Here is a 72089-nt window from a genome sequence, read left to right on the forward strand (position 1 = left end):
TCACGGATCTGTTGTAGCTTTGTTGGAGTTGCAGGGAGATGTTGTGTGACGTGGTGGACATATATCTCTGAAAGTTGACTGCTGCTAGGGGTAGGCTGGGGGCTGACTCTTGAGAGAGCGTCGGCTATTGGTACATCAGGACCTTTTACGTAGTTGACCGTAACGTCGTATTTCAGGGCTCTCATCAAGAACCTCTGTAATCTAGGTGGGCAACTGGACAGTCGCTTCTTGAAAATCGCCTCAAGAGGTTTATGGTCAGTGTTTACTGTACAGTGCTTCCCAAAAATGTAGCAGTTAAATCTCTCTAGGCCCCATACTACACCAAGTGTTTCTCTCTCAATGTTGCTGTAGTTTTTTTCTGTGTCTGTAAGTGCTTTGGAGGCATAGCATACAGGTTGCCCCTGCTGCAAAAGGACGGCGCCTACTCCTTTCTGGGAAGCGTCAGTTTGAATGACAGACTCGATGTTTGGGTCAAAGTATCTGAGGACTCCCATTGATGTGATTTCCTGTTTGACTTGGTTGAATGAGTCGTCGTGTTCAGGTCCCCATACATATGCGGTGTCCTTCTTGGTAAGTTCTCGCAGTGGTGCTGTGAGGCTAGCCAATCGCCCTGAGTATCTTGTAAGGTAGTTTACGAGGCCTAAGAAGCTTTGGAGGTCTTTGCGGTTCTCAGGTGGGGTCATCTTCTGGATTGCAGATATCTTACTGTCATCTGGTTTGATTCCATCCTGGGTCCATTTGTGGCCGAAAAAGCTGACTTCCTGACATTTGAGCTGTACTTTGTCTTTGTTGAATTTGATTCCCCTTTCCCTGGATCTGATCATGAGGTTTACCATGTTCGCATCGTGCTCTTCCTCTGTAGCTCCGTATATGAATGTATCGTCTGCAATGCCGGTGACTCCTTTCAGGCCCTCCAGTGCTGAATCTAAGTGTTTCTGGAACACATCTTGTGATACAATAAGGCCAAAGGGGAGCCGGGTGAAACGGTATCTCCCGAACGGGGTGTTGAAAGTAGTCAGGTAGGAGCTGGCTTCGTCTAATGGTACATGCCAGTAGCCCTTTTTGGCATCAACAACACTAAAGAATTTGGCACCACTAAGCTGTGTGACTACCTCATCAATTGTTTTGGTGTAGTAGTGTTCGCGTTTTATTGCCTTATTTAGGTCACGTGGATCGAGGCAGACTCTGATTTTGGTGACTTCTCCTTTGCCGTTGGTTGTTTCAGAGAGGACGATGCTATTAACCCAGTCTGTGGGTTCGCTTACGGGTATGAGCACTCCAAGTTCTACCATGGTGTTGATTTCCTTTCTAAACATGTCTCGAAGGTGTACTGGTATGGTACGTGGTGCGTGGATGACAGGTTCAGCATTGGAGTCTAGGGTGATGTGATAAGGTTTCATATTGAAGGTTCCCAGGCCTTCAAAGCAGTCTCCGAAGTTGTTGAAGAAGGTTATCCTGTCCAGTGGGGGGTATGTTTCAGTGTCTAGACGGCTAGGGTATCTGCTGGTCCTTTGGTGCGGTTTGCATGGTCTGTGTTCTTTAAGGCGGGTCTCTTTGTCTTCTTTGGAGGTTTCTAGGCTGCAATTAAATTTTACCAGCTCAAGTTCCTCGCAGGTTTTACAGCCAAGCATTGTAGGTCCTGGTACGTCAGTAACATTGAAAACGACTTCTTTAATGCTGCCATTTTGATGGACGTATAGTGGACAGGTTCCAAGGGTCTTGATGGCGTGGCCTCCATACGCAGTAATCCTGTGGTGTGTTGGGCCAAGGGGTATCTGCTGGGAACTGCGGTTGAGTCTGTCATAGTCGTCTTTGGAGATGACATTAACTTCTGCACCAGTGTCGACCTTGCAGATAATAGGTATCAGGTGTGTATCATGGGGGTCTACCGTGACTTGTATTTCAGTCATGACTTTGGTGCGTTGTTTTTCTTTTTGTTCAATGCTTGCGATCATTGAGGTACTGGGGCTGTCTCGGGCTTCTAGTGTTCCCAGGAAGACTTTGTCGTAGCTTGTGCATTCACTTGTTACACCATCAGGTTGTTCTTTTTGTAGGGTCATCACATCTGACCTTGTTTTAGACTTGCAAACTTTGCTAAAATGACCGCGTTTGTTGCAGTTGAAGCATTCTACTCCAGTGGCTGGGCACTGCTGGTCTTTGGTGTGTGGTGTGTCTCCACATCTGTAGCACTGTCTAAGGTTGTTGTCACGTCGTCTGTTTCCTCTACCACTGGTGTACCTTTGGTGGGGCTGGTTTCTGGGCTTGTTTCCTCTGCTGATTGCATTGACTTCCCCTTCTTCTTGCTTTGGGTTTGTAGTGTCACTCATTGCTTTTAATTGCATCTGGGTAGCCTCATCAGTTCGTGCAATTTCTTTTGCCCTTGCAAAGGTTAATTCATTACCGCGGGCAATGCATTTTCGTCTGACCTCTTCCGAATCGGTGCCGAAAACTAATGTGTCACGCATGAGTTCGTCATGTAAGTCAGGTGGGTAACCTGAGCTCTGTATGAGTAGCCTTGCTTCAGTCAGGAAGGTGGCTAGGGGACGATTATTCTGTTTCAGACCTCGTAGATAATATCTGTTCAAGATATGGTTTGCTTGTGGTTTAACATGGTCTTCGAATCTTTTCCAGTATTCTTTCAGGTCTTTTTGTTGGTCTTAGGTTAGCGACCAAGTGTTAAATAAGTCTATTCCGTAATCGCCTGACCATAGCAGCACATATTTGCATTTTTGAGTGCCGTCTCGAGCTTTTAACGGTCCATCAAGTAGCAGTTCACACTTTTGGCGGAATCTCTTGAATCTAGTTAATAAATCTGGGCCAGGGGTCCAGTCCATTTTTGGTACTTCAAACCCAACCAAGTCGCTCATTTTTGGCTAAATTGCACGATAAGACAGGACTTTGTAGTAAACACTGTAAAATCGTACGTACCGGTTTTCTTGGTTGTTCTAGCGGTGAGAATTCCTCTATTGGTGTAAATCTATCCCACTTCCGACATCCATGTCACAATTTTTCCATTTAAACTCTTTATTCAATAACGCAACAGCTACTACATGACAACATGGGCGAAATCAAAATGGCGGGTCCGATACCACGTTTTTTCCCACAGGTCCGATGGGAGCGCGTGGTATGACGTAATATGACAAGTATGTTCTGTATTCTTTCTAATATGTTGATTGTGAGGGTTCGGTTTCTTGCCTTGAATTGTAGAAAACCCTTGATGTCATCTATAGTCAATTCACTGTCTCCTGCAATAAGCAGTTCTTAGATGTTGAAATATATCTCCAAGGCCAATTAAGAGATACCAGCTATTGCATCATTGACAGTAAGGTTCCTTTATCACTCTCATCTTGTAATCGTTCAGAAAAAAGAAAACTGGTCATAAATAAAGTAACAAGTAATTAAGTATGTATCTGTATGCATCCTAACTAGTTGATGGTGAGGGTTTGGTTTCTTTATTTGTCCATTTATCTGTTGAGAAAAGTAATTACAACTCAAGGAAACAATCCTCACAATCCTTGCTGTCAATTTCATGGGAAGCCTATAATCTGCAAGGGCACTAACTACTCCATTATAGAAGTCCTAATCAAAATTGGTGACATCTTCAAAAATACGACAAATGACTGAGCAATGAAATCATAAGAACTTATTTGAAACCCTAAACAGCTACATCAGGACAATGATAAGTCACTACCTGTAAGGTTACAAAGAATAGCCACAATAATATTTTAAATCAAGTTATAGAGATATCTTTACTAAACCATAGCCTTTACTTATTCTATTATGACTATTATATTTTGTATGGCAATATAAAAGTTGTTTAACTGTTGATTCTAAATCATGGTCGAAGGTAAAGAATTAGAAGACCAGGTGTCAGCACAGGAAACAGAAGAGTTTAAAGTTTGCACTTTATGTTGACAAAAAGTCAAGAATTCTGGTCTCCTCTTCTCTTGGTAATGTTCGCATTGATTACACAATCAACCCTGTTACACACCAAAGAGCACATTTCCATTTCCAGAGAGGACACCCATTGATCAAATAGGTCATTTCTGCCAGACACATTCTTCCCTGTACCTATGTAAAGGTTTGATTCTTTGATGAAGCATCTAAGGCTTGTCTTCCTGATTTGATGAGACTTTCTATCACTCTGTTTTGATGGCTAGCTTGTGGTATTTTCCACTCCCAGAGGAAAGAGCATGAAAATTCTTCTGATAAGACATTTTGAAGTTTGGGGATGTCTCAGCCTTGCAAAGTTTTGTTCAAATAACTTTGTATGTCAACAAAGTTTGTACCCCGATCCAACCAACAGTTACTGGGATATCCTCTGAGTGAGGCAAATCTCTGAAAAGCCGTATATGAGCTGTCTGTTACAAGCTCTAGGTGGACTACTCTTGCATGTAAATATGATTTCTTGTGCTTCCTTCAGTGTTTTTCTGTTGATTCTTATTTGCAGAGGTCCAAACATGTCAATTGCTGTGTTGCTGAACACTGGGAGACCTGCTGCAATGTTTAGTCTCAGAATCTGACTCATCATTTGACTTTGCAACTTCTTGCAGGTCAGACATTTACCAGTTGCTTGTTTGGCCATATTTTGCACACCCACGATCCAGAAACGCTTGCTTGATTCATAGATGAGACTTTTGTAACTGCAATGTGCTTGCTTTTAGTAAAGGTATTTCAAGAGTATTAATTGATGACCTTGGAAGGATAATGGGATTATGCATCTCATCTGGTAACGATCCGATGTTCTCTAGTCTCCCATGTGCACATAACACACCTTGTTCATCTGATGCTGGAATCAGCTTCTTGTCTACAGTATATAAATTGATTGTCTGTTAACTCCATTTGAATAACCACAGTTTAGATTCTCTCAATTCTTCTGTAAAATGGTGTCTCTTTTTCACTTTCAATCTTGTGCTGTTGGTGAATCGTAGAACGTTGGCCAAAGTTTTCCTTGCCTTGGCGAACGTCAAACAAGATTTCATCAAATATTCAAAAATAGGGTTACCTTTTGATTCGTTGATGTAGCTGAGCAATCTACTTGTTTTGCTTTGAAGTTGTTGAGCAGCTTCATTTCCTCTGACAATTCTTCACCACATCCATTAGGATTCTCTTTAAACTTGGGTGATTCTTCTTCTAGGCATCTAGGCATTTCAGGAATGGAGGACCTTCATACCAGGTCTTCAACTTTTCTAGCTGAGTTCCTCTCATCAGGACGTCAGCAGGATTATGATCAGATCTGATATATTTACATGCTTCAGAGCCCATTGTTTCCTGGATTTCAGCTACTCTTACCAAAACAAACAGTTTGAACTTTCTTGGAGAGGTTTTACGCCGGGTTAACATGGTCTGAGAATGAATCCAGAACTCTTTCTTGCAATTGCTTATCTCTGCAAATTCTAGTGCTTCTTTACATGTACTGTATAATTAACAGTTTAATTAAGTATGTGAATACTTGGTCAATTGTTGACAAGAGTAAAGTCTTTACAATAACATTAGAAGTGATATCTGAATTCTTAAACACTTGAACTTGGAAAAACGAGGTTGGTGGTAAATAAGGAATTGTTTTACCTTTCAGCTGTCAAATTTTCCCCTTTAATTGGGTTCTGTCAGCTTGTGTGTTTCTGAAGTCTTGAGCTTTCAAATGCCTTTTTTTGATTTCTCTAGGTTTTGCATCACCTCTTTTGTTTGTAATATTGTCATACTTCCCTCCATTGGTTATTGAGGAAACTATCAGTTCATATGTAATCTAACTTTGAATCATCTTCACTTGCTTTGCACTGACATAAGCTGTTCTCCGAAAGTTACCTCAGCTCAACATGCCTTACTTCTCACCCCTCTATTTTCACTTATTTGGTTTTTGGTGATACTTCAGCTCAACATGCTTTACATCTCACCCCTCTATTTTCACTTTAGTTCTTGGTGATACTTCTGAAATAGCTGCTCTGTGTGCTAGGAGACTACTTTTGCCCATTTTCTGAAATGTTTGGGAGACCATTCAAGGGTGAAGTAAAGCATATGCTCCAAGTTGCTATCAACTTCAAAGAACTGTTCATCTGTAATATTAGGTTGATTAAACAAAGAAACATTGTCCATAAAGCAACCTTGCTGCATGAACTACCGTGAACTAACTTCTGTGGCCTCTGATCATTTTTCATCTCCTCTTGGAACTTGCTTTTATGTTGCACTACATCTGCACTAAGCAGATCTTGAAGTCTGTAACCCTCTTCAGTATATTTGCGAAGAGGATGTCTAGGGCTTGGAAAAGCTTAACAACAGCAACTGCGCCAATATTGAAATGTATCACTTCCAATGTTAATTTCTTTTGAATTTCTCAGCCACACCATCCCATTCAGAGATCTGTTTTGATCCTGTTTCTTGCCATGTAAGCACTTCTGCAGTAACTCATCCTCAATTAGTCTTAGATTCAGGCTTTAGCATGGCGATAACAATGCCTGACATTCTAGAAAAGTCATTTCCATGTGATTTTGAAGCTTACATTGTTTATGTCCTTGGCTTAGCTTCCACATGGTGGCACGACCATTGTGTAATAAGTAGCCTGTCTTTTGCCATTTGTCGCCAGGTTGCTGTGGAAAGATTTCTCAGTTCCAGGTGGAGGCACATACATAACTGAGTGGAAGTGGCCTAAAATAAGACATTAAGGCTGTATTTAAAGGAAAAAATGGAAACAAATAAAATCTAAAAAACTATATCTTAAGAAGTACATCAAAAGTATTAAAATGCATTAAGTGATAATCTAATCTACAATATCTACTCTAATTTAGCTATGTGTCGTATAAAACACTACACCACAATGAGAAGACTGTATCTCACAACTTAACCATTTTATTTAAAGTCAATTTTCGTGGCATGCAATACAAGCAAAGAAGGTAAAATATAAAAAAATTAATAAAAATAACCAAAATATCAATGTGCAGTCGCGATAGTTAATTTTGGTTTTAAATGAAAGTAAAGATTAGCATAATCAAATGTTTAAAGAAAGTGAGCTCCACAGTTTAGCATCACTTTAATGAAAAGTTTTTTTTGAGGTATTTGGTCATTTTACCACTTTCCCCTGATTCCCAGCCAGAGGCGACTAACTACAGGTTAAACAGACCCTTCTCCACAATGGTATCATGATGTCCTGTGTCAATGTCAAAGTTATCTTAGTATCTGGAGTAACTATCAGCTCTACTCCACCTTTTCATTAGATGTTTGATGGATATCAGTGGCATATACTGTTTGAGAGAAGTGTACCCCTTTATACTTGATCCTTGCTTCTTCCACTGCCTGCCTGCCAATGGGGTTATAACAGTGAGACAAATTGGCTGTTAACCTTGCTAGGAATGGTCTTAATTGGTATAGTGTATCTGTCTGAGCAGAGTCGCAAGCTGGCATCTAAGTGTTATCATTCAGATGTAAATATTACATTTTAGGCAACACCTTTGCAATTTCAGGGATGACAAATAGTGGATGCTCCTGGCAATTATCGAAAGAGTTCCCTTTTATTGAACCAAAAATGTTTGTATAGTCTTACTTGACCAGACAATGAAAGAAACAATTGTGTAAAAACCAGCCATTGCACAACCTGTGGTACGACCTTACTCATCAATACAATCAAAGTAAATGTAATCACGTATCCTAAAATTCACCAAAAAAGCTGTTTCTGAGCTTTGTATGTGTAAACAATTAGTGCCATTGTTCAATCATGAGGAAATTGTAAGATGAAAGTAGAAAACCATCCTTTGATGTCATTCTGAAATGGACTGAATTTCAGGGTAAAAACCAATTTGAGAGAGCTATTTTGTCATCACTTGTTTGGTCTGGAACGACATCAATTGCTGAGAAACTTCTGATTTCTGGCTATGGATGTTGATGGAAGTAGGCAAGGCTCTCCAAAGATTTGGCTGCATTTGTGGAGTTAAAAGATCGAATGATGAGAGTTGTAAATCACGAGACTGCTCACTTTGGTGTCCCGAAATGGCCACAAAGTGGCCTATTGAAATCCTGGTGTTGAAACTGAGAGTGATAGCAGTAGCTCCCACACATTGATTGGTGTAAACTTTGGATAAACCAGCTTGTTCACTGACATTTTTTTCATTTTAGTTGACTTATATGTAATAATAATAATATAGTAATCAACTTTATTTAACAAGGGCTACACAAAGCAGTAAATATACTGAAGAACCCCTGGCCCTATAAATAGTACAAATTAAAAAACTAATGACATTACATACAAGCATTCAAGACTTACTGTGTAAGGAGTTATTAAAATACAACTATGATATAAAAGTTAAAATTTAAACTATCTGGTATATTAAAACAGGGCAAAGATAAGGTCGGTTAATAAAATATAAAATTTAAAAATACTTGACAAAAATTATTCAGTAAATGTTCTAACATGGATTTCTTGAAGCCTATAAGATTCTGTTTCTTTCTCATCTCGCTGGGGATCTTATTCCAGAGGCGGATAGTTGATACTGTGAAGGACCCCCTCCACCCTCTCAGACTCCCATTTGAATTGGGGGTAGACAAGGTTTAATTGTCCATGTCCAATCGCTCATTCATTAACTTTTGCATTTCTTATTAGCATCTGAGTCATATGGATGGGCAATCGCCAGCAGTCTGTTAAATACCAAAATTGACTTGTATATTCTTGCTTCATCATAAAAAGGGACCCAACCTAATTGTTTAAAAAGTTAAAAGCTCTTTGCTTTCATATCAGCACCTAGCTGTGCGTTTCTGTAACCTGAAAACTTTCTTTCAGAATATTTTCTGCAGAGTAGGATGTCCACACGGTTGAGGCATACGGCTTTGTCTGTTTGACCTTTGCATTATAATTAAGTTTCCTATGATCAAGAAGCAGCAAGCATCTTATTTTCCGCAATACAGCCATTCTCTGTGCGAACTACTCGCATAGATCATCCTAACTGTCAATCGGGAGCAAGTCATGGAATGAAACAGCAAGGATCGAAATGCACCAATCAGAGCTGTTGAAAAACAACTAATTACAGCAGAGCATCATGCTTTATAAGATCATGGATGACCAGTCGACCTCATCACCTGAAGAAGACTAGTAGTATGCAGTCGAAATGTTGCGATCAACATCACATGTGACTACATGGTGAGACAAATGAAAAACTTAGCTTTTATTGATATTCATTACAATGAATAACCACAACCTTTTTTTTGATATTTTTCTCGTTTTTTACCAGATTATTTAATCCACGTTTGGCGCTTTTAGTGTCATTTGATAAACACTTACTCAGGTTCCAGAGTTTCCAAGAATTGTTCTTGTTTTCAGCAATTTTAGTTTTTATGTACAATTGTTTTGTATTCCTGATAAGTTTGGTCACACTGTCTTTTACTCGCTTAAGAAAATTCCAGTTGCTCTCTGCTTGGTTTTTCTGGCTTTTTTTGAGAAGCTTGTTGCGAGCCTTTATCCCTTTCAGGATTTTGGCATTGAACCATTTTGGTTGGACTTTACGCTTCACTCTCTTTTGCTTCAAAGGGAGGTGCTCATCAATAATACTATTGAAAATTTTATACCAGGTGTCAACTACATCGTTTGGGTCCTCAAATGCAAAGGCGCAGTCCCAGGGGGCTTTATGCAGGGACGAAACAAACTGCTCTTTATTAAGACTCTTGATGTCCTGATAAGTTATTGTGGTGTGTTGATCTCCATTGTTCTTTGAGCGTTTAAATCTCCTGTTAGCAATAACTGGGAGGTGATCAGATATCTCGGAAGACGTAATCCTCGCATTATGAAGGTACTATGGGTGACTGCCCCAAATGTGATCAAGGCCCGTTTTTCAAAGGCTGTGTATTTCAAGCGGTCAAGCTTTATACTATCCTGCACCTTCTGCTATGTTGTTTTTCTTTAGATACTGCAACAAAGTAGTGCACAATGAATAACTTGTCTGGCAAAGGCTTACTATAAGAAACAATCAATTCTCCCTCCCTCTCTTGCCTTTAACTTTTGCCACTGCTTGTTCCTTTCTCTCTTATTTCCACATGGGTACTTATTTCAATTTCCTCTTTCATTTCTCTTGCTCTTTGGAAGATGAACTTGTGGTCCTTAGTGTTTCCAAAGAGGTGCAGGAGTTAGTCCGCCAGCCCTTATATTTTATTCTAATTCCTTTAATACTTTATATACAAAATTTATTTCCTATTTATATTCAGAACTATCTCATTTAGACCCTTGGTTCTATCTGCCAGCGAGTAGACCTCGACTTGGACCTAATTAACTGTCTTTTTCAGGATAGAAAATCTACCCAAATGCCCTCCAATCATTGCAGTTGCAGTTTCAACTGTAGGGGGTTTGGATTCTTAAACAAACATATCTTGTCTGGAGTTGGAGACCTACTGATTTCGAGCACTCATCTTTGGTTTTAAATCGATAATACTATATTTAGATTTGAATCAAACATTTTGTGTGCGATAACAAACATAATCCAAAAGCATGCAAATAGAAATTACATTAGTAAAATCTTACCTCTTTTCTCTGGTTAAGATTCTTGTTATTTTACTTACTTCAAGCAAGTTTCTTAACTTTAATCTTCATTGACTTAACTCTTTGTCCTTGAACAACTAGGAAAGTATCTATTTTCATTGTCTTTTAAACACTTGACTCAAGACATATAAAAATATATGGACACCTAAATGACCTAGAAGCCGAGCGATTTTTTTCAGTATTGGACACAAAAGTTTAAGAGATTTTTTCAGGAGAAAGGGGGTTTTGAATTAAAAAAACCAAAGTCCAATAGCAAACAAAATGACAGTAAATTCTGTGACTGCAGCGCTCTTTCGGCGACATGCTTTAAAACTGTCATTTGAAATTGTCATTTGGTGGTCATTTCTGACCACCAATCAGATTCTTTGCTTCCCTTACATTGAAAGACGATCTCACATTAGACGTGAATTATTTGGTCTCTCTGCTGTGAAAACCACTCCATCACTTGCTTGTCTAGTTCGGAATTCTTGGGAGTGAAACGGGCCATTTTTGCATGTTTTGCAGTCATCATAAGCTCGCCAGAAACAATAGTCACCTGGTCTCTTCTCCAGCGCTGCACCATAGACTCGCTAAGTCCTTAATCTCAAGCAATTTTTGAGTTTTTTTCTACAGCTTCAGCTTCTGCGATAATTTTTATCTTGAAAGCCATGGTGTACGAAGAGTGGCATGCTTTCGGTATGATGAGAAAATAACAGCAATGAAAAAAATACTCAATTTAAATGTTTGTCAGGTTACAGTAACTGAGAGTATTGTTGTGTTTCTGTAGTATTTACATCTTCACTGATTCGCTTTTTTTCTTTTGTGTTTATTTTAATTCATTAGGTTTTGTGAGCCATTTCCCAATGTTTTCCGGGAGGTTCGCTCACTCAAATGACTGGTTTCAATCAAGAATTTCACTTCCGGCTTACTGCCAATGGTTTTTAGACAACACAAGTCTGTTGGAAGGTCTCAAACTTTATAAGGTCTCACCTTAAAGCCGAGGAAAATCATATCTATATGGAAAAAATATATACATAAAACGAATAACATAAAATATATGTACATTCTATTGAGGATGAGAATGCTCCTTCATGTCTAATTCTAAAATACCTTAAAATCTTATGTAAGGTAATGAGCTGACAGCAATACACATTGTTTGGTTTTAGAGGCATTTTAATCACTGAGAACTCGGTAATTGTGAATAACAGCTCCCCTCACCAACAGTCGGCTGACGGTTTGTTATCTGTCGGCTGACTGTTGGTAGTCTGTCGGCCGACTCTCGGCGATCTGTTAGCCGACTGTTGGCCAACAGTTGGCCAACTGTCGACCAACACCTTACAGACAGTTGACCGACAGATTTATTTAGATTTTTCTGAAAAGATAACTTCCTGTAGGTCATCTGTTGGCCAACAGTCGACCGACTGTCTGTGATCTGTTGGTAAGGTGTTGGCAATCTGTTGGTAGAATGTTGGTAACTTCATGCCAATTATTGCCTGGAAAAGTGTATGATTTACAACCCTTGATAATTGTATTGAAAAGGTAAAATGGAACTCTCAATAGTCGCTGGCTCTTTTATGTTAGTTCAGAACAATTTCTAGGCAATTTCTCTTCCAACACACTTCAATTCTCGGTTCTCCGCTGGAGGGCATGCTCTGTTAGCAACACTTCTTGCCCTGAGAAGCACATAAACAAAACAGTAACTAAAATTAAACAAGGTTCACAGGTTTGAAAGACACAACATGAAAATCCTGCCCAGCCAGATGCAAGCAGTGAAAAGAAAAGTTTTCCCAGTGATAACTGCAATTTACGCCTTGTGAAGGTGGAAAGGTGGAAAGGTGGAGCCACTGCAAAAACTCCGCATGAAGTTCCAATAAACGATCATTAGGTACCTCTGAGAGGATTTGTTACGTATCTATGAGAAGCCCCAGGTAAATCGTCCATGTAAAGGGAGGACAGCCTTTTTCGGGAGATGATTGTAGACCCAGTTTGCCAAATAACTCTTTAATTTGACAGGGCAGATAAACCCATACTGAAGAGGCACCTAGTATCAAAATGCAAAAAACTGTCCCACCGAAAGCCAAGATATTTATAGTCTTTTGCTGTTAACCTCCTAGCTAATCTAGTGGTAAATTGACGTGAGTGTTTCTCAAATCTCTGGGAAAAATCCTAGTTAACTTAACGACATAACCTAAACAATTTTTATTTTCTTAAAAAAAATAACTGTCAGAGCATCACTCTCAACATTTGTCTTAGTAGCTATCTTTCCTTCTGCATTGTTACTATTATTGACATTTTTTCTCTAAGTATAGTTCTGTTTCCCTCGGGCATTTATCATATTTAAGCAACTAAACTAAACTGGAGGCTGATTGGAAAACTTAACAATTATTAAGCTTCCAGGCTCTTCATTTGCACAATTCCTCTGTATGTTGTCAGTAAATTTTTATAATGCAAAATTTAATGTACAAGAGTGAATAAAGTAAAGTAAAAAGAGAAGGATCTAAACTGCATTAAAATCGCGCACACGCTTCTATATAAATAATTGTGTGAAGGGATCTTTTCAAGTTATGCAATGTTCCAGGTAAGAGCTAAGAGAGGTATTAAATACAATTGAAAAGCGGAGGAACTCAATGAAAAAAATAATACAAACGTTTTCATTTGACTGTATTTCTTAAATCTAAATGTAAGCTTGCTCATCTCTTATCACATCGCCTATTCTTGTAAACGATTACCATTTTTTGCATCATCATTTTCGACTCAGTTACCTCTCTCAGTTATTGCATAGAAACATTACTTGTCCTTTTCCAAAATATAATATTTCAAGACAAACTTGACAATAATCAGGTCTTCTGGGTCCATCTCATCCTAAAAAGAAGGACATTTGCTGTGACTTCCTGCTTCCTGATCTCCTTCACCGGGAAAGGGAACACCTTTTTTCACATGAATCAGGCATCAACACTATTCTAGAGACATAAAGCGTAAAGTCATAAATGATCTGTGGTGAATCATGATGAAGTTGATTTTCTTTTTAACAGATTTTAGCGTCAGAGTTTCAGTTTACATGGTGGTAGATTTCCTCACTCCTACGAAATTGATAGCTGTTGTAAAATACGTTAGCTGTATGCAAGTACTTTGGCTTGTTGTCAGCAGTGATCATTTATCTTCTAAACTGCATTCCAGAGTCAAGAGCAAGAATCTATCCTTAATTATTAAATGATTCACTGACCTTGTTTCCTCTACCACTGGCATTGCTTCGGACACCAGCTCCAAGGGCATTCCCGCAGATCGTAGATGCGCCCTCCACCTGTTTCCATTTGGGCACCTGGACTTAGTGCTGTACAGCTGGGGCTCCCAGATGTCACTCCACTTTTCTCCCGTCCAGCTGAAGGAGAACACACCTTTCTCTTCTAAACTCCATCGTGGTTTGGTTCTCTGAAATGAACCTGAATGTTCAGTTCATGTTCATATCACATCTTTTTTTTTTTTTAATATTCTTGTAATTCAAGCATCTCACCTGGAAATGCATCTGGCACTGCAGAAGCTGGACCTCTTCTTCCTGCAGAACAATGTGGGCAGAGGCTGCATTTATCGAGTGCTGCAGTACATCCTTCTGCTTTACCATGGTAATGCAGCCAGGCACTATACAGCAGACCGTTCTTTCTGGGCACTCGCTCAAATGAAGCATCAAGTGGAGCCTGCAAAAGAAATAAAGTAGGTGTGACTGCCATGGGTGACTTTCAGCAATAAATACAGACAGTTTTTAATGCGACTTAATGATATATTCTATTTCAACAATCTCTGATACCAGTTGGTAGCATCATTTAAAACTGTAAACAAAATAACAAGTGAAAACCTATTACAATTTAAATTAAACTAAATACACTTAGGAAAATTACAATGAAAATAATGATGAAGCTTACAAAATACCAAAACTCACATTTGCTGGAATGCTCTATTGCTGAATTAATGCCTAACGGCAAAGAGGCTGCATGCGTACGACATAATGAAATATGATCAGAAAAAATATATGAAATATGATCGCAAGCGGACTTACTGAGTAAAACTAACAACTTCAGCGCACACAATATGTTGAATACTTGCTATGTTACATTGCAAAGTGCATGCAAAAAGTTTTACTGTAATCGGTGTTGTTTGTTTGAAAAACAATAGACAAAAGAAAGACATTTGTGTTTTTTAGTAGGGACCAGAGATGAGCTGGCTAGTGCAACTTTTGGATATTTTATTGGCCTAGATAACCATTTTACATTTGATTGCATAATTAAATTGACAATAGCTTGCCATAGAAGGCTTGTTCCGCAGCCTAGTGGACATAATATTCTCTTATTAGAACAAAGGGAAGCAGCATGCTCCTCTAAACATTCCCTTGTTACTTTCCTACCGCATTCCTGGCAAGGGACCTTGTGCTTTGCATATTAGGCAATGTATGCTGCCATCCCCTCCCTTGCCACCATCTCTCCACACCCTTCATTTGCACACTGCATTGTCAACTTTCCATATGCTTTTAAGTGTTGCTTGTGCTCGTGAAACTTCCCTGTCATAGACAACCACAACTTTCACACTTGACATCAAACTTTCCTATGATGTCGTTGAGTGCAATGTTGATGTGAAGAGTACCTATTCCGATGGGAGCCTTGCAAAGTGGGCATTTGGGGACAGTTTCAATGTCTATGAGTTTCACCAGGCAGTGTCAACAGCCTGAATGTTCAAATGCTAGAGTCACAGGCTTCACCATTGTCGATAGGCTTCAAAGTAAAAGATTGCATTACATTAGTACATTTCCTCTCAAAACTAGTATTGATACATCAAGTAATGCCCTTCAAAGAGGCCCCTGCTAGCAAGGAATTCAGTTCAAACAGCTACAATCGTAAAAGTTGTTGAAGGAAAGTGGAAGTTAATCATGGAGCAATGATTTATAACTCAGAGTTATAACAAACACAAAACATAAATGTAGTTGGTCAAATTCCTGTTGAAGGAGCAGCATTTCTCTCACGTCAGAAAGACAACTGGGGAAAGTATAAACTATTTCAGTTGAAAGCAAATGGCTTAATTATTTTTTAACCCTCTGTTAGTCATGGGTATGTTATATAATATTTAAACCTTTTGTCTTTTATTACTAGAAAAATATCACAAATTCACTTACAATCTCTTTTTCCCAGGAAGTGCTAATTTATTCCCACAGTTAAAAAGATTTGCGCAAAACATTTCAACGAATATCTAAAGTTGGGGAAAACAACGAGACCTAAAAATTGGAGAAGTGCTTCCTTAACCTATCTCCCATAACATTGTAATTTCTTAACCTAATCCACTGAACAGTGAACAGTGAAAATGATCAATTGCAGAGGGATAAAAATCATCACAATGGAAACAAAAAGACTTTCCATACACAACAGTTAAATAGCATGCGGGGAAAAAAAGGAAACTCAAAATGCGCATGCGTCATAGCAATTATGGCAATAATCATGTACTGTAAAAAGGGCTGGTGTTGTTCATCATGGTGAGTATACTATGTTCTGATATATTGTCACCAACAAGTCCACTCCTTACAAGTCTCCCGTCTACATGTTTGACCACAATATCATGAGTAGTGGTATCCACCCACTCAGGGGTGATTTTTTCGAATTCTCCCAACCTGACCTTTTTGATCCTATGACGTCATCACTACTACCATAACAACCTGACCTATGACGTCATCAGTTCTAGTTAGAAGTATTGATTTTTATCCTATGACGTCATCATTATCACCATAACAACCTGACCTATGACATCATCAATTCAAGTTAGGAGTCTGTGATTGCTACGAAAGATGCGGGTGGGTATCATGGAGTAGTCATCTTGACTCATTGTCGCTGGGACTATTTACACTATTTACAATTTTTTTTTTGTTTTGTTTTTTTGTTTTTGTTTTTTGTAAAAAGAGGTGAGATGAAGCTAGGTGACCGTCAGTATAAGAATTAGAGAGAAGTGAGCAGTTCAGTCACGTGCGCGTCCTCTTCTGTCCACCGCTCATACCCATACGGGAAGGTTTGGAACGTGTGAGGATTCACCACGCGCTTGTTGTGGACCGACTTGTATTTTTTTTGTTGGGCCGTGGTGGACAATTGGTATTCTTGGGCGTTCCTCATGATTTTGTATGGTATGGGCATGGCGGTGATGCGCGCCTCGCCAGACTCCAGTGGGGACGTCAAGTCTTCTAGCACATTGTTTTTGAGGACTTCAAAATTGACATATCTCTTCCCCAGTCTATTGAGTGTGATGTCTCGGACTTTATAGTCCTCTTTACCTTTGTGGGTCTTGTACCCGTAGTTTTTTGGACCTCCGGAGGCAAATTCCACCATATAATTGTCTGGCGGCAATTCGTCCTTAAAGTCCCCCAGATAATCTCCCAGTGGTGGCTCGGGCATTCCCTGGGCAGAAAGGAACACGACTGAGTCCGTGTCTTTGTACAGTACTCGCTCTTGTAAGATGTCGAGAGCGTCATAGAGTTTAAGACGAGCCCAACAGGTCGTGAAACAGGCCACGAATATGTTCAGGTTGGGCAAGATGGATTCGTCTTCCTCTTGTAAAGTGTATTGTACTTCCACCCGATCGTCTGACTGTATACCAACGTACTTGATTTGGAGGGTGTCGCTGTTACAGAAGGTGGAAAATTTTTGGGGGTCATCAAATTCCCGGACTTGTGTCTTGTTGGTACGCTGACCAAATTTACCCCACATGGAGTTTAACATCATTTTGGCCAGCGTACACAGTCCGGGATTTTTCTCGATCTTTTCTGGGCCCAATTCGATCCCCTCTTTGTCTCTGTAATCGTCCAAGTGTCGTTGACGTTTCAGGGGATCGTCGCCCACGTGCCTCGGCCAGCCGCTGGCCTCTTCCTTGATCTTGAGCCACGTGTTCACGTAGTCTTTGAAAAGCCCTCTGCGAGTGGTCAGGAAATGCCACACTTCGTGTACGCAGACGACTGTGTATCCCTTCTCAATAGCCTTGAGGGGTTCTGGTGTGTACCAGGTCCCTACGAGTTGGCGTTCCGAATCCGTGTGAGTACAGACGGGAGTACGCTCCAGAAAGGGTTTGGACATTTCCTCGGTCACGCAGGAGGCACAGAGCGGAAAGGTGAGTTTGCCGGCATGACGGTAAGGTAGCACAGGATGGAAGAGACCGTGGGGTGGAAGCACCGTGCATTTCGCTAAGCCGAAATAATGAGAATGGTCCAACTCTTTTTTTTTATCTTTTTCTTTAATACTGATACGGCAAAGAATTCGCAAACGTTTTGTGTGTACCAAAACGTTAGCTAAGCAAACCAATGTTTTATTTTACCTTTTCCTTTAATTAACCAAAGATACGGTATTGTTACTCATAGAACATTAATGGGGCAAAGAATTTAAATAACGTATCTACATGTTTGTGGATGATGTTTCGCGTATACCAAGACTTTAGTTAATAAATCAGTGCTTAAATTTACGTCTTTCTTTAATTAACAAAAGATACAGTATTGTTACCCATAGAACACTGATACAGCAAAGAATTCGAAAACGTTTGTAAACAACGCTCTGCACGTACCAAAACATTAGCTAATAAATCAATTTACCTTTTTATTGAGTAAAGGAGGCAGTATTAAATGGTATCAGAGGACCTTGAGTTTCTATTGTGGTTACAAAATCAGAATTGTTGGTGATGCAATGACAAGGCCTATGCTTATCACATAAAAGAAAAATATGATTTGATTTAGTTACCGCTATTATTTACCGGTAAGTTGTGGAGGTGTATTTTACTACACAAGGAAGAAATGTCTGGAAATCGCTGAAAACAATAAGCACCCTGTTATCTTTGATGGCAACATGGCCTTCAACCAAAAAATGAAGAGATAACTGAATACTGTACGATTTGCCTGATGATGGTTGATACTGATTTGCGGAATGCCACCACATGTGGTATTGCAGCGTGAACGTATCAGGGTCTTAAAAGATAAAAGCTCCATTAGAGTAATTATCCATAAACATAAATTTTTAGCAAACTTTTTTAGTTCATGGAAACGTCAACAAGATGACCACATTCATAACCTTTTCATTGGTAGTAGTTTTCCGCTTTCTACATTTGTAAATTTATTTTCCTGTTTTAACCGTTACAGATCAAGGTTGGTGGAGAAATGCAGAAAATAATTATTCGTTACATATTGTGTTTGTTGATTCTTTTTTGTAATCAAAGATTTCTTTTCTTTTACTGCTACTACTATTGTTCATCCATCGTTTCAGTTTAGATTTTGAACATTATATTTTAGTCAGTTTAGATACTGTAATCCTGGGTCAGTGTTGAAATAAAGCTTTGAAAGAAATACTAGTGTTGTTTGCCCAGGCATTTAGCATGTGGATAGGTCTTCCCTTGCCTCTCCCCTCTTTAGGTTAGTTATAAAATAAACTTTGAAAGAAATACTAGCATAGTTTGCTCAAGTATTTAACATTTGAATGGACTCTCCCTCTACTCTCCTTCAGCAATCCCTCGGCTCTTCCCTTGGCTTTTCCTTGTGCTGGTGACCTGCTTTCATGGCTTGATGATTACATGTCTGCACGTAAACAGTTTGTCCAAGTATCAGGATATCAGTCCAGGTCCAAAACCATCACATAGGGAGTTTCCCAGGGTTCAATATTTGGGCCCAAATTGTTGTAAACAACCTTACAGAATTGATAACAAGTGGTGATTTATTCATGTTTGCTAATGATACCACAATTGTTACAATACAAGCTTATTTATTGTTACAATTCAATTGGCAAGAACATTGACAATATCATCTTGACACTACAAGCTATATTAGTTTTCAATAAAGTTTACGAGTCGTCAACTTCCCCTGTCGCCATGAATGATCAACTAAAAAGGTTCAAAGGAATGGTCTGGGGCTAGCTTTGTTGGCTCAGCTGAGTTGCGGTCAGCTGAGCTTGTTGCTAGCAGAAAACGATCATATGTAAATTTCCTCTGAGTTGAAAACAAACCTTTTGAAGGTGCTTCTTTGATTACATGTTTTTATGATTGTGGCATGATTGATTTTTCCTTCCTGTAAGATACAATGGGTGGCTGGTTAAAAGATATGTGCAAGTCTAGGCTCCTGTTGAATGATGTGCCAGTGTTCCATGAGAACCTTTTAAAGATTTGGTGTGGCCGGGTTATACATGGTAACAAACGGTAAAATTTCTTTCGCCTTCTTTGTTTTGTTACAAAGGGTCTGTGTTCTGAAGAACTGAACTCCAGTATGGATTTTATGCATAAAAGTCACAGGATAGCCTCTAAGTCTTTGCTGAAGATCTCGTTTGTGTTTATCAAAATTCTCCTTTACTGAGTTGGTTCTTAACAGACAGTGCTTCTCCTTTGATAAAACCTTTTTTTGTTTTAAAAGGGTGACAGGATGAGAAGTGAGTATTCTGAAAAGTTTCAGTGAGCTTGATGTGGGTTTGTGAATCGAGAATTTTAAGAGTTGAGGTCCTTTAAATATCTTTGTGCTAAGAAAAACAGTGTGTTCACGTGACATTTCAGAAGTAGACTTGATTGTGGGGTGGAATGAGTTGGCGAAGTCTACAAAAATTAAAATTTCCTCTGTTGGAATGTTCCACCCTATTGCAGATGAATGGTCTAAGTGGACTAGCTAATACCAGTCATTTCTCTAGGTCTGCCAAGAAAATAACAGAAAAAGTGACTGCCATTTTAGTTCCCATAGCGGTGCCATGAGTTTGTATAAAGTGTTTTTCATTCAAATTGAGAGAATTTTCTTTAAGCATAAACCACATTAGCTCCCATAAATCACTTGTAGGGAAAGGTAATTTCTGCTTATAGTGATCTTTGTAATAGTGGTAAACAATATCAATTCCTTCTTCTTGATGACTGTGGGTGTAGAAAGACTAACATCAAGTGTGGTTAGGACCACATCATCTGGAATTTGCGTGTTTTCGATAAAATTGAGAAAGTCCATAGTGTTTTTATATAGGACTCTTATTTTATGGCAATAGGTTGTATTAGGGAGTCTACAAAACTAGAGATATGTTCTGTTGGACCACTACTCCCAGAGACAATTGGTGTGCCAACGGGTGTTTTCTTATGGATTTTAGTCAGCATGTAAAATTCTGGTATACGTGGTTGTTTAAGGCTAATTGTGAGTCTTTTGGTTGATGTGTTCCAAGCAGTGTAGTTTATTAACCAGTTTGTTTACTTTTCGGGCAGTGTCTTGCACAATAGGTGATGGGAGAGGCTTGTGAACATTGGTGTCAGTCTGACAGATTAATAGCCCACAAATTGAAGTCTGAAGCACTGAGGACTTTGATAATTGAATCAGAACTTTATTGACCCCTCACCACACTGGAAATACAGTAATGGTACCATTGAGTAAAAACTATCATCTAAATGTCTTGGGTAAACAATCGACAACAAGCTTTCATGGGCATGCCAAGAGCACATTGTGAATATTTTTAAGTCGTTCAGCAAGAAAGTGGCAGTTTTAAAACAGATAAAATTTTTACGGAAACCAATCTTTGAAACTGTTTATTACAAAACAATTATCCCTAGTGTTTTGTACCTCATTGTAATTTAGGGGTTTTGTTTTTCATTATTAATAGATGATATTGATCGAGTTCATTTACTAGCAAACAGAATTATTTACAATCTACCCCATAATATCCATTGTGATGATATCATGAATGCTCTACACTGGAACTTTATAACTTCATTTTACATCAAAAGACTTTAAGTTATTATAATGTCCACAGCAGAAAACAGGCAAGAACTACTCCAGAAAACAGCTTTGATTTCGGTAAACACAAAACTTGGTTACCACATGTGATCTTGTTATATATCTCTTAAAGAAAAACAAATGCCCGGATCACTGAACGAAATAACCACTGACCTATCATGAACATTACAGTTTTGACAAATAATATCTATTATGGAAACAGGAAATAAGGATGCTGTTGCTCACTAGCCAAAAAGTGGTGTGATGTACAAACTTTACTGAAAGAACTGGATTTTTCTGAACCAAAACATTACCGGATTTGTTTTGGTAATGACCGTTTAAGTCACTATGGGTTGACGCAATCAAGAGATGAACCTTGACCCTATTGTGGTAATTCAGGAACAATCTCATACTACTTCTTGGGCCTATCAGATGAAGTAAAAGAACTAGAGCTCCTCTCTAGAAATGAGCCAGAAAATGACTGGCCATTAGTAGCAATGTGTCCACTTGCTTGCTGATGAGTTGAAAGATGGTTGGGGGGCCAGTGAAGCATGAAACTGGGGATGGAACAAGGTTTGCAGAACTTGCATATGTTTGGGATCCAAACACAATTTGGACTCTCCTGGTCAGGTGCACCTATCCAGATTACAATGCTTTCATTTCTGCTACTGAAATTGGGGGCCCTCTGGTTGAAATCCAACAGTAAAGAAGGTCATAACTAGAACAGTCACAGAATCATAATCATTAATAGTAAACTGCTGAAAATTGGCAGGAGGCAAGTACATGACCCAGTACCTACCAGCCAACAAGTAAAGTTGACCAGGTTTGTTTATTCCTAGTAAATAATAAACAAAAACTCTATCATTTTAAACTATTCTTCTGCCCCCTCAAATTCAAAGCTCAAAATACATCCAATTGGGCTGGTTTTAAGCATCATGGATCTACTTAGAAAGCACTACAAACCTATTGAGCAAAATCGGGTTTCAATCATTAATGTTGCCATGGCAACGAATTCATTCCAAGAAAAGATTAACTCCTCAAAACTTCAACACTTTTCAGTCAAACTGAATTTTGCTCAATAGGTTTGTAGTATGTTATGTCTCAAATATTTGTGGCAAATTCGGAGCTGTTAGCACAAATACATCCTGAGAAATTTAAGGGGGCACCCAAATAATCATGAAAAACCCATATTTGCAGGAAATGTGATTTAAAAGGAAATGTTATGGAAACATGGGTTCAAGTTAGCTTTTACAATAAAAAAACACAGTGTGTTGGTAGAACTGCTTTAAAAGAAATATCCCTAAAGTTATTTTTTGGTCTTCTGAGTAGTTTTCCTCTTTTTGGGTCCATTACAAGGTTCTATTTCTCCAAAAGCTCCAGCTGCATAAGTTACACCCTCGCCACGAATCCTTAGATCTTCATTATGCTGTTTAGCCTGTCTCCTGGTAACTCTGTATTTCTTGTGCTGATCTTGCACTCTCTTCTCTGCTTGTTTAATTCTCTCTGAATCCCTTCTCCTAGCTTCCATTTTGGCAGTATCACTCACAGTGAGCCCAACCTTCTCCATGATAGCATGTTTCGCGGAGGCACAATATCCTTCAGCAATTTCCAGATCATCTGGAATACTTTCATCCCACAGAGACGTATCAATAGCACAAGCGCCGATTTTTCGCGCAGAAACCGGGATTGCAGGCGGTGGAATCATTTCGCTTACCACGTCATCTTCACCGACGAACGTGATATTTACCCTTCGTTCGCTCGTTGCGCTTGCCGCTCTTTTCGCTTGTTTTTGAACTCCTTTGAACCCTTTACGCTTTCTTGAAATTCCCTGCTTTAAAACAGACTGCTTTTTCCCTAGCTTCGGCATAATTTAACCCTTTATAAACTGAATCAATAAACTGTGAAATGCTACGCATAGATCAACAAAAGTGACTTGGACAAAATTCGTTAGAGCTCCTTGTAACTCAGTAACCAGGCCTCAAAAGTAACTTCTAGGAATCTGGAATGAACTACGGTCTGTTTCCAAACTCAGGACTGTGGAACAGCGTTAACGCCTCAAAAATAATTCGGGAAAAAGGCTCTTGTTTTGAATTGGTTACCATGGCAACGGAAAAACAACGTTCAAAGAAGGCCACTTTTTGACTCTGCAAAGTAATTTATGTAAAAACAAGCAACATATTCAAAATCTAGATAGAGTCAAGTAAATATTTTTCCAAAAAAAAATTTGGGCGAAAAATTTTTCAATTTTACCAAATTTCAACCAGAGGGCCCCCTTAGGTGTTGGCCTAAAGAAGATGAATGGTTGATCATGTGGTAGAATATTTCAACATTTTCCAAGGGTACCACATGGTGATCCTCGTAACTTTGCTAATTGTGCTAAGTTGAGAAATTTTTTTAAAGATTGCTTACTTTATTTGTACTTGTCCTTTTTTCCTTACATCTCTCTGAGGTTTCACAAATGCAATCCCTTATCCTACACACAGAGGTCCAATTAATTTTTCACAAGTTCTAGGTGATTGCATGTAGGTGTAAAAATGTTTAGGAAAATAAAGGTGTGCGTAAAATCAGTCTCTAACATTTCTGGGGATATTGACCAGAAATGGGATTTGAAGTAGATTTAAGTTGATAATTTTTCGATGGACTCTAAATAGTTTCCTATAGACACAGAATGCTTTGGTGTAGTTGGCTGACTGTCTGGTGTCGTGTAAAGGATTTTTAATCCCCTTGTACATGATTATTGATTGATAATTATTTGTTACACAGTTTCATACCTTGTTAAGACAGTACATAATCAGCTAAAGCTCTTGGGGGGGCCAGCTAAGTCTTCCCGACTGCTGCGGGGCACACGTAACTCTCTCTCCTGTGTCATTCCTGGACAAGACTTGTCAGGCACTTTCAAATTTGAGTAGCAAGACTTCCTAAAGAAAAAAAAATTGTAGACATTTGAGATAAAATTCATGCACAAACCAAAACATTCAAGGAGGACCAAGCTCTAACCTTTACAAAAATATTGTTTAATTTGAAGGCATATTTACCAATGTTCTTTCCTGCTGGCCAGGAAGTACTCATGATAGCCACGTATTCTGGACCAGTAACATTTGCAGTTAATTGCAAAACAACCATCGCTCTCTCGATGATGGTTTTCTTCTTAGGGACAGTGGGTATGCCTGCAGCCCATTCCTAAGGACACCATTCATAACAACAAGAACTCCATCCTAAGAAGCTTACAATAGTGCACACACACACACACAAATTATAATAATAATGGTTTATTAATAGTTTATCCACCTAATGGCTCTTTACCTATTAAGAACTACCATATAAAAATGGAAAACTGCAATATAAAAAAGTGTGAAATCTACAATATAAAAACCAATAATATTGGACTATAAAAGGATATTGTATAAAAATGTAACAGAGATTGGTAATAGAAATACAACCCTATATGCAATTTACAAACTATTTACAAATGTTATTTTAGAGGCTAGTGGACAGAAACATCATCTTTCTCTTTTTCAAGTTACCGTAGTTATTCGGTTATAAGGGCCAAGTCGCACTAGAGGACAATTTCAGATTTGTCCAGGACAAATCTGACTTGAAATCGGCCAGTGACAAAAAATTTGTCCGGAAAGCTACAGTCGCACTTGAGAACAAAATCTGTGAACAAAACATCACACCATGCTGTGAGCGTCACGCAATTTCCCGCGAAGCAGCCTTTACCCGCTGTTTCAATCCACAAACCGCGACACGAGGGATCTCAAAATGTTTCCACGAAGAATTCTAGCAATAATATTTTTCTTCTATTTTCTGGTTCTTCATCAGCAAGCAAATATCAATATCAATTTAATGATATGTTGTCTGTTATTAATGCAGAATTTACGTGCACAAAACATTCTAGTGACACGATGTATTCGCCGACAACGAAATCGTTATCGAAGACGAGCACCATACTATTGGACTCTTCCTCGTCCAGTCGAATCGTGGTTCGAGATCCATTATACTGATCGAACAATACCTGGGGACTACTTTCGAAGGCTCTTACGAATGAACAGAGAAAGCTTTGATTTGTTGCTCAACGTAATTCGTAACTGGCTGACGAGACAGAATACAGTTCTGCGAAATTGCCTCACTCCTGAAAAGGTCCTTGCTTGTGGTTTGCTTCGCCTTTGTGGTGTTCGGATGGCACGAGAAACGGAGATATATTCTTTGATTTCAACACAGAACTTTTAATAACTTCTAACATGTGTCGTCGCCATTACCGGAAGTGATCATACATCGAATCATGAACGGAAGCGAGGCTGAATTAATGTAAACGTAAATCGAATACAGCACATCTCCCCCTTTAAGGTAATAAAAGAGAAACTACTTAGACATACTTGTTTCTTATCTAGCGTGAAATTCAAAATCAAAACAACGTCAATCAAATGTCCTCAAGTAATCGTCATTTTGTTAAGAAACACATCCTGGGTAGCTATTGTCGTTTGTCTCTGCACTAAGTCTCACACACACTAGAATACGCGTTCATAGTTATGACTTTCTGTCTGAGAAACCAGAGAAAATCTGGCCAGAAAGTATAACTTCACTTATGGCACATAATCCTTCAATCTAGATGAGGGCTTAGATTGACGGCCAGATCTGGTGTACACTTTTGATGTGCCAGTTCCTTCTGCAGTGTTAGCAGTTTGGGGTGAAGGAAGTTTAGGTGATGGAGGTACTGGCACCGGTGTGGGTTTGGCTGGAGATGTAGCTGCAGCTGGGGGTGGGGGTGGTATCTTGTTGATCTATACTCTATTCCTTCTATATGACCCAGTGTCCGTATGGATCACATAAGAACGAGGTGTGCACTTCTCCACTACTATTCCAGACTGTCCTCTGTCTTGTACCATCACTTCATCTCCCTTCTCTAAGGGAACAAGAGGCCTCGCTGAATGCCTTCTGTCAAAGTGCAGCTTCTGTTTGGTTTTGTGATTGTCTTCAAACTGACGTAGGGCATGATTCTGCACAAGGTTTGGGGACAGCTGAGACGGGGCCACCGGCACTTTGGTTTTTAGCCTCCTTGACATCATTAGCTCAGCTGGAGAATAACCATTAGCCAATGGTGTCGCTCTATACTGTAGCAAAGCAAGATAAGGATCTTGAGAGCCAGCTAGGAGACGTTTAGCTGTTTGCACTGCTCTCTCTGCTTCACCGTTGCCTGAAGCATGACCTGGGCTGCTAGTGACATGTCGAAACCCGTAATCTAAAGTGAACATCTTAAATTCCCTTGATGTATAGTAGCTGGCATTGTCAGATTTTACTTGATCTGGAATTCCGAATCTGGAAAATGCACGTTTCATCCTGTCTATGACCTCTGCTGAGGCGGTTGAACTCAGACTAGCTACCTCTATCCATCTGGAGTAGTAATCAATCATTACTAAATACAGTCTTTTATTGAGTTCATAGACATCGGTGGCTATGTATTGCCATGGTCGTTGTGGGAGCATGGTAGGAACTAGAGGTTCTGGAGGATTTTTCCTGTTAGACTGACACTTGCGACAGTTTTCAATTAACTCCTCTATATTCTTCATCATGCTTGGCCACCACACTGTGTTTCTGGCCAATGCCTTGCACTTGACAATCCCTTGGTGACCGTCGTGGATCTTATCCAGGACTTCCAATTTCATAGACGATGGTATAACGACTCGAGGTCCCATCATCAACAGCCCTTTAACCACTGTCAGCTCTGCTCTATGAGCAAAATAAGGGCTGACTAAACCCTTGACATTATGTTTTTCAGGCCAACCTTCAGCTACATAGTTCATAATTTGCCTGCATGCTTCATCCTCCTGTTGATGGATCATAATATCATCTAATTTGCTATCACTGATAGGCATTCCAGCTATGACTTGATGAGCATATAAGTTCACTTCCTCATGAAATGAATCACCTGATTTGGCTGGTGTTGGAGAACGGGATAGCGTGTCGGCAGTGTACAACAGTTTTCCTGGCACATGAACAGGTGTGAACGAGTATCTCATGAGCCTCATTCTCATTCGTTGAATACGTACGGGTAGTTGATCCAACTCCTTCGTGGATAGCAGTGGTACAAGAGGCTTATGATCAGTCTCTAGTATAATATCCTTTCCCAGAATGTAATCTGTGAATCGTTCACATGCGAAGGTACTAGCTAAGGCCTCCTTTTCAATCTGGGCATACCTTTTCTCTACATCCAGAAGGCTTTTGGACGCATACGCCACTGGCGCCCACCTGTCACCGTGCTTTTGCAAAAGCACTCCGCCAAGTCCGTATGAAGACGCATCTGCTGACACCTTGGTCTCTAGTGAAGGATCATATATTTGCAACACTGGGCCGCTCGTCAAGCATTGTTTAATCTCTTTAAAAGCCTGTTCCTGTGCTGGACCCCAGCACCATGCACTGTGAGAGCTCAAGAGTTCACGTAGAGGTTGTGTCATAGTAGCAAGGTTGGGTACAAACTTCATGAGCTGGTTCACTGTACCCATCAGACCTCTTACCTCACTCACATTCTCTGGAGCACGCATTTTCAATATAGCCTCAACCTTCTCTGGAGAGCTTTCCACACCATTAACTCCGATCCGATGACCTAGAAAGTCAATCTGGCTTTTGCTGAATTGGCACTTATCCTTATTCAAGGTGACACCTGCTGCTTTCAGCCGTGTTAATGTCTGTACGAGTCTCTCGTCATGTTCCTCCTGGTTCTTTCCGAACACGACAATGTCATCCATGAGACATACCACACCTTGTTGACCACCTAGTATTTGGTAGATCTCACTCTGAAACTTCTCAGGGCCAGATTTGATACCGAAGGGAATTCGCTTATATCGAAATCGACCAAATGGTGAGATGAACGTGGTCAGTTTCCTTGAATCTTCATCCAAGCAGATTTGGTGGAAGCCCGCATTGGCATCCAGTTTAGAGAAAACCTTAGCACCTCCCATCAGAGCAATTGTATAATCCACTGTGGGGAGCATGATTCTTTCTCTCTTCACTACTTCGTTAAGCTTCGTGAGATCCACACAGATCCTCACTTTGCCATTTCCTTTAGGCACCACGACCATAGGAGAACACCATTCCGATGGTTCTGTGCACCGTTCTATAACATCTAGCTCGATAAGCTTGTCAAGTTCAGCTTTGGCTAGAGGAAGTAGTGGAATAGATATCCTCCTGGGAGTCATCACACTGTATGGCTCTGCGTTTTGCTCGATCTTAATCTAATATTCTCCTTCTAGCTTTCCTAAGCCTTTGAACATTGATCCGAACTCCGCTGACTGGATAGGATCTGACGTAACTTTTCCAATGAACTTAACGACACCTAGATCTGCACAAGTGTCTCTACCTAGCAATAGAGAGCCTTTGGGGAACACATATATATCCTCTGTGATTGTCTGATCACCTTTCTTTAGTTCTGCAGTAAAGAATCCAAGAGTTGAAAGGTTGCTTTGATCTGGGCCACTAAGAGGCCTGTCAGGCTTCTGCAAAATGAAGTGTGAAAACTGTGTATCATACACAGCTTTGGAAATGACTGTCACATCTGCTCCAGTATCAACAGCAAATTTCAGGCTCTGACCTGACACCTGGACTTCCGTAAACCATGCACTCCTACGTTTCCTGTTGTTGATACTCTCAATAGAGTAACTTTCATCACTGATGCTTCCTAAGAAGTAGTACTCATCTGAGTCAGACTGCACTTCTGCTACCTCTTGTACAGACCCTTTTCCTTTACTACTCCTGCAGACCTTGCCCCAATGTCCTGGGCGTTTGCACTTGTTACATTTACTGTCTTTGGCAGGGCATCTTTCTCTGGGGTGCACCTCCTTTCCACACCACCGGCATGACCGGCTATTCGACGCCTGGGAGCAATTTGATGCACTTCTTTGCTGCCCGTTACTACGTGGTCCCTTGTCACGAGGGCCTCCTTTCCGCCTATGTTGAACTGCCTGCACTTTAGAAGTCTCTCCTTTTATATCCTGAGCCCACCTTCCAGAACATTCTTCTGCTCTACACTCATTTATCGCTTTTTCTAAAGTCAGTTCACCATCTCTCAACAGCCGTGCTCTGACCTTATCACTATTTATACCCAATACGATCTTATCTCTGACAAAATCGTCCTTTAGTTCACCGTAGGCACACGTAGACACGAGAGTGTTAATTTGTGATAAGAAATTATCGAAACTCTCACCTTCTGATTGCGTATACCTGTGAAACTTGTAACGTTCATAAGTAACATTTGTTTTCGGCGTGCAGAACCTCTGGAATTTCTCCAGAATTAATTCCGGATCCAGCTTGTCCTCTGCTGGTACATGTTCCTCCCCTTCGGGGTCACCTACCGCTGGAGCCCATGTGAAGCCATTGTAGATTTTCAGCGCCTCCTCACCTGCGAGATTTAGCAGTATAGCACTTCTCCTTTCCTTACTGGCAGTAGATAATCCAATGGCGTTCACATATAATTCGTACTGCTGCTTGAACAACTTGAAATTCTCACTTGCATTTCCCGATAGACAAAGAGCTTTCGGTGGTGGAAGATTCGTAGCCATATTTCCGCGTAATTCCTGATCACTGATCGCTAAATATCCGTTCTGGACACAGTTTATATCTTCTTGTTCACTCCTGACACCATGTGGTGTTCGGATGGCACGAGAAACGGAGATATATTCTTTGATTTCAACACAGAACTTTTAATAACTTCTAACATGTGTCGTCGCCATTACCGGAAGTGATCATACATCGAATCATGAACGGAAGCGAGGCTGAATTAATGTAAACGTAAATCGAATACAGCACAGCCTTGCACACGGAAATTCATACGAAACAATAGGACCTGCGCTAAACGTCGGCAGAACTACAGCAATAGAGGCTTGTCAAGACGTGGTTGAGGCTCTTTATGACTTAAGGAATGAGTACATCGAATTCCCAACAACAGTGGCCGAGACAATGAGGTTTATAGAGACATTAACGGACAAATCACGACTTCCAAACATTGTTGGGGCCATAGATGGCACTCATATCAAAATAGTTGCTCCTAGAGACAGTGCTGTTGATTATTTTAGTCGAAATCAGCAACATGATTTCATTATTCAGGCCGTTGCTGACGGTAAGGGATTATTTCTTGACTTTGCAGCGGGTTATCCGGGAAGTATCCACGACGCTAGGGTATATCGAAACAGCTCACTTTATCTAAGAGCAAGCAACGGAGATATACTCAAGGAACCCGTTGAAAGAATCGGCATCACAGATATTCAGCCTTACCTGGTAGGAGACAGCGCATACCCCATTTCCCCCTGGCTTATGAAGCCTTATCCTGAAGAGACGCGTGACCCTGGCGAGATAACATTTAACAAGGAACTGTCGTCTGCACGAGTAACCATCGAGTGCGCTTTTGGCTGCCTTAAAAGTCGTTGGCGAATTCTACAAAAGCGGTTGGATAGCAGAATAACTTTTTCTGTGAAGATTGCCATTGCTTGTGCAGTGCTGCATGACTTTTGCATTAAAATTGGGGACGAATGGGAGGATGATTTTTACGATGACGATGATGACCGTGAAACGAAAAGAACAATGACTTAATGCAGGACGGGGAAGATATAAGAGAGTTGCTAAAAAACAGTCTATGATTCTTCAAATCCCTTTTTTTAATTATTTAATCCTTCGAACTTAAACTTGTACTGTATTTGATATTTCGCAAAGAAAATAGAAAATCAACGAGAAAATACTATAAAAATATTGCATTGTAATTTGTGCTCAACATGCGATTGTTGAATCATAAGAAACGATTTCCATCACCGTATTGAATTTTCCTGCAATTTTACAGACATTTATTGTTCAGATTTTTAAAGAGAAGTGTGTGATAAAGATAATTTTTGCATTTGCAACAAGAAATCAGTTCAAGCAGTACATTCATTTGTTTCCATAATTTCGTTTGATCGATTCGCAACATAAACAATAACATGTCTTTTGATAATGGTCGATAATGATTGTCTCCCAATAGTCCAAAACAGTCTTGAATTAAAGTTCAGTTGTCTTTCTCATTCTGTTGGCCAAGGATTTTCACAAGGGAGCCCATAAATTGGTTCATCATGGCTAGCTGCTGCATCTGTGATTGTTGCAAAGAATCCATAAATGCTGTAACTTTCTCCCCCTGCTGCCTCATATCCTTTAGAGCCATCTTGAACTCTTTGTCGCTGTCATTATCAGGAGCTTTGCGTTTCGAAGCTCGTTTCCCTTTCTTTGACGCTCTTCTCTTTTCAGCTGGAGTTTGTAGCACATTGGGGCTAGATGAAGTACTGTTCTCGCCAGTAGTATCACTTGATTCAGCTACAACTTGGGGGGCACTTTCGCCGCTGATCCCCGCTTCGGCTACATTATTGAAGGTTACTAGGTCGCGGCATCCAAGGATCTTATCGACCTCATCGTAGTAGACGGATTTCCTAAGGTTTCCTCCTGTTTGGTTTTTGTTCCAATCTTTTGCATTCTTGTATCTTTCTATGATGTACTTCATTTTCCGAATACATTTGTCGGCGGTCTTGTTGGACTGTAGCGCTTTCGAAATCTTCTCAGCGATCCAGGCCCACGTTTTCCTGCACTCTCTGCTTTCCAACTGATCGTGTTTTTCAGCCCATAGTTGGACTAACAGTTTTTCCTCATCTTTAGTCCATCGTTCCTGGGCCTTCTTGTTCTCAGAAGATGTACGGCGCGAAGAAGTTTGGGATGATTCCGGCATTGAGCCGTCTTCGACGAACGGAAAGGATTCTGACAACGAGCCAGAACTTGTGGTTAAAGATGGGCTTGCAGTTCCTCGATCATTAAAATTGTAAGTGCTAGGCAACGGATATATCCATCCTGGTGGATATTGCTGCCCCATTTCATACGGAAAGTATTGGTTGCCCGTGCCTGGATTCATGTTGTTGCAAAATGAGAACGTGACCAATTTTGCCGCGAAGTCTATAGCATAGAGACTCTGCTACATATCACCTGTCAAATCATTTCCGAATTAAAACACCCTCGCTATTGTTTTCCAAAATTTGTCTCAATTTGGCCTGCTCCAGAGGTAGTTGACGGCATCTTTGAAGTTTGTCCGCCCGCGACCAAATTTTGTCCTTTGGTGAACAAACCGGTCGCACTTAGTTTTTCATTGTGATGACAGATTTTTGACATAAATAAACAGTTTTGTCCTCTAGTGCGACTTGGCCCTAAGGCGCACTGTTTTTTCAAGAAAAATCTGTCTTTAGGGGGCAAATTAGTTCTAAAATTGGGGTGCGTCTTATAGCCAAGTATTTTCGCACAACAAAATCTTAAGATCACAATTTGAGAAGAACTAACAGTTTAAAAAACACCAGAACAGGACACTAGTTGTTGGTCATTGACTTTTATTGGTGGTTCTGCAAAGAACCGGGGTTGCTCTGAAAAGAGCCGTTGAGGTGGTTGTTGTGTTGTTTGTCTTGTCGCCTAGTCTTCCTGCTCGCTGTCCGTGTCGAACTCGTTTTCTAACTCGTCGTCTGCTTCATCAGTTCCAACCCCTTCCTCTTCCCACACAGCTTCATCCTCGGTGCCGTCCAGAGCGTTCGAAATTCCACAGGACTTGAAGGAGTTGGCGACTAAATCGGCGGGTATCTCTTACCAAGCTTTGTGGATCCACTGCAAAACTAGTTCCTTACTCGGCGCTCGCTTTTTCCCCGACGGAGTGTAAGTTCCTCCTGTAAGTACCATCCAAGCCTGATACTGGGAGCGTACCTTGTTCTTAAACGGCTTGTTAATGCATTTGTCAAGGGGCTGCAACACGGGTGTAAGTCCGCCAGGTATAACAGCGACGTCAACATTTCGCCTGGCCAGAAGATCTTTTACGGCCTCTGTTAAGTGACCACGAAACGAATCCCAGACGAGTAGAGCTTTTCGGTCTGCGGTGTAGCGAAGATTGCGCCTAATCCACTCCTTTATTCCTGTGAATTAAAAAAGAATACTGCCTTTAGAGACCTTTAGAACACTAAACAACTTCAGGAGAAAAGCAAACAAACGGAATTTGCATACGTGCTACATACGTGCTTAACAGCACGTGCTCAGTAACATGATATCCTTGACAACAATACAATCGTTCGAACCTCGTTTTGAATTCCGATAATCGTGTCGCTCACTCGAAAAGTGTCTTCTCTGAAATAAGCATTGTGGAGGAAAAAACATACCTTCTTCGTCCATCCAGCCTTTCTTGTGTACTGAAATCTGCATCCTTGGTGGCGTGTTGATATTCAGTTCGCATGCCAATTGTGTAAGGATAATTGTTGTCAGATTCATCACATCCTTTTGTTAACTCTCAACTTTTCGGTGCGTCTTATAACCGAGTATTTTCACGTAATTTTCAGTTTGAGAACTCAACTCAATTAAATTGCTAAGTTTGGGGTGCGTCTTATAACCGAGTGCGCCTTAAAACCAAATAACTACGGTAAGTGCAAGATGGGAGTCATTGGATCAGGATCTTACAGTGTTTAGTGTGGAGTTTAGTTCTTGTGCACATCTTTGTAGCTCAGGAGCTGGACAGCTGGAGTATATTGTAGTATCAGCAGCGTATTGAAATGAACCAATTGAGAAAGGGAGATGATCTTGCAGATCGGAAACATAGCAGTTAAATAACATTGGGCCAAGGATCGACCCTTGTGGCATGCCAAACCGTACTTTCACTGATTCAGATATACAATCATTGATCTGTACAAAATGACTGGTCACTCAAGTAGCTATTCAACCAGCGCAGATATGGCTCAGAGAAACCAAGCATTGATAACTTAGTTATAAGTTATATTTTACAAAATGGTCATCTGAAGCACAACAAGTTTCTCAAAGAGTTTTGATGGTGTGGAGATAATTGAAACGGGATGAAAGTGTTCCTCAGACTTCAGTTGATCAACTTTAGGAATTGGACTGATCCTTGAACTTTTTCATGCCTCAGGAAAATTGTACTTCCTGACACAGTTGTTGATAATAGTTGTGAGGGGGTCAGCAATGGATTCAGCCACCATTTTAATGAATTTGACAGGGATACCGCTGGGGCAAGTAGATGTATCAGATCTTAACAATTTCAGTATACACAGGACCTTGCCGTGGAGCACTTCTCAGAGTTTGAAATTAGCAGGGCTATCATCACGTAGAGATTCTATCAGTTCTTCAAGACAGGAAGGTAAGTCACTACTGTGATGTTTTGAATGGATTTCAAAACAAGATGCAAACGATTAACAACGATTTAATAAACAGTTGTAAGAAGACGTGTTACAGCATCGGTGGACGCCATGGTCCTTCTGCTACATCTATCCCATAGTTCCTAGCGAACATCCGGTATCGATAACTTCCGGTTTACATGAACATTACATCTCTTTTTCCCTAGTGGGTAACTGTCTAGAATGATATGGAAAGAAATAAAATAAACTTCAACTAATCAGTGTCCATGAAACTATGACTACTGACTGGAATCAAAGTCCAACGAAAACAAACGTTTTTGTACAGGCGACAGCATTTTAACTTAACAAACTATACTGCCACAGTTCAGAGTTCACAGTTCAATAAGAATCTAGGCTTACAAATCAAGAATCTGGCGGGGAACTCGTTTCCTGGAAGATCTACGCAATGGTGGTTGACCAACCGGATGAGATGCACCAGCTTGGCCCTCTGGGATAGGGCTAAATGAACTTGTAGGATTAGCTTGCACGCCAGGGGAGCTCACAGGTTTTGATGCAGATGGGTCAGAAGCATGAGCAGCAGGCAGTACGTGCAGCAGGCAGCTCTTGTTGGTGCTTGATGTCAGCTGGAGAGCTGAGACCATTGTCATGGGACGGATCATCACCACGGTTGATGACTGACTGGTCCAGAGTTTTAAAGAAAGAGAAATTTCTGGTAACTGTGCGATTCTCGTTTTGAGCTGTGATCATGCTGCCTTTCTTATCCACTACAGTCAAGGGGGTAGGGTCGTAAACAGTTGCACCTTTAGACGCAGTAAATGGTCTCTTCACTAGTATGGTTTCACCAGGTGAGATAGTGCTGGGTTTCACATAAACCTTGCTGTCAGCATGAGCCTTGAACTTGGATTTCTGCAAGAAATCGCGTTCGTGGACGATCACCGACACAGGGTCAACGTAGTTGGTCTGTGGTAGCTTGTTACGCACAGGACGTTTCAGTAACAATACTGCTGGGGCCACACCAGTGGTTTGATGAGGAGAGGTGCGATAGTTTCTCAGAATCGCTTGCAATTCCTTTCTCCAGTTTCTTCCTTCCACTTTAGCGGCTTCAGTGTTTTCACGAATCTCTCTACCTCACCGTTGGCCCTAGGCCATAATGGGGTTACCTTGCGATGCTTGAAACCAAGCGCATGAGCAAACTTGGCAAACTCTTCTCCGTTGAAAGGTGGACCATTATCTGATCTAACAATCTTGGGAGTTCCGAATGTAGCTAATAGCTGATCTAACTTAGGTATGACAGCACTAGCGGACGTTGAGGACACTGGTTCTACGAACGGGAACCTTGAATAATCATCAACCAGTAGAAGTAGGGTTTCACCCTCAACATGCGCAAAGTCGATGCTTACTTCATCATAAGGGCTGTCAGGAAGAGCTGATACTTGAACAGGTTCTCTAGCATACACCGGGGTTACAACTTGGCACGGTAAACAGGCCTTGACCTTTGTTTCAACCATCTTGTCCATGCATGGGAACCACACCTTCTCTCGCAGGAGGGCCTTAGTTTTAACTATGCCCAAGTGACCTTCATGGGCGAGGTCAACAATTCGTTCTTGCAGCGAAGCAGGAACTACTAAGCGATCAGATTTTAACAAGACAGTGTCAGTGCAGGTTAATTGCTCCTTGACTTGCTCGTAGCGGGATAGCTCAGATAGTGATACACCAGGTGGCGCCTTATGCCAGCAACCAGATTTCATTGCAGACATAACCGCTTGTAGCACTGGATCTGTTGCGGTTGCAGATTCTACCTCAGACAATGTTACAGCTTTTGGTACTGCATTTCTTGTAATAAAATAGATGTGGTCTTCAGACTCGATTTCATAATTGTGAGATTCCAAGTCTCCTACTGGGTGTCTCGAAGCATAATCTGCTGGGTTTGAAGCACCAGGGCGATATTCTATTGTGAATCAGTACTGCTGTAGCTCCATGAGCCAACGTTCTATCCTGGCGGACGGTTTAGAGGTGGGGTTGTTAAACAAGGAAACCAGAGGTTGATGGTCTGTGATTACTTTAAATTCCCCTCCATAGAAGAACAAGTGAAAGCGCTTTACAGCCCAGTAAACTGACAAAGCTTCACGATCAATCTGTGGATATCTAGCTTGAGTTGGTGTCAGTGGAGAACTGGCATAATGCAAAGGTGTCACTTCATTAGTCGAAACATCTTTCTGGGCCAGGACAGCACCTATACCAATGGGACTACCATCGACAAAGATGGAAGTAGGTTTTTTTGGATCAAAGTATCCAAGGGTAGTCTTGGTAGATAGTGCCGCTTTTAGGCGTTCAAATGATGACTGTTCCTCCTCAGTCCACTGCCACTTCACTCCATTACAGGTCAGCTGTCGAAGAGGTCTGGAGATTAGTGCAAAGTTCTTGATGAACCTAGAGCAGAACGCAGCCAAGCTAAGGAGGCTTCGTACTTCAGATACATTGGTCGGTGGCACAACATTTTGAAGAGCTTCAACTTTTTTTGGATTAGGTGACATGCCCTTTTCAGAGAACACATGGCCAAAGAAGAGCATAGTAGGAACTCGAAACTGACACTTAGGTAAGTTTATTGTTAGACCACTCTCCTGGAGTTGACAGAACACTTGTCTCAGATGTTGGTCATGAGTGTCCTTGTCTGCGCCCCCAACATAGATGTCATCACTGATGTTCTTGACGCAGGGTATGCCAAGGATTGCATCACCCACCTTCTTTTGGAAGATTTCTGCTGCACACGAGAGGCCAAAATTGAGACGTTTGTATTGGAACAGTCTAACGTGTGTAGAAAACGTTCTCAGTGCTCTCGAGTCGGGGTGCAATGGGATCTGGTGGTACCCTTGATTTAAGTCAATCTTACTAAACACTTTACAACCGTTCAAGTCCGACACTACGTCATCGATGGTGGGTATGATGTGTCGCTCCCTGATGATAGCTTTTTTTAATGAACGCATGTCTACACAAATTCTAATCTCATTCGGTTTATTCGGCTTGGGCACAACAACAATTGGCGATACCCAAGGAGTGGGGCCTTCTACGCATTCAATGATGACATCATTTTCAAGCTGTTTGAGTTTTTCCTCCATCTGTTTCCTTACATGGAAAGTGACTCGGCGATGTGGCTGTGCCATGGGTTTGACAGATTCATCTACATGTATGCGTGCTGGTTCACCTTTGTACTTGCCCATTCCACTGGTTAGATTAGGAAATTCCTTGAGAAAATCTAGGGCATCAGGTGGCAGGTTACCAGGAGGTTCGACCGTACTGACAGCTTTAATAAGATTTAATGTTTGTGAGGTTGTCCAGCTAAGTATGGAGCTTGATGAACCCTTTGCGACATAGAATGTTTCCACGGATGAACAGCTACCACTGGTGACAGTAGCTCGGAACTTTCCACACAGGGTTAGTGGCTCATCAGACATGTATGGATACACTTTGGCACTTGTGTCAGCCAGTTGTGGCTTTGATTTAAAGCCATCAAAGTCTTTCTTGCTTAAGATATTCACGGTTGCTCCTGAATCTGCCATTATGCGGATAGGTGTGTTCATGATCGTGACCTGAAAGATAGGCTTGCCAGCTTGGTGTCCCTGTGCACCAATGTTAAAGGTATACTCTTCGCTGTTGTCACTATCAACACCGGCTAGAGATGACATTTCACTACTCGGAGACTCTTCAACATCTGCAGACCTGGCATGGTGTTTACTTTTTGACGGTTTCTTTGGGTGCGAAGATTTGGACCGATTATTGGGTTTGCCACGACAAACTTTGGAGAAATGGTTCATTTTGCCACAGTTCAAACACTTTTTACCTTGAGCAGGGCAAGTTCCTTGATGTGGGTAATTTCCACCACATAAACCACACCTATTGTTACGCAAATGAATAAAGGGGTAAGTTTCTAAAGAAACTGTGGTGCTGCGTCGGTGGGAGAGTATAGCAGGTAATTTAGTGTTAACAACTGGGTTGAAAACGTAAATTAGCCACCGTAAAGGGTAAAAAAGCTGACGTTTCGAGTGTTAGCCCTTCGTCAGAGCGATTGATTATTTCGATTATTGTTACGCAATCCAGGCTTTGGTAGACCACGAGAATTCTCTTTCTGCTGAACGTCGGTTGCTTTATTTCTACCATAGCCCACTGCGTTGGATCGCTGTTTCTCCATCTCAGTGGTCTGCTCGTCGGCGGTTTCCATGGCGCGAGCTACTTTCAGTAAGTTTTCAAGATTGAGGCTCTGTTTGATTGCTTTACGTCTCAGGCGAAGCGATGAGGTTCCTTGAATAATCTGCCGCTTAATTTCCAGTTCGGGATCGGCGAACTGACATTTGCGTGCTAACAGCTGGAGACGTGTGTAAAACTTGGTAATGTTTTCACCAGACTTTTGCATTTCCTGACGAAAGGCATAGACGTGATAATCCACACACTTTTGAGACTCAAAATGATCAGCAAGAGCCTTTATGGCAGTCTTGTATTCGTCACTTCCTTCCGGCGGTTCTGGAACGGTAAGGGTCTCAAACACATCACAGGTTTCTTCTCCTACGTAATGCAATAACATGGCTTTCTTTTGAGATGCTCGGGTAATGTTCATTGCTGTAAACATGTTGTCCAAACGCTTGACATACTTCTCAAAAAGCGAACGGGTACTGTATCTCTTGGTTGAAGATCAAACTCAGGAAAGGTCGGTAGGTTAATTGCCATTGCAGAAGTTGTTGAAGGCTGCGAAGGCGAAGTGGTTGATGAAGAATCTGCAGGCATTGAAAACAAGGTTGATCGGTAGGATTTTCCGGTTGATTTAACACTTTAAACGCAAAGATTTCCGTCTTCGATTACTTGCATCCCATCCTAGTCGCCATTTGTGATGTTTTAAATGGATTTCAAAACAAGATGCAAACGATTAACAACGATTTAATAAACAGTTGTAAGAAGACGTGTTACAGCATCGGTGGACGCCATGGTCGTTCTGCTACTTCTATCCCATAGTTCCTAGCGAACATCCGGTATCGATAACTTCCGGTTTACATGAACATTACAACTACTAACAGGTAAAGTTCTCTCGGCAGTACAAGCAAAGAATGAGTTTAACGTATCAGGATCCTGCTGTAAGGGTTGCTGGTTAGGTTTCAGTATGTGGTGGATGATACGCCACTCCTCCTTTGGGTTATAAGAGGATAACGCCTGCCTTGTGAAGGTCTCGTGAGTCGACGAATACCTGCCTTCAACTTGTTTGTCAGTCTGGAGGGCTTCCTTCCTGAATTTATTCTGCGGCTGTTGTAGTGACTGTATTTTGCATTCTTTAAAGAGGGGCATGTCTCTTGAGACACTCCTTAAATATACTGTTAAAGTATTCTAATTGTTAAAAAAAAGGCAGAGTGTTGATTGATTGATTTTGAGTGGTGATTGAGCACACATTTGGCCAATAGAAAAGGCGAATTTGTGTGTTGCATGCAAAAGGTATAATGGCACCTGAAAAGGTTTGCATGATTGTGGGTGCTTGTGCAGTGTTGGACAAAATTTCTGTGCAATTACACAAGCCTATGGTGGATGATAAGGTAGAATAGCTGATGGATGTGGATCCCTACCATGGACCTCAACAGGGTCTGTCAATTTGGGACCACATCTGTCAAACATTTTGGTTGACATTTTTAACATTTATGCAGTCTTGACTTTCTGTGATCCTTTTTTCATGTAAACTATTAATAGGTAATGAGTTGATTTCAAGCGCAATTTGGTATAAATGAGCACTTGTAAATCTTACAGACTACAAATTGCACTCACCCATTTTGTTGTCTTTAAAAAAATTTACTCAATAACATAATTTCAAATGCAATTTAGTGTAAACAAACACTCATAATTATTTCAAAGACCACAAATTGCACTCGCCCTACAGGCTTGTGCAATTTTTCTGTCTTTATTCATGCTTATTAACACCAAATTGCATTCAAAATCATGTTATTATCTAAACTAAATATGGTGTTTAAGGTAAATAGTTCAGTTTTGTAGGCAAATGGCTCAGAGGAAAAGGTCTATATTGTAAAGCTTTGTCAATGTGTAGAAAGTCAGGGTCGCTGATTTTGGGCTGTTAATGTTCTTGACTGACACATTTGCCCCTGGAAGCTTTACTTATTCACAGCCAAATGTTCATTTTTCGGACACTCAGATGCCGACATTATCAGTTGACATACCAGCAAGACAGAAAGGATTTTATATACTAAGTAACCTGAAATTTATTGTCAGTAGCCCCAAAATGTTTTTTGCACAGTCACCTTTCGTGAATTATCACTGCTATTGGTATGTATACATGACTATATATCGTTAATACGTAATACTGCAACAGTAAAACAAAGGGTGCAGTCTCTTTTATTCCAAAAAAATTTTGCCTGTTGCCTGTAAATTTGATGACATTGATGCCCTAATATTATCATGGCAAAAGTCGTAAGGACGATACATGGGTTGTACTCAAATCAATTGTAGAAGAAATTTACTTTTATTTTGTATTACAATTTGGCTGCTTGTCCTGATAAGATGTTATACATATACATGATAAAGAAGTAAATAAATTTCTTTTCTTGCTTATAAAACACTATATCTTTAATTATACAAAACATGGGCATTCTTTATTTAGATAAATCTTATGTACTTCTAACTTTCTTCATATGTCCATAATATAACTTACAACTTTAATTATGCTTAAATTCTCGATTTTTTCATTCATGGACTTATATTTATTAACACAATAGGGATTAAACATGATCTTTGTTCCAGAAGGAACATTTCAAATTCCAGTTTCCTTTTTTTTAGCTTAAGATTTTCCTGATTTAAAATTAAAGCTTTGCACTGGGCCTCAAGAATGTTGTCTTGTGTTAACCTTCTTTTATTCTTTTTTTTAATGATGATTTTCTCCTTTGGGTGTATTGACCCCTTCAACATTGATTTTGTGGGAGTTGGCCTCATTCTGCTGCACAGCTTCCTGAAGTTCTTTGAAGAGTTTTAGGAGGGTCAGAAGCTCCACTTGGGAGGATGACAAAATAGACTTTAGAAGGGTAAGAAATTTCTCCTTTTTAGACTGCAGAAGGGTGAAAGCCTGCAAATGGGAGTGCGACGTAAAACCAAGAAAAGGGACCTGCATAGACAAGAATGGACTTTTGCAGACCAAGGAAATAACCTTGTGCTAATGAAACCAAAGTGTAGGAAACAACAATGGCCACATTAGCAATGGTGAAATTTGAGTCACGCTGAGAACTGAAATTTTTACAGGGTGTGGGAACAACCTGGGAAGCAAAATGAATCTGGCCCATTTGTCGGTCGTCGATATACAGGGAGCAGTGAATGCCAAGGGAACGAAAATAATGGGATGCCAGGAGACCAGTAGTGTGGTAAATGTATGCGGATGATTTCCACCTGAAAGGAAGAGAATTACTAGTAAAAAACCAGCCCCCCCCCCCACAGAGAGCGAAATATGTTCTACCAGACTGAGTAAAAAAAATATGGTCATAACCGGACTTACCATCGCAAATGGTCTGAAAAGAGTCTAGTGGAGTGTATCTAACAACATCACGAAGACTATCCAACTGAAAAGGGAGATCTGCGATCCACAGGTTGAGAAAACAGTCATTGCATAAACGTGGCTTGGAGGGTTCCACGGTTAGTGGCATAGCTAGGTGTGGCGGTTGAACCCCCCCAACTTTTCCCCATAGAGAGATGGCACCTGTAGACAATCTATCCAAGAGTTTAGCAGAGATGAACTTGACAAACGGCTTGCTAGAAGGGTGGTTCAGAAAGACTCTGCGGGGTGGGAGGGTGGAGTCGTAAGCTTCGCCTTTGTAACAGCCCTTAAAGTGTTGGAAAAACTCATGGACGTCTACTGAATTCATAATCCAATTAAGTAATTAGGCCGCCAAGTCGCAAGGGGTCAAAGAAGCAACGTAAGACCACAATTCAAGATGACAATGAAGCTCCCTGGCAACGAAATGTTTTGGATCAGGGAAGGCCAACATAGAAACATCTGTGAGAGTGCTGCCTTCGAGAACAGTCGAGACGAAAGACTCCGAGATATGGCCATTGGCTGACATCTCCCGGGCTTGGGTAGAGAGAGGACATCCTGAACTGAACCGGAATTCCGCAGTAAAAGCAAACTGCATCGGAAGGTGAACGAGGAGCAGGAGAAGGCCTTGGATATGGATTGTATCTTCGTCTAGGCGCTCCGCTATCGCCACGGGAAAGGGACTTGTTTACTTTGGATATCGATTCCAAAACCTAAGCATACTCCTTTCCTGCGAGAAGGACAGAAAGTAGGCCTTAAAGTGGCTGTTGGGGACGGACAAGCGCTGTCGCAACAAGGTAACTGCAAGGTCATAAAAAGAGGCTTTCTCATGGTTGGAGGCACGGGCAATGGAAACTAGCTGCTCTGCTAGACGAAGTGCTTCATACTTATCGAAGTCTAAATTGTGGCACAAGCCATAAGAAGAGACTTAAGTAGAAAGGTCTCGACAGAAGACGCACCCGAGTCTTCCAAAGCTTTAACCTGTACTTTCAGCTACAACACAAAGTGGTAGACAGGATAGTTCCGAAAGGAAGTAATATGCACGTGAAAATCTCAAATGCGTAATAGCAATCATGTGGCAAGCTAACAATAATGAACGAGGAGCGTAGATTTATATTGGAAACACGGCCCAGGTAAATGCTTTAACAGAAGGCGACGCCATGGGGATTTTCTTCTGTAAACCCGTCTTTGCAGGACTACAATATCTGTTGTCTGGCTCTTTCTTGTAGAGTTTTTGGAGCATTTGCTGAGGCAAGCCATACTGTATAAATAATGTAATTTCCAATACAGTTCATTGGTAGTTAGTATGCCTGTTTTAGCATCTGCAATTCAGCACTGTAAAGGCAAAAACTTTAATTGGAAAGTTCCAAGACAAAAGCAGTGTTCCAGGCCAATTCAAGCCCAAAACAAAACGTATCATACTAAATGAATTCAATGTCGTGGCAAATAACAAAGGTATCTGCAAGGCCCCGATGGCAAAGAGTAGCATGTGAAATGAATTCAACGTCATGACAAAAATAAACGCATCTGCAAAGCCCCGATGGCAAGAGCAGCATGCTAAATGAATTCAATGTCGTGACAGATAACAAACGCATCCGCAAATTCCCCATGGCAAGAGCAGCATACTTAATAAATTCAACGTCGTGACAAATAATAAACGCAGCTGCAAAGCCCCGATGGCAAGAGCAGCGTGCTAAATAAATCCAAGGTCATAACAAATAATAAAAACATCTGCGAAGCTCCAATAGCAAGATCAGCATGCTAAAAAAATTCAGTGTTGTGACAGCCCCGATGGTAAGAGCAGCATGCCAATAAATTCAACGTGGTGGCAAATAAAAACGCATATGCAAAGCCCTGATAGCAAGAGCAGCATGCTAAACAAGTTAACCATACTTGCCAAGTAAAGCTGGCAATGTCATATGAAGATGCGAACACAAGGCCCAAAGGCCAGATTAAGCAAAACGTATCTGCAAACGCCTGGCGTTGAGAGCAGGATGCTAAGGACCCAAATAACACTGTGATATGAACATAGCGACGAGCAACACCCCAAGCGCGAAAAACAAACAAGACAAAACCAAAGAATAAGCAATGTGGCGATACGACAAGGCCTGAGTATTAAGAATTGGGCAACTAACAGCATGTGGATATATAGGGCGAGAATAGGAGAATGTAACAAAACGGGGGGTAAAGTTGAACACTAATGGAGGATAACACGAGCGAGGAGAACTACAAACGACACGAAAGTAGAAGTAGGAAGACGGCGGGAAGAAGGCAAGGAAATGATGCTGGAAAAGTAAGTAACACAAAAACTAAACCGGCAAGAAAAATGTAAATGAATGTTCACCTCTAGTGTCTCCTGGGTAGGAGCAGACTGAGGGACTGGCATAATAGCTTGGGCAGCTGGAACATTATGAGCCGAGTGATTTCAGCACCGTCATAATCATCTTGTGAAGGTTGGCAGAATTCTTTCAAGTGTGCTGCAAACGGTTGTCTTGCCACCACATTTTTCTTCCAACATTTAAGTGGCCCCACGGTCTGAAACTCAAATTCGAATAGTGGTGACTTGATACGTTTCACAGCTTTCAACAATTCCTCGTTGCTCGTCTCATCTGCCATTTCGACTTTTTGTCTTCTACAGCCTTCAATGACCCTTCATCACTCATCTCTTCTTGATATTTTCTTTTCGCCATCATAGCTTACGCATTCTTTCTCTTGAAATGACTCATGCATTTAGGATGTAATGTTTTTGTGGAAATCAAAGGTGAATACTTGGGGAATAGGGGGTTTCTTTTGTACCAGTTGGGCAAGGTTGAGCAAGTGAGGGTATGTGTGGGCAAGTTCATTTTCTATTTTCTCACTTGGAAAAAATGGTTGCGAGGGGTTTACATACACATGCTTAAACGCACCCATACTCACTCAAATATTCAAAGCACCAATTATATGATCCACAACAAAATATTTATTTGATTAAAAAAGAACCTTATTTAAAATTGGAACGTGTACTCTCCCCAGTGTAGAGTGCCCAAGAAAAGAAAAGAAATACCCAATTTTTTGTCTTAACCAACAAAAACTGAATTTAATTTGCTGCCAAGTTATTTTATTAAAAATGTAACTTTTGAACTGCCATATTTTTTTCGTAAATCTAAGACACATTTCAATTTGCCAGGCTTCTGATATGTCAAATTTAGTGATGAAAAAACGACCTTGGGGATCTCTAAAAATATTTGCGCCTTCAGAAAGGTGGCGTACCATAACGGTACAAAACGCTGGGTTTTCCAGTAGCCTGTAGTTATCTCGTGAGGTATCTCAAACCCATCTTTCTGCTGAGTGCCATCTTCGCTCGCCACTTGGTCTGAGTTGTAAATTTAGAGATTATTAGGTGTCTGTTGGGACCAGTTGTTTACAGTAAGAACAACAGACTTCTCTTTTTTTGTTCAGTTCTCTTCAAAACCATTCGTTTGAGCAGCTTTCATACTGAATAAGCTGCTCACATTAGTTGGTCCGTTGTAAAGGAGATTCCTCACCCAAACAGATAAAACAGCATGGTTTTGAAAAACCAAACACATTCAAATAGTTAGTTTTCACATTAACAAATTCGCGAATTGTATCCAAAGTACCTCTCAAATAACTTTATTTGCAGAGTTGCTTAGGCTTTGGATTTTCTGAAACCCTTTTGGCCATTTTTATCTTGCAATGTGAAACGCGGCATATACTAAAAAGTTGTTCTTCGAATGAAGTCTACTTTGATATGGAAAAATCTAGGCGTTTTTATACAAACGCAAGTGACATAAAATATTCACTGACGTAACCGAAAAGGCCCATAGGGATTTAGAACAAACGGAAGAAAAACGTTTTTATAAACCCAGCATATGAAGTACGTTTTAAGAGACCTAAGGTAAGAAGAACATTTTCATTAGCTCGACGTATGAAGTACATTTTCATAGATCCATTATGTGAAGCACATATTCCTGGACCCTACCAGATTTCGTTCAGAAACATGGAACGGATTGCACAAAAGAGAGATGTTGAAGAAATGAAAAAACTAGAAGTTTTTAGATACAAATGCAAGAATCTTTTTTTGGAACGTGACAGTGAATACACAACCATCTTTGTTTATATAGAGTTCTTTGAATAGCATGGACCCTTTCTTTGATTGAGTAAAGGGACTGTATTGATACCTTTAAAAAGCATGGACCCTTTCTTTGATTGAGCAAAGAGTCCAAACATGACTGATTCTTCAGAAACATGGAACGGATTGCACAAAAGAAAGATGTTGAAGAAATGAAAAAACTAGATGTTTTTAGATACAAATACAAGAATCTTTTTTGGAACGTGACATTGAATACACAACCATCTTTGTTTATATAGAATTCTTTGAATAGCATGGACCCTTTCTTTGATTGAGCAAAGAGACTGAATTGATACCGTTGAATAGTATGAACCCTTTCTTTAATTGAACAAAGAGACTGTATCGATACCTTTGAATAGCATGGACCCTTTCTTTGATTGAGTAAAGGGACTGTATTCATACCTTTGAAAAGCATGGACCCTTTCTTTGATTGAGCAAAGAGTCCAAACATGACTGATTCTTCATGAATGAGACTTCATTTATTCAAATTCATGTAAGATCTAAAACCCAAAGGAAATAGCTTAAACCGTAAAAGAGCAATGTTGTAACCCTCTATCGCAACTTGTTGTTGTATTGAGCTTTTTCCAAAAAAGTGTGAAAATGATTGGTGCTAGTGAATTTTCAGATGGTAAGTATCTTATAGTATGTGTATTGTTTTAAAATAAGTAAGAAAGCATCAAACAAACGATGGTTCTTTTTCTTATTTCAGACAACGACTGACAAACAATAAGAAAATGTTGCCGACAGCCTATTCATCTAGAAACCTGTTTAAGATGATGGTATGAAATGCAGGAAATCTGTGGACATACGCCTACAAAAGCTGAACCAACAGCCAATCTGCTAGAAGGTTTGGCCAACAGACTAGTGCAAAACTAAGAAAATCCAAATATACGACCATGGTGAGCAGCAGCCCACTACATGTACTTTAGAAATTATGAATGGAACAAAGCCTTAGCTGGAGACCAAGATCCTGTCTTCTAACAGTTTTTAGCTGAAATGTTACCAGGAGATGGTACTGAAACGAGTAGTTGAAAATAGGAGCTGAAAAAAATTCAGGCCTGTACGGGATTTGAACCCATGACCTCTGCGATACCGGTTCAGCGCTCTACCAACTGAGCTAACAAGCCAACTGGAAGCTGGTCAATGTGTTGGGTCCTAATAAACGATCCAAGTAATAAATGATGATTTTAGATGTATGAAATTCATATATTTGCACTGCGGTGAAAAGATGAAATTTGTCAAGCCAAGTTGGCTTGTTAGCTCAGTTGGTAGAGCGCTGCACCGGTATCGCAGAGGTCATGGGTTCAAATCCCGTACGGGCCTGAATTTTTTTCAGGTCCTATTTCCAACTACTCGTTTCAGTAGTGTTCTTAGCTGCGAGGATCTCTTAATTTCATCTCTTCACCGCAGTGCAAATATATGAATTTCATATATCTAAAATAAACACGAGTAAATTTTTTTATCACTTTGTTCAGGTGCACCTGAGTGATGATGGCAGTCGATCCAAACCGTTAGCCCAATTTTCTCACAGACTCTCTCACTTCAGCCGCTGGATTTTCCAACTGCGCCTCCTGTTCGGGTTTCTTTCTTGAAAAAGAAAGTTCGTTCTCTTGGCGCTTTTTTTCCTCCTGTTCCACATATGAACATGTACTGATTATTCGTTTTCGTTTCAGAGAGCCAAAACAGGCTGGATTCTAGAAGAGAAAAGTGTGTTCTCCTTCCGCTGGAGGGGAGAAAAGTGAAGCGATATCAGGGGGTCACACCTGGTTAGCACCGAGTACAGGTGCCTGAATAGAAGCAGGTGGAGGGCACATCTGAGATCTGCGGGACTGTCCTTGGGGCTGGTGTCTGCAATGAACTCAGTGGTGGTGGGAAAGTTAGCTAAATGTATTTTACGACAACTATCAATTGCATATTTTCACATACGAGTTTAAACTTAAACTTTTAACCTGAAATCCTTTAAATATAATTTGAACTTTATCATGTTTCACCATAGGTCATTAATTACTTTGCGCTTTATGTCTGTAGGATAGTATTGATGCCTGATTCCTGCGAAGAGAAGGTGTTTCCTTTTGCGGCGAAGGAAATCAGTGAGAGAGAAGTCGCCGCAAATGTCCTACTCTCCGAAATGGGTGAAATGGACCCAGAAGACTTGATGGTTGTCAAGTTTGTCTTGAAGTACTATTTTTTGAAAGAGGATAAGTAATGTAATAGTGTAGTTTGATCGTCCGCGTGAGTTTAGTCCTGAGAAGGACTGTTGTTGGTAATGGTGAGTCACCACTACCGACAACAGTCCTTCTCAGGACTACACTCACCCGGACGATCAAACTACACTATTACATGTTACCCCCGGGTTCAAACCATTTACAGGATAAGTAATGTTCTATGTAATAACTAGGAGAGGCAACTAGGTCGAGAATAAAAATGCAAATAATCAAAATCAGTCAGGCAAATATAAAGGATCGTCGGCGGTGTTATAGGCAGAGAACAATTTAAAAGTTAAATCTAAGAAATATTGTCATGTCAGTATTAAGAAAAATTATTCATCACACAGTTCGGAGTGTTGCAATGACAGGAAATAGAGATTTTTGTTCGGTTCGCTCCAATGTTTTTTATCCTCCCTAAAATGGCGGAAATTTGAATCCGAATTTCTGTTCCCCACTGCAGATGCTAGGCTCTTGTTACATCGTGCGAAATAAGGCGACTGAGGGCGTTTTGCATTTACCAAAATGTAAGAACATTTTGGTAAATGTTCCGATTTTGGTAAAATGTAACTTTGAGTAGTTCGTTAACTTCAGCGTGTTTCACGTAATATTGAATGATTAGATTAATACCTTTTTTCCCCGTCATCTGAATTTTCTCAGTCTAATGTTTGATAACATAACCAAAGGCATCCCACCCAGAATGAAGGCGTATCACCAACTGAGTCTGACACGAGTTTGAATTTGTTATAACCTTACGGCCCAGTAGAAAACATGAATGAAATGGGTCACTTTATGACTTGGTTAGGTGTATTGTGTTTTAATTGTTGTGATTTAATAAACAAAGACTTGTTTCTCCCTGAGAGTTTTAAATCGCACCATCGTCATCTGTACCTGAAAAAAAAGCACGTTTTCCAACATCACATGAATAAGTTTTTTTGTTAACGGACTTCTTGTTATAATTTCTCGTAAATTTCTTCCGACGCGTTTCGTCTCTAGCTGAGACTTCTTTAGGGAATGATTAAAACTAATATTGGACAGTATATAAACACATTCATGCGCATCAGTTTAACTTCCCACGGAAGTGAATAATAACTGAAACACGCTGTGAACGGATGTTACAGGTAACGCCCCAATTTGTTGCGGATTATTATATTTTGGGGGCCATACGATTAGCGCTAACTGTTGCGAATCAATAAACGAAGACTTTGTTTCTTCACAAGTTTTTTGCTTAATAAAGATAAAATGACTGTTTAGATCAACAGATTTGATCTGATAAATTTGCCACCGTTAGAAATACAAAAGGCTAGCCTTGACGTTTTCGTAGTTCTGCCGGTAGCCAATTTGCCAGTCAGGTCAGTCAGCTAAGTCTTTTCCCATCCATACTAATAATGTATGCTTTCCATTTAAGTATGTTTTAAGTAACGCCCGTTTCTTTCTTGTAATTTCACCACCGTCGACAAAGGTTTGTTTACGTGCGTCCATATTTTGATACGCGGCAAAGGTAAAAAACGCGGGTTTAGGGAGTTATAGGACAGACGCACTGACCTACATATATATTTCCGTCCCAAAGGAGGTTACATAACAACCTTATGTTTTTATAACCAAAACCTAACTTTTCAGAAATCAGAGAAATAACTAGAAGGTCAATATCTGTTTTTTTTCTATTGTGGAGGCAAATATACTTCGTCCATTATAACAAAGGGTGAAAAAATTACACTTACCTTGCGCGAGGCTCTGATCAGCTGTTATATTTTGTTGAGAGAGTCGCAAGTATAAACAATAGGCTGTTATATTGAATTATAAAATGCTTAGAGAAATGCGCGCGCAGTGATTGGTCAGAACGAGTACATAATAATATCTCCATAAAGCACACGGCTTACGTCACACGAGTGCACTGTTCTGATATAATGCACGCAGCCTACGTCATCGATACGAGCGCGCGCAATTCACGATACAATTTACAAAAGAAAAAAAAGACTTGTTCCTCGAGCATTGTTGAGTTGTATTAGCACTTAGGAATTTTTAAGAACATTCGAGAAGTGCATTTCTCTCGTGTTCTTAAACATTCCCGCGTGCTTATACAACTCAACAATGCACTTGGCGCGTTTTTTATTTATTTAATATCACGCTTACCTTGCACTAGGGAATAATTAAGTTGCTTTTGTTCAAAATGAGCTCACACTGTGGTGTTTTATTCCTTTGTTTTCAACAACCGTGTGAAAAAGAAGTAACGCATATTAGTGTGATGTATCCTCAGTTAGGAAGTGAGAACCTCGCAGAATCATCGTGATTTAGAACTGTATTCACAAGCGCTGTCTAACTAAACTACAAAGGAAAAGAGAAAAAAAACATGGCCTTACGTTGGTATGCCGCCTTAGAGCAAGGTCCCCCGGTGAATTTTATACAATGGCTCTCGAACAAGAACCTTTTAGTCAATCAATTAAGATGCGCCCAAGGTAACCTTGCTAAAATTTTAACCTTTAATCTCAAGAACCATCACCCCATTGGGACCCTCCTTATTTGGTACATCTTTTGTACTTTATTTCATTAATGAAAGGGCTGAGGCAAATGTACTTCGTATTTCATCAAACAACAATAACGTAAGGAAAGAGGCGCTCTTCTGAAATAAACTGTAAGGGAGCTTACTATCGATTACTAACTTTAGTGCCTCTTTTGTCGTGGGTGTGTATTGTCACGAACGCCCTTTAATCCTTTTCTTTTTCATCTAATATTGTAACAACTTTCATATTATTTAATTTATGACCAAAGTTGAAACCGGCCATTTCAATATGTCCAAAAGTGATAAAGGGTCTTTTCTTTTCAACACTGTACAGGCGCTGCAGAGGATGCAGAAGAAGAAGTGTGAGATCAAACAGTTTTTTCGAGTTCCCCAGAGTTCTACTTGGTAAACTCCTGCTGACGGTGTATTTTTTTCTCTGCCGAGGACTCTAAGCGACGAATTTCCAGGCACCTTGGTTTGAATGTAAGCTAGGTAAGCAAGATTTGTGGGCGCTTACAGGATGTCTGCTCGAGAGACCTCCAGGCCAGGCTAATCACGCCCTTTGTTGGACCTGGGACTGTGAAAAAAATTATTGTAATCGTTACAAGATTAAATGAGTTTTAAAAAGATCATTTTTTTTTGTTCTATATTATCTCATTGTTTTAGTATATACTAGAACTACTTACAAAGTCTTGATCCTCTGGAATATGTTGTTCGAAAGCGAAATAGATGGGAATGTGACAACCAAAAGGACTCAGATCGTTCTAATATAGCAAGTAGTTCATACAGGTGAATGATAATCGCACACAGCTGGGATAAAGCCTGAGACAGACATTAAAAGGACAAAAATTATCCAGGTAAATATCATTCATTTCATTATTCCAGGTAGTGGAAAGACGGGATATGACTGCTCTCCATAATATCATTTCAAGGTGTGTTCGCCCTGGAACGGAAGTGCACTCAGATGACTGGGCCTCTTACCGACAGATGGACCGAAGAGTAGACAACGTAAGCGCACAACAAGTAGTGGTCCACTGACTCAACTTCGTGAATCCAGTCACTGGGGTGCACACCTAAGAAATCGAGTCCTACTAAAACAGTTGAACATTGGGCCAGAAAACACGCCGGGGGATAAGAAGGGAAGACATGCTGTCCTACCACGACGAGCAAATATGGCGTCAGTGGAGAGCGGGAACCCCTAAGCAAGCCATGCAGAACTTTTTTGGCCGTGGAACGCATATCGATATTTAGTTAATAATCCGTTCTTCTAAATACGCAACATCCTTTTTAAGTTTCTATCAGTTTTACTTTGAATTTCGGTAACGATAAGAACGAAAAACAATCAAGCTACATCCATGACTTCGTTGAATAGATTTTCGTATGTTAAGTGTACTGTCCACACTGGTCCAAGAAGATTTTCTATCGAAAAGAAGAATTTTTAATGCGATTTTAACTCAAGTTTTACCTCATTTTGAATACTGATCTTTTCGAATTCGCGGATGAGGAGGGCTTTACGAATGACCTGGATGCATTGAGTTTTTTGCCGTAGATGATCATTATAATAATATTTGGTAAAACAATTCATTTATTTTCATGCGTGGAAACAACACTTTTGTTGCGTTGTGAGAGCGCAATGACGTTTTTCAAAGCAACCGCGAAGTGTGGTCGGGGCCTTAATGTTGGAAGTAAAATTAATGCCAGTGGTTTAGCGCGCATCAATCAGAGTGTGAAAAAATAAAACGTGATTGAAGAGTTCAAAAGATCGGTGATTCAGTTGTAATTATGACTAATAAAGTTTTAGAATTATTCTACGATATGAATGTTGTTGTACCAATGGCTGAATATTTTTCGTGGCGGTGTTTATGGTCCAAAAAAAAAAAAGAAAGGAAGAAAGAAAGAAAAGCCAAAACATTGACTCGAACAATTAACGGTATGACAATATCAGGGGCTTTTTTCTTGAGCTGTTTCATGTGAAATGATGAAAACCCTTCCAAAAAATTACAGTTAAAGCTTAAAGTAATATCTCAATGCGAATTGTTGAATCTGACCCTGCTAAGTGTTGAAGAGAAAGCCGGAACGCGCGCGAGCGAAGAGAAAGGCGTCCCTATCTTGGAGCAAGAGAAACGCTTCAACGAAAAACGTTAGAATAGGATAATTTATCTTTTCAATACATTTCCCCCACTTCCTAGCAAAGAATTACGAAGTAATCATCGTTGGTATCGATGTCGAGCTCGGTTTCCCAGGAACAAATATTGATCCACGAAGTTCATACATGACACGCGTCCTGTATAGCTGAGATCAACAATTTCGATCGTGTCATGTTTGTAAATAGTATAAGAAACATGGTAAATGTTTAGCTCGGTGGTAAATTTTTTTTTTGCTAAATTACTTTGACCATAATATATAGATTTAGCCAAGCCTAAAAGCAGAGCTCGCGTTTTTTTCCCCGCATGTTAGTGACAAAAGGGATCTGATCAAAGGACAAAAACAAAAGACAAGAAATCATTACTTACACAGTGAGTTCTGATGATTATTTTTTCTTAACCTGTGATCATACACTGTAACTAAAGTAGTTGAGATGATTGGTTTGGCCTGGGTTTACACTGGAATGGCTGTCAGGAGTAATGCAGTCACTATACGATAATATTTCATATTAATTTTAGTACCTGATGCACCATTCCAACACCTGGTCCCATATGTGATACTAACTCTGTCAGAGTGCCCTGGTGGACTAAACAGTAATTATCACATGGTTAATGGAACTGATGTGGAGTGCAGAATGGAAATGCTTTGAATAATATCATTCCTAAAATCATGGCATTAAGAGAGAGTGAAAATTCAAAAAGGCGAAAAAAAAAATCCATATCATGCGCACCATGTTTATTTGACATTAACAAATAGCAAAATATCCAAGGCTGCAGCCTAATGGGCTCCCAGTTGCCAGAGGCTCTACGATTTGCTCACAGGCGACTAAAATTTTAAACAAGGAGCCCACAAGGGCACCTAAAACTTATAGTTCTTAAGGTAGTAGCCTCTATGCCTACTTCCAGTGAAGGAATGACAGAATTCACTGTGCATTTTGCGCTTTTGAAATGAAAATGTAAAATGTGTGTTTGTCGACCATTGGCAAAACATTTCCACTGATAAAAGTAAACAGACAAGCACTTTCCTAGAAATTCGCAACTTGAACGAATTTGTTTTGAGATGCCTGAATCAAGTTTTGAGCATCTGCTTACTTATTTAAGTTTATCGATCAATTGGCTACTAAAAATATGACTCAGGCTCTGGACTTTTTATTTGGGGCTGCCAAAAAATTTTCTTAAGCGGCAGCCTTGACATCATTGTGAAACTAATAGTCATCAATCTGACCATGATAATGGTAATGTCCATGAGCAACCACACTAAAATGACAAAATGTTTACTTTAAAGTATTATAGTTGGAACCTCCCTCAAGCAACCTTGACTCGTTGCTGACTGCGACGTTTTTTTGGTTTGATGATGTTGTTGTTTCTTTTTGCCTCCTAAGGGACCTATTGATGCATGCTAAGTTGCTCTACCAGCACAAGTCAAACAATGCAACAATGCTCAAGCCCTGATACCTAAATGCCTTTTTCTTTTTTTTTATTACAAGATTTTTTCTTGATATCAGAAGGCTGTTGTATGTACTAGACAACTCAATGTATACAAGGCAGTTTTATTGATGGCATGCACTGCTTGTAGTGTAACTAAGAAATTGCTTACAATAATGTCTCTATGAAACTAATACCAGTAATAACCAAAGGTTAAGGAGTGCAGGCGACAATGATCGAAGGTCCAAATGCTTTTGCTCCAACACTGTGCTCTGTGTAAGTTTCATGTGACCAGGGTTTGAGCGAGGATTTGATCACTGGGGGATAATTTGTCCCCTTGGCTAAAATTTTTGGGGAAATTTTTATTTTCAGGAGAACAGACAAAATAATTTTTATTCAACATTTTTTTTTTACATTCTTACCGGCAAGCCAACAAAAACATTTTTTTTTCCTGATCCTTGTAATACAAGAAAAGTGATACAAACAAGAAAAGTTAAGTTATTGGTGTCGAGACTTTTTTCCCCGACATATTTAAAAAGAGGATCAATGACTATGCTTTAAACTTCAAAACATTTCACAGCAAAATCTTGTCCCGGCATCCCCTTGTAAACTTCAATTCCTTTCTTAATTACTGGTAGACGTACGCCTCCTTTCCATAGCGCAACCATGTATGATCTCGCAACCAAGTTTTCAAGCTTTCGAGTTTTTTCCCTAAATTTTGAAGAGGACAAATTGTCCCCTTGGCTGTTTTTTAAGGGACAATTTCAATTGCAGTGTGGGATTGGCGCAATGGTGCAGCCTGGCTCAAACCCTGTGTGACAGATGGTCAAAACCCACGTGATCAGATTACGAGGGGTAGAAGGTCGAAACACAGGCAATCAAATTGCATTTTTTGCTTTTCATTCATTCTTAGTGGAAGTCCAAGCGAATGCTGAATACATACATGTGACCAGCGCCGTAGCTAGTATGCTGCAAATCGCATTTCCGAGAGACTAAAGTTCAAAATTTCTCGGGGGGGGGAGCATGCCCCTGAACCCCCCTAGCAACTCCCGCCTGCCTCGGTTGGCCGTTTGGTCTGGCTACGGCACTGGTGACGCATGCATAATAACAACTTGGAGATTAGGATTGCAGGTGACAAGAGGAACCTGCAATAATAAAGGTGATTTTTGATAAAATAGTCCTGTTCTCCCTTGTGGCCAAACTCTTGTAAGTGAGCACCTCCTGACTATGTAATGTAAATAACTGCTGAGTCTTGACACTCTGAGGGGTTGCATAAGTGAGGTTTGATTGTATTCTTGTTCACAAAGTTAAATTACCTCTAATATTACTGTCACAAATCCACAGAAGGTTATATTTTGCTGCTTTGTAACCTTGGTTCATGTTATTTATCTTTGGATTTACTCCAATTGTCTTAGCAGCTGCCAAAGGAAAAAGCAATTGATTATAGCATTAAAATTTAAGAGCAAGCATATATTTGGTACAGTGTATCAGTTTTACTTTTGGCTCTCAACCAGTTTCTTAGAACTTATTCAGTTAGATAAGAAACACTCCAGGGAAAATTCTATAAATGTAGATGTATCAGGGTGCAAAGAAAGTCATTTTTACAGCTTGCCATTCAGGCAAGCTGAAGCAACCATTTACTAGCCCAATTGTCATCTCAACTAGCCCCCCAAATTTTTTGATGAGCAGAATTGATTTCACAGTTCTTTTGTAAGTTGAATTCCTCAAAATACTTCACTTGCCCATCAGACAAGCTAAGAGCAGAATTCACTAGCCTGATAGCAAACTCCACTGGCCCTGGGCTATCGGACACTACTTTCTTTGCACGCTGATGTATCCTGATGTTTTAGCAACTTATCTATTAATAATACCATATTTATTTTAACTTTCCTACTCAAATAATAAATCCCCGCACGTTACAAGGAACAACTTTCAGTGTGGAAGAAATCACCAAAATTGTGTCCCTCTTTTAATAAGTCATTGCTATCCATTGAGCATTAATTTGCCCTTTTTAGTGGAAAAAAAGGCACAATAGCATGTCGCTAAGGAACAGCTAGGCAGGCTTATTTATTAGCTCTGCTGGATTTTGACTAAACTGCACCTTCAAAATTACCCCATGTCTTTTAGTTTTCTGGCAATGTGAGCCAAAAGTAGCCTGATTCTCAGATGTCAGAGGTCAGCTCTGTCCCAAAGGGGCAGCAAACGACCTCAGACGTCTGAGAATCAGGCTAAGCCAAATGTAGCTCATTTAGAGCTGGTGAAATTCTCCAGCAGCCAGCAGGGCCCAGCTACATCACAGATGGGAAAAAGGTTTTACATGACTAATCTGACGCTCCTGTCAAGCTGCCTTATATTTGATTGTAAATCAAGCAACACATTTGACGGTCCTTATGCACACAATCTTTTAATTACTTTTTACACCATTTACTGTAATTATATCAAGGGTTTCAATAAAATTTTAAAGCAGGCAGATCGTTTCAGTAGACTAACCGACAGTATCCAAAAAAAAATTCAAAGTGTCTTTTATTAGTCACCTTATGAAAGGAAAAAAGCAGCTACCTTCTCTGAGCAAAATAGCCAACACTTTTTGTTTGCTGTCATTGCTTATTGAAAAGCCATTGTCTCCTTATCAATAAAGAAGTTGAGAAATGTCCAGATCTGCTAGTTGCCCTACTTAAACTATAAGAATGTTGTTGCATTAATAAACACAGTTGTCAAAAGTAGCTGGCAGCTGACGAAAATCACTACGAAGTACTCCACGGTTTGGGCTGGTTTCTCTACAGAGCTCTTCCTCTCATTATTTAGTGAAAGATGGCAAAATCAGTTATCTGGCCCAAAAATAAAGCTGCCTACTTAAAATCAAGAACCCTGATTGGTTTTCAATGCCAAAAATTATACTAAACATAAACAAGTTATAAATATAGAATAGATAAATAAGGCAATTTTAAAATTAGACCACCTCTGGTTAGATGTCCAAATTTCATGTTTCAAAAAAAAAAAAGAAAAAAAAAAGAAAAAGTGCGTTGAAAATAATATACATGTTCCCTTGCATGATTGTATGCAAAAAAAAAGTGTTTCATTTCAAGAGTAGATTTCATAACCATAAGTTGGATGCATGCCACTTATTCATTAGGGAGCTTACACAACAACAAGGGGGAAAGCAGGGAAAATGTCACTTAAAAAGTAAATTCATGCTGTTTCAAACTTCATTGCCGTTACTTTCTATCCTCTAATTTGTCAATTTATTACCACCCAGAATACATGACCATAATATGTTAACTCTCCATTAGACATGGATGTGTTGTGGTTCAATTGCTTGTCCTTGGTTCAAATTTTGTTTTCTTTTTTCTTTGTCAAATTCATTTTCATAATTATATAACCATGTTACCAAAGAACAAAGGAAAATAAAATTCAAGCCAAAGACAAAACTGAAACACAAGATGTGTTAGCTTATTGCATGGTCTATGCTAATTTCATTAAAAGAAAACTTAAGGACATTTAAAATATATAAAACTGATATATGGTATTATTTGAAAAAGAGTGTAACTATGTACTGCTTTCAAGAATAAAAAATGTCCCAAATAAGTTCAGGCTGAAGAACAAAATAATACAAAGAACATGGTAGTAACATGTGAAAGTTTCTATTTTCATCACTTGCAAAGACAGTTTTCTACAAATGGAACAGTAAACCACACAAACAAAGCATGGTAAGCAATAATTCAAATGGTAATTTTTGAGAACTGAGTAAAATTTGCATAATATGTATCAATCTACCATCTGTTACAACATGAAAGATAATCCCTACACACAAACTGATCCACTTATTTATAAAAATAAAATACATTTCCTTCCTTGTAAGCTCTACTTATATCAAAATAAATATAAAATGTTATTAGAATTAAAATTCAATGTTATTGTCATATTTTTCTCACTGTGTGGTCTTATTAATACCATCAGCAGTTACTAAGGTATCTACAAAGTAATCCAACGGCAGACATAACTGTTGTGACAAATAAAACCAACAGCTAGATTGTTCACATTTACGATAAAAAGAGGTTGGAGAATTGGTACCCAGTTAATTATTGCTGGTGAATATTTCATAAACTGTCGCAAAGATGAACAAAATAACTATCTCTGCGACAAAAGCTGTAATTTCCATGGATTTAAAATAGATAAACTAATGCTTTTACATATAAAACAATATTGCTAGAAATTGCTTCCATATATGCTAGCATATAATTTACTACTATCATTTAAATATCCGTCTTGTTTTTAGTCAGCATATTGAAGTATTTGTTTAAGAATGAATGAAATTCCGATTTACCCGAGGGAGTTTTAAAAGTATACACATGCATACTTTAAGAATTGAGTGTTTTAAAACTCTGTTAACTTTGTGGTTGTGGCCGATTCTACTAGCTCCAATAGGTGTTATGTCTTCTGCAATAAAATTATTGCTAACGACCCACCTGTGAACAGCCTTGAATTCACTAAAGGGTACGCCTCCATCAGCTGACGGACAATTTTCACAGCTGGGTCTAGTTCATCTTGTACGCAGGAAGCTTTTCAAGCTCTCGAAGTCGCCTGCCGTGTTCAGGTGACGTGGCTTGCAATTTCTTCGACCCCTCTAGCTGTAAATTCAGTTGTACCAGACTTCCAATCTTCAAAAATTAAAAGCCATGTATACAAAGTGCTTTTAAATAGTATTTACGGTGCAAGTAAAGATTTATGGCCCTCTATCTGCACATGAAGCACGACAAGACAGAGAAAAAAGAAACAAACTGAGGCCCTGGGCGTGAACTGCTACAGCCCTTTTCAAGAGGGGTGCTAGGGCGGATCCACAAATTTTAGAAAGAGGGGTACTAGCATGTTACATAGATACCATCATTTTATTCGCTGGTGACAGAACTCTGATACTATCTGTACATCTGTGTCCAAAAAATTGAGCTTAAGAAGACAGATTCAGCCGAAAATTCGTTTAACACAGTTTCAGTTAAGAAAGAGAAGAAGGCCCCTCCCCCGCTGAAGCCACTAGCTTTGTTACTCTTATATCAAATATGAATACAGTCAACTCTAGCTTAGTGGACACCCCCCTGGGGGGGACTCCGCATATGAAAGGGGTGGGGATGCTCGTCGGAAATTTTGAATTAAACCCCCAAAGGAGACCGATCTGGGCGTGGCCCAAGCTCTTTTTGACCCCTAAGAGACCATGTTAACACAGACAATATATATATTTTTATTTTTTTTGGCGTGCAACCCTAAACGAGACCTTCACGGCTAAATATGATGGCGTTTTACCCAGAACACCCTAACGGAGACCAAAATCCAAAATTTACACCCCTAAGCGAGACGACGAGCATCCCCACCACTTTCATATGTGGAATCCCCCCCCCCCCCCCCCCAGATCGAAACCTCTAAGATGGACAACTCCCACAGACAGACACCTGGTGTTGGTCCCTGCCTTTTTTCAGTCATTCTACTGCAATAAATTATACTGTCTACAAGATGGATCCCTCTATAAGAAGGACAACGGACACTTTTCAAACTGTCAACGGACAAAAATACCTCAAAATTGAAATGTAGGTGCTCTAAATGACAGTAAATTGCAAATATTTGATGTGTTATAGTTTTGCTTCAGTTTATAGAGTCTATACTGTTATGCTTTTAGACCTTGAAGTTGTGAACGTTTGTTTGAAATGAATGTTTGATTGCACAATGAGAAAATAATTCCACTTTTCTGTTACAATTCTGTTCCAATTTGTGTGGTTTTGTACAAGATAAACAGACGTGTATACATTGCAAATAGCTTCAGCTTAAAAAATAAAGGTGTCAAGATACCTTGACTCTCTATAAGACAGACACCTCTCCAAGACGGACAGCAGGGCTGGTCCAGGTCCCGAAGGTGTCTGTCTTGGAGAGAGATGACTGTAATACACTACGATGATCCAAATATCGTGGGAAATAAGTAATGAAAAATTTAAGTCTCAGATAAACTGACTAAGTTAGTTCATAACTGGAGAATCGATAAGCCATGCATATTGTAAGAAACCACGATAAGATTACACAATGAAAACATAAAATTAAAAACATGAAGTTGAAATTTCTCTCTTTAACTTTAATTACAAACTACTTATACATTATTCCTCAGTGACAAATCATTATAATGTGCCACATTCCTCATGGCTGAAGGTAATGCAAGTAATTAACCATAGACCCAAGGAAACTGGTTGTTTCAATGCAAAGTAGTTTTGATACATGTTGTTGAGATACAAACTTAACAAATTAACTTGTATGAACAAGAAAAATGTATGGCACAAAATTAATATTCAAGTATGCAAAACTGTTTTCACCCAGACTGAATCAAGATAACAATCAAAACAACCAATCAAAAGTACATTGTTCCAAAATGACGCAGTAAACTAATGCACTACAGTGGCTATTACAGTCCTTCAGGTTAAGTACAACATCAACTCTCTGGCTAAAACAAGGTATATTTGTTTGGAAACTCGGCCTTGCAGTGGTTGGGGGGAGGGGGGAGAGCTCTGCACCCATCTCCTGTATCAGTTTCAACTATGTTTGCAATATTACTTCACTCGAACAAAATTTTCTGCCTCATTTAACATGTAAATGAAAAATATCAAACACTAGCTTCCTCTCAATGAGAGTTTGGGCTGCCTGTGGAATAACATTGTTTAGGAGTCGAAAGGTAGGGGAGGATTCAGAGCATAATTAATCTTTCTTTACAATAGTTTTGTATTACTTTTTGCTATTTTCCATCACTGCAATTAGTTATTTCCATTTTCATTATTTTTCATTAATTTTCTTTCTCCAAGGCATCCTGTATATCAGGATCTTTAATAACAATTTCCTGCCCTGGCTCAAAATAAAACTTCAATGTTTGTTCACTAGCTAGTCCTTTTTCCAGTGAACTTATTATATCTTCTATTATTTTACACATGGCTTCATATACACTGCTGATAAATTTGTTTTCTCCCTCTTCATTTTCATCTTCAGGTCGAGAATCTAAAGGATAGCACAAAGCATTTTGATTCTTGTTAAAATAATTGGGAAGGAACCTGTTTTGAATTGCAGACAAAAGCTTTTGAAAGATTGTTAAAAGGTGTGTTGATAGTTCATCTGTCCTCCAAAACTTTGAATCTGGGAATTGTTCACATTCATAAAGAAATAAAGTTTTCAAGGCATATGTTTTTAAAAATGCCTCTCCAAGCTGGTTGACTGGTGTGACAAGATTGCGGATTATTTTCAGCAGCCTATAGCACACATTGCTTGCATCATTCTCTTTGAACCAAAAACAGATGATCTTATTTTCTAGAACACTACATGTTTGCTTCCATGTGTCATCTAACATGCGACAATACAACAATTCATGACTGGCATCAGCACATAAACCAGCTTTTACTATCAGATGTTCACTTGGTAATCGTTTGTCAAGATTGCAAAATGATGGTAGGCCCCTCATAGCAATTACATAGGTCACATCAACAGATATGTTAAGGTTAGGGTAGTATACTCCTTTCCAGTTGAGTAACAGTGTAAGAGCTGGTCCAGAGAACTTAAAGTTGGTAGGAAATTCTTCCCCTCCTTCAAATCTCCTTCTTACAGATTTCTGTGATGTGGTAAGTGAGATGCCATCTGGCAATGACATCGTTGCTAAGCAACTGCAAACAGCATTACGGTATTCACTGTCAATTGTTGCTTGTAATAATGTCTGTTTATTGGCAGCATCCTCTTCCCATTCCAACACACTCTGCGGATTCCAATTCAATTTTGTGTTGTCAATCTCTAGAGAAACCAAATGTGTGTACTCTGGATCTTCAAATGGCTTACAAGAGCACACACCTGGCTGAGAAAACTTGTTTAAAACCAACAGGAAATCAAATTCATCTGGTGCATTGATTTTACTGTTGTGATAAAAACTGCCACAATGGACAACAGAGTTAGAAAGGATGGGATTCAATTCCCCTATCCTATTTGAAATCTGATGAACGATTCCCTCTATTTTAGATTTTATCAGTTGCACTTCATCATTTTTGTAGTCCACACTGTGAAGTCTGTCTAGTTTTATCAGTGTGTCTTCAACATTGGAAGCCATCCTGTTTCAGTTTTCATTTACTCTAGATTCCGATCAGGTATGATTAAAACGTTCCACAGTAATGGACTGCCCAGGTATCACCGAGATAATCAAACTTGGTCACCCAAACACGGCAGTTGACAAGTTATTCTCGATTGCTGATAAGGGAAGTGAGTCGAAGTCACATTTGCTAAACTGCAAAGACACAACTGATTCTCAACTTGCCAGATTCCCCCTAAGAGAGAAACTTAAAGTCATCTCCAATGATGTCGAACAAACTTATTGGCGCGCAGGACTCTCTCAAAATTTATGGCGTCTATGCGCCTGCGAGGTAGTGGACAGCGGGTAGTTTGTTTTAGGTAGATACGTAGTGTATGACGACACCCACAAGAGATGAGCAAATGAGCATCTTTGCTTTACATCACGAATTCGCAAATTTATTTGCAATTTTCCTCTGATCGCTGTAATATGGAGTGGGAAAGCAAATTTTCTTCAATCGTACGTGAAACAGAGACGAATTTAGCGAGAGTTCGGGTAAGAACAGCTAAAGAATGCGGATCGCGGTCACACATTCCTCCACAGTAAAAATAACGCAAGCGACGTCTTCGTGAGAAACGAAACTTTATGTAAACTCGATTTATTTTTCTCCTAGCAAGCATCTACATCTGATAAATTTGTCAACCCGTAATTCTTTACATTTCTTTTAAACCTCTGGATTTCATTTTAATGTATTTACTTTAGGACCGCCTGGGTTCTTTAAGCAAAACAAAAGAATCGGGTCGGTCAAGGGGAAACCATTTTGGCGGTGTCTTGTTTGTTAATCGACCGTTAAATTGAGAGTTAGGTCATTTCGATTCTATAAATTATCAAAGCTTACTCCTTAATCTTAAGCCTGTAAGTCATTTTAACGATTTATAGGGCATAGCCAGAAATTAGTGCATCGTTGGAATGCTTTTTTTCAATGAATTGCGTTGGATAAATTATGCCAGGTATTTTATTGAAAAAGGGCGATATTTTTTGCACCGTAAGTGTGTTTACACAAACTTAATATTGTGAAAAACTACAACTCTTAAGATCCCGAACCGTGAAACCAAGGTCGTGACCTTAAAAAGGACAAACCACAGTGGGTGACTTGATAAACCTATCATCGTATAGTAATAGTAAGTAACAAACCCTGTGGGGTGCTTTACAACTAAGTTGTTCTTCGAGTTGAACTCGAAGCTTTTCACTCTCCACCCGCTCCACCTCGAGGTCTTCTACAGTAACTTCTATTGACAAATGGTACCCCCTTCACATATTACCTGGTTTAGAACTTATGCAAAACTGCTGTAAATGCACTGTCTGTAAAATATGAATAAACCACAAAATCAGAACATTTTCTTGACTTTTTCACAGCCATAAAGTGCATCTGTTAGCCCTTTTGGGCCTTTCTACAGCATACATGCCAGATATGGCACCGATCTCCGGCTCTCTCGTACAGGTCACCATATCTCTCAGACAAAATCATCTTTTGACCTTTTCTGTGCCTTTTTAGCTCAAAACTTGAATTTTTCTTCTTCATCATACGGTTTCTGGGGCATTTTTGCACGTATTTAGTCACTGACAAAGGTTATTTCTGGCATCAAAACAATGATTGCGAATTTTGGCTGTATGTATTCATGTAAGACTTCATGCAATGTCCAAAGTCATTCTCATTGGGGGCTGGGTCAATTTGTCAGGGGGGGTGGGGGATGGAGTCTGTTGAAATTCTGGTGGAGGGGTTGTGAAAAAAAGGGAGTCTCCAGATTTTAGATCTCCAGATGTTGGCGTCTCTGCTACAGACCTCAATGATAGAATTCCGAGATCCCTACCCTTCATATACCTAAACCCTGAAAAAGGAACCCCTTTTGTGTGGAACTTCCTCATATAGGCCATCATAGGCAGTACTCCCTCAGGTTGTGGACAAAGCACTGTATCCTTAGCCCTTAAATATAGCTGTCTCTCATCCTTCCCTGCTTCCAGGATGTTTTGTGAGATATATGGCTACGTTTCCATGTTAGAAATTCCATTAGGCTGTTTCTCATAGCTGGACAGATGTCGTAATCAGAAGTGTAGAACATTACGATCTAGTGAAAACAGTATTCTGATTCCACTTATGACTCCTAAAAACAAGTATGATGCTGGTCACTGTTGGACGTGAAAAGTGAAGGTTACTATCATTCGTACAGGAAATTTTACAAAACTGCTTTCTTTCTTATTTGATAGCCTCCATAAGTCCAGGGAACCTTCGATCTCAGACTTCCCGAAGTCCTCATATTTCAGCTATGGCTTGGGATAAACTCAGCCCTGTGAAAACTGTTGGCATGGCAACTAGTGTTCCCTCATGTCAGGCATCACCTGCTCTTGTTAATGCATTGTTTGAAAGGGTTGAGGAACAAGCTGAGGTGAGAACTTTTACATTAGAGAGATTAAGATTCACATTTGCGCCAAACGACAAAATGTGAATTTGTACCACATGACTAAGTTTTCCCCTTATTTTCCATTTACTGTTTATTGCTTCTACACAAAAATAAGTAGTTTTATGCCAGTTTTATCCTTAAGAATCGTTCTGGACTGTTTTTATCTGGTTATTTTTTATTCTGAGAAATTCTCAACTGACGTTTGCCGTATGCCGTAAACGTGAATCTCTAATAATAAAAAAATAATGATAACGATAATAATAATGGTAATAATAATATATTCAGGGAGGCCCTCACTTAGATTAGACAATATTAAAATAATTTTTTCTACATGTTTAAACTTAAGGTACAGTAAAACGAGCAATAAAAAACATTCAACTTGTCTAAGTTGAAATATTTGCTGCAAAACAAGTTGAATACCAATGTTCAGCGTGCAAAGAAATTAGCGTCTGATAGCCCGGGGCTAGTGGATTTTGCTATCGGGCTAGTGAATTCTGTTCTTAACTTGCCCGATGGGCAAGTGAAGATTTTTGAGGAATTCAAATTACATAAGAACTGTGTTATCAATCCTGCTTATCAAAACAATTTTGGGGCTAGTTGAAAGGAATTTTGGGCTAGTGCATGCCCAAATGGCAACCTGTAAAACTGACTTTCTTTGCACCCTGGATGTTGCACTTTTTACCACCTACATCAAATCTGTCTTTCAACAAATAAGGTTGTTATCAGGTTTGACCGTGGTTGGTAAGATGCGCAGCATCACTTTTCAACTCATTTTGTTGCAGTGTTGTAAAACAAGTGCCCTTTTTGTTGCTTAATCTACCCACAGCTTTAATAATACAATCAAAATTTAAAACTCAACTGTCATGCAAATGTTGAAGGCTAAAATAAAGAGTCTTACAAACTAAAAATGTTTGGCAATTTGTGTGTATGTCCAGCTTAAAAATTTGTAAATTTATGTATTAAATGTGTAACCTACTATTGCATTTTAGCTAGTGAGTCATTTAAGTGACACCGTCAGGGGACTTGAGAAAGAGAGAGAAACTCATGCTGCAGAGATCAAGAGAATGAGAGGTACATTCTTGTAACATATTACAGCTCCATTTACTATCAAAGTTACAAAACTTTTAGCACTCCCCCTCTCCCTGAAAAAAGATCATTCACATTTGAATTTTTACTTAGCTCATGTGACCATTCCAAGTGCCCTGTTTGGTGTGTAACTTTCCTTCCCTTCTTAGAAAGGCAATAACAACAGTTAAAATGCTCTAAAGCTGCCTGGACAGGACTCTGTTGAAATACACCTGTATCTCTCTTCAGCTCAAATTATCATTATTAAATAGTGACTTCCTTGATTTGCCATGGCTGAAAAGTTCTTCTGCAAGCATTTGTGATCTTTTTTAAACTGCAAAACATTTTTTTGCCTCTCCAAAAAGGAAGGAAAGTCTTGTGACCAAATGGGGCGCTCAGAATCTGAGCCTGTTGGCAAAACCGTCAGCAAGTGGTCAGGGGAAAAATCACCAACAGTTTTAAACTGAAATCAATTTTGACCCGGAACATGTGTCTTATCTGAGAAATACTTTCTACTCACTTTCTTAATTGGTTTATCACATAAGGCTTACTGTCCTTTTCTCCTTGGGAACATAGACATATTTTTCAGTGATGCAAGGGACAGCAAGATGCCAATATCTGTTTTACGTAATAAATTTTCTTACTCAGATGAAATAAACAGACTGAATGAAAGGCTAAGAGAAAAGGGAGTAGACATTGAAACAGAACGAAAGTTAGAGCAAGAGAGTATTAAAAGAAAGATTGCTAAATCTCTTTCATTGTGCTTTAATTCAGTCCTTTACTTACATGTACAGTATTATGTTAAGTAGCTCTGGGCAATAACTTTTCAGCTGAAGGAGTGTGAAATAAGTAATTCTTGATGCACTGTCAAATTTTCTCCAGTTCCACAAGCAAGTATGTTGAACAACACCTCAGAAAAGCAACCATTTTATGTGTTGTAGCTCTTAAGAAGTTTTAATTTTTGACTGTGTTAATTTTTTATCAATGAAAATTTAATTTGAACCTCACCAGAAGAATCTTTTCTCACAGCTAGATTATAGTGACAAAATGGTTTAGAATAATAATGGAGACTCATCTAATCATGTGTTTCAAATGATATTATTATTGTTGTTTTTCTTTGGTAGTTTAAGCGTGATGTATATAGCCAGCTGGAATTTGTCCAAAGCCAATCCAAGTTAAGACAGAGTACAAGTGAAAACTCCCATCGCAGTGATCCATCTGTCATCAATGAAGCGTTAGTGTTAACAAACTTCAACCTGTAAATCACTGAAAAGAATTGTTGAGTTTTAAGTTAATTAAAAAAATGTTAACAGTATTTTTTAATGACAATGTCCATTTTGATAGCAACAAGATATGAATAACACAACTTTCATAATCGTTTTTAAGGAGAAGAGTTATAGAAGATGAGACAGAATCTTTACAAAGAGATATTGAACATCTTAAAACAAAGATGGGTAAGCAAAACTTATTTTTTCATCATAATTAATCAATCAGTCAGTCATTGAATTAAAAGTAAGTGAGCGAGTTAGTGTGTCTGTCAGTCAGTCAGTCAATCAGACAGTCAGTCACTCAGTGACCTCAGACAAGTGAGAGTGTCTGTCAGTTAGTCAATCAGACAGTCAGTCACTCAGTGACCTCAGACAAGTGAGAGTGTCTGTCAGTTAGTCAATCAGACAGTCAGTCACTCAGTGACCTCAGACAAGTGAGAGTGTCTGTCAGTCAGTCAGTCAATCAGACAGTCAGTCACTCAGTGACCTCAGACAAGTGAGAGTGTCTGTCAGTCAGTCAGTCAATCAGACAGTCAGTCACTCAGTGACCTCAGACAAGTGAGAGTGTCTGTCAGTCAGTCAGTCAATCAGACAGTCAGTCACTCAGTGACCTCAGACAAGTGAGAGTGTCAGTCAGTCAATCAGACAGTCAGTCACTCAGTGACCTCAGACAAGTGAGAGTGTCTGTCAGTTAGTCAATCAGATAGTGAGTCACCCAATGAACTCAGACAGTAAGTTACATTGTATGAAATCAGTCAGTTGTAAGATACCAGTGTGTTGCCGTAGTCAGTCATTAGACCGTCAGTTGATTAGGTTCGTCAGTCAAAAAAACTGAGTTGGGTTTGTGTGTCAGTTTGTTGGTCAGTGAGTCAGCCAGCCAGCTGTCAATCAGACATTATTTTAGTCAATCCTTGGATACAAAATTTAGTTAGTCAGTCTACCTGCAATCAGCTGTTCAGGTCCCTGTTGCTCAAGAGATGGATAGCACTATCCACAGAGGATAAATCTCTATCCAGTGGATTGTGCAATTAGTTTTTCTAATACTTATCCACTAAATAGTGATTTATCTGATGGATAGTGCTATCCAATGTTTGAACAAGCCTGGCCAGTTGGTTAGGTTGGTAAGTCGAAACATCAGGCCAATTTGTCATTTGGTCTGTCAGTTATGTCAGTCAATCAGTCAGTTGCAAAGTACGGTGTATGTATATAAGTCAACCAGCCTGCAGGCTGCTGGCTGGGTCTGTCAGTCAGTCCGATTAGTCAGTCCGTCACTAAGTCAGGTTATATAGTCAGTCAATCAGTCAGATCAGTCAGTCAGTCAGGTTAGTCAGTCAGTCAGTCAGTCAGTCATTCAGTCAGATTAGTCAGTCAGTCAGTCAGGCTTGAAATCTGATTCATTTTGGTAATCAGTCAGCACTTGTATTTCTACCCACTCAACTGGTGCAACAGTAAAAGCTATTAATTTCAGCAAGTAAAACAGATATTTTCAAGCCAATAGACCTGATCCTAATTAGTATAATGTTTTCTGAGTATTTGAATTTAACATGTATTATTTTTAAATAAATGAAATGTAGGAAAGCTGGAAATTGAGCTCCACTCATCACTTAGTGACTCAAGAGATGTACTTCGTAAACAGGAAAGGCTGGACAGAGTAAGAGGTTTTTACTTAAACTTCTAAATAATAATGACATTAGTATGATACTTTAATATAACTTTTGCACTAAATTTTTGACGAGTGAGTTTTAAGACGGAATCCACCAGCACATTCAGTAATTTTGATTTTCAGTGGACAAAAATCTTGTACCAGAATAATTTAAAGCATATTGCATTTTTTCTTACATATTTCAAGGGCTAAAGATGTAATAAACCATCTGTAGTAACACCAAAAAAAATTTCTCATGGGAGCCCAAGAAAATGAATGTCAAATTTCACAAAATTACTTCTTACTACAGATAATTTATTACATCTTTAGCCCGTGAAAAATGTAAAAAAGAGTGCAATATTCTTTAAATTATTCTGGTACAATGTTTTTGTCCACTGAAAATTAAAATTAGTCAATTTCCTGATGGATTCTGTCTTAATACATGTGATGAAATAATGTTGCTTGTTCGTTGGCACAACAGATCTTTCACAGATTCTGTCATCACTTTCAGAGAATCAGCGCTCACAGTCAAAAAGCTTAAGCAGTATAGTTGATGAGAAGCAATCAGATTCATATGAAATACGGCAACTTAAGTAAGTTTAATAGCCATGCATATTCCTTTCTTAGTGTGAGAAACCTGTACTTTTTTTGTTCTGAAATAATGTTAATAATAATATACCTGCCAACTTTTTCTGAGTCAAATGCATGAGATTTTTACCTTGTCATGACCAAGATTTCCGGAAGCATCCAGGCAACTTCCAAAGATTTCCAATGAATTTCTGAAGACCTCTGAATGTTGCCGAAAATTAAATGTTCGCAGATTTTCCAAAGATGTTTGAGCACTTCCAAAGCTACTTAAAAGATGACACTGATTTTAGCTTACTTTGATTTCGTTAGAACACAAAAAAGGACACAAAGTCATTACATGGTCCAGAACAATTTGTCCTGATTTGTGAGTCAGGTGTGAAAAATTGTCCTTGATACATGAGATCGATGTATTTAGTCCACAGGCGTGAGACTCATGCATAATATCTGAGAATTGGCAAGTATATAATAATATTGTGCTCACTTTTACCATGGAAATATGAGGAGTTTTGTTCTGAAAAAAACCTGTGATTGTGCTGTGTTTTACTTGCAGGCATCTTGTAAACCAAGTTAGACGACAGTTTTCTGATCTGGAATCTGAGTTTCAGTCCAGCATCAGAAATTCAGGAGTTTCAAGTAAGTGAAGACGATACTTTTTCAGCATGAATATTTGAATACAATAACACATCAGCCACAGTTTTTGTGAGGATATATTAAGTTTTAATTTTCCTGAAAATTACCCCAAAGAGGTTATATTTTAAATTTACTTTCAGTGATAGATTTATCCTTAATCTTGTTTGGAATCATCTCTAAAAAGTGTATTCAGTAACCAATTCATTTGTGTATTCCAGTTATTTTCCACACACACTTCATTAACTATAATATTGTGGCTATGTGTGGAAAGAAGATGGTCATATTACTTTGTAAATTTTCAACAGGTAATAATTCATCTGTGAGGCAGTCCCAACTGCGTGCTTCAACACAAGCAAGATTTATGAATGGTGATGCAAAATCAAAACGAAAAGGAACTAAACATAAATCCAAGGCAGCAGTGGATGATCTTGTCCTGTCAAGCAGTAGTGATAATGATCTGAGTTTGACAACACTGGATGTTAGTAGTCCTAGTGACTCAGAGCTGATGTCATTGAAGCTCGACAGGTCTCACAAAGGTAAACTTGACTGATAGGTAGTTTAATAGACCCTTCCTGGTTTTTTCTTTTCAAGTTTTGTTTAAGACCAGTTTGCAAAGATTTAATGTCCATTGATACTGCTGGAAACTTGCCAAGTTTAAAGGTGAAGATATTGTTCCACAAAGTCATGAAATTTTACTGACATTTACAAGTATGGTGGGGGGTGAGAACCTGTCCCCCACCATGCAGTCTTTATCTTTGTTAGTTTTCAACAAATCACATTCAAACTTGGTATTTTAACTAAAAATTTTAAGGCCTTCTTTTAAGCCATGTTGACAGATTTTTCCTGTTGACGGATTTTTTTCGAAAGTCAAAAAAAACCATGAAGGTGTCTGTTTAGGTGAAAAAATTCTTGAAAAAGACTACTGACAGAGAAGTTTCTTGGCTGCCATGACCATTCTTTTTCCCTTTTATTCCAAACATTTCTATGTAATCATCACAAATTTTTTTCTGCAAAATGCTGGAAAACTAGTAGTACCATACGCTTTAAACTGCATATTACATATTACAAAGCAAACAGTCAAGTTTCATGTAAAAGTACTGCTTCAGAGGTTTCATTTGAGCGGTCATAGCATACAAGAAAGTTAATACCAAGTACATGTGAAAGTACTACCAAAGAGCTTTCTTTAAATTTAAGGTCACATCCTAGGAATTTGTGCACAGATCCAAATGTTATAAAGTCTGTGTATTCTAGTTGGCCTTTTTAGGGCCTGTTTACATGGAGGTGGGGGACCCCAGGTAGGTGAGGTAACCCGCCTGTCCATATAATCTCTCATTTTAATTTGATCACGTTTTATACATGATAGGTGGGGTGATCGTAGAAGAGATTATAATGGACAAGCTGATTACCCCACCTAAGCAGGCTACCTCACTTACTTGGGGTCCCCCACCTGATCCATGTAAACAGGCCGTTAGTGGCAGATCTAGGGGAGAGGCCTAGGCCTGCCCCCCCCCCTGTTTTCAGGCAAAATCAAATCTGTCAGGGGAAGAAAAATAAATGCTTTTACACGGCACTCTTCTTATCTCAAAGTCTGGATGAGCTCTCTTCCCCCCCCCCCCACCCCTCCCAAAGTAGCGAGTGAAGCAAGACAAACAGACACATCAAGGAGTGGCACAGCTGCAAAGGGGGGCTTTTTTCACCCCACCCACCCCTCACTCTTGCACCCCTTTTTGGGTGGCCCTTGTGGCTGAATTCTCACAATATTCCCCAAATAGAGAGCTTGCTTGAAGGATACTGTATCTCCTTACCTCAAGATCTAGGTCATCCACCTTTGTGATATTTAGGAACAAATGTGTAATGTGTAAGAACTCAAGAGAAAATTGTGATTAATTGGCAGGAGTGTCAGGAAATGGAGTAGGAAGCATCTCAAGTTCATCACTCAGTTCTTTGGACTCTGACGATTTACTGAAGGAATTATCACATTAACTTTTGCTCAACTGTATCATAGGACATGAGCTTTTGGGT

General features: G+C 39.5%; 4 protein-coding genes and 1 pseudogene across 4 annotated transcripts in view; 2 read left to right on the forward strand and 3 right to left on the reverse strand.

The window, feature by feature from the left end:
• Window positions 1-16458: 16458 nt before the first annotated feature.
• LOC131791101 (uncharacterized) lies at window positions 16459-17583 on the reverse strand. The gene has a single exon (XM_059108415.2). It carries the CDS (start codon window positions 17581-17583, stop codon window positions 16459-16461), a length of 1125 nt encoding a protein of 374 aa, XP_058964398.2.
• Window positions 17584-24712: 7129 nt separating this feature from the next.
• LOC131799726 (uncharacterized) lies at window positions 24713-30838 on the forward strand (annotated as a pseudogene).
• Window positions 30839-31102: 264 nt separating this feature from the next.
• Window positions 31103-31944, reverse strand: LOC131799721 (uncharacterized). Its single transcript, XM_066160368.1, has one exon. It carries the CDS (start codon window positions 31942-31944, stop codon window positions 31237-31239), a length of 708 nt encoding a protein of 235 aa, XP_066016465.1. The 3' UTR covers window positions 31103-31236.
• Window positions 31945-60457: 28513 nt separating this feature from the next.
• Window positions 60458-62718, reverse strand: LOC131799724 (cyclic GMP-AMP synthase-like receptor). The gene has a single exon (XM_059117424.2). The coding sequence runs from the start codon at window positions 62455-62457 to the stop codon at window positions 61159-61161; it is 1299 nt and encodes a 432-aa protein (XP_058973407.2). The 5' UTR covers window positions 62458-62718; the 3' UTR covers window positions 60458-61158.
• A 125-nt stretch (window positions 62719-62843) lies between these two features.
• Window positions 62844-72089, forward strand: part of LOC131799723 (peptidoglycan DL-endopeptidase CwlO) — a 9683-nt gene continuing 437 nt past the window's right edge. Inside the window, exons 1-12 of the mRNA XM_066160375.1 lie at window positions 62844-62970; window positions 63178-63241; window positions 64681-64859; window positions 65864-65945; window positions 66588-66659; window positions 67062-67173; window positions 67326-67393; window positions 68782-68858; window positions 69342-69442; window positions 69988-70070; window positions 70373-70603; window positions 71962-72089. The exon at window positions 71962-72089 is cut by the window's right edge and continues 437 nt beyond it. Coding sequence (XP_066016472.1) covers window positions 62905-62970; window positions 63178-63241; window positions 64681-64859; window positions 65864-65945; window positions 66588-66659; window positions 67062-67173; window positions 67326-67393; window positions 68782-68858; window positions 69342-69442; window positions 69988-70070; window positions 70373-70603; window positions 71962-72050 — 1224 coding nt within the window. The 5' untranslated portion in view covers window positions 62844-62904 and the 3' untranslated portion in view covers window positions 72051-72089. The remainder of the gene's footprint in view (window positions 62971-63177; window positions 63242-64680; window positions 64860-65863; window positions 65946-66587; window positions 66660-67061; window positions 67174-67325; window positions 67394-68781; window positions 68859-69341; window positions 69443-69987; window positions 70071-70372; window positions 70604-71961) is intronic.

Source organism: Pocillopora verrucosa, chromosome 13 (assembly GCF_036669915.1).
Source record: "Pocillopora verrucosa isolate sample1 chromosome 13, ASM3666991v2, whole genome shotgun sequence".
Classification (NCBI taxonomy): Eukaryota; Metazoa; Cnidaria; class Anthozoa; order Scleractinia; family Pocilloporidae; genus Pocillopora; species Pocillopora verrucosa.

Bases quoted from the DNA above. Each gene is read 5' to 3' on its own strand.
- LOC131791101 (XM_059108415.2), bottom strand. From the start codon at position 17,583: ATGTCCAAACCCTTTCTGGAGCGTACTCCCGTCTGTACTCACACGGAT.
- LOC131799721 (XM_066160368.1), bottom strand. From the start codon at position 31,944: ATGCCGGAATCATCCCAAACTTCTTCGCGCCGTACATCTTCTGAGAAC.
- LOC131799724 (XM_059117424.2), bottom strand. From the start codon at position 62,457: ATGGCTTCCAATGTTGAAGACACACTGATAAAACTAGACAGACTTCAC.